This window comes from Crocuta crocuta, unplaced genomic scaffold, assembly GCF_008692635.1.
Source record: "Crocuta crocuta isolate KB4526 unplaced genomic scaffold, BGI_CrCroc_1.0 scaffold53, whole genome shotgun sequence".
Lineage (NCBI taxonomy): Eukaryota > Metazoa > Chordata > Mammalia > Carnivora > Hyaenidae > Crocuta > Crocuta crocuta.
Window position 1 is genome coordinate 702,294 of NW_027529432.1, and position 71,566 is coordinate 773,859.

The 71,566-nt window shown below is 42.0% G+C and overlaps 2 protein-coding genes across 2 annotated transcripts in view; both read left to right on the top strand.

The window, feature by feature from the left end:
* LOC144227850 (solute carrier family 22 member 10-like) overlaps positions 1-6,387 on the top strand; it is a 36,679-nt gene extending 30,292 nt beyond the window's left edge. Inside the window, exon 10 of the mRNA XM_077759604.1 lies at positions 6,212-6,387. Within this exon, the coding sequence (XP_077615730.1) occupies positions 6,212-6,387 (176 nt within the window). The remainder of the gene's footprint in view (positions 1-6,211) is intronic.
* A 14,719-nt stretch (positions 6,388-21,106) lies between these two features.
* LOC144227852 (organic anion transporter 7-like) lies at positions 21,107-53,951 on the top strand. The gene is made up of 10 exons (XM_077759605.1): positions 21,107-21,508; positions 22,654-22,757; positions 35,029-35,183; positions 35,282-35,450; positions 36,187-36,310; positions 48,541-48,656; positions 49,882-50,096; positions 51,720-51,828; positions 52,286-52,489; positions 53,752-53,951. The coding sequence occupies exons 1-10, from the start codon at positions 21,107-21,109 to the stop codon at positions 53,810-53,812; spliced, it is 1,659 nt and encodes a 552-aa protein (XP_077615731.1). The 3' UTR covers positions 53,813-53,951.
* Positions 53,952-71,566: the final 17,615 nt, after the last annotated feature.

A 71,566-nucleotide genomic window follows, 5' to 3' on the forward strand; every position in this document is an offset into this window, starting at 1 on the left:
ATCATAATCCCTAAAATGCTGCTGTTACACGATTGCAAAAACTTTTTCTGGGGCGGGCTGGCACCTGGCTGCAGTCTCTGGGCATCTGCAGCAGCATGGTCGCGTGAACTTCCTGGGAGTGGGCTGGCACCCAACCATTGCTCAGTGAGACCCTCCCCCAGAGGGTCTGAACAGGTCAGGCCACAGTCCCTCAGAAGTGAGGGAAACACAGCCCTATGAGAGATAAAACTCGGGAGGGAGCTGCTGCCTGGCAGGCTGATGGCTTGGTCATGGACAGTGTAGAAGCAGGGAGTGGATGGAAGCTGGAGACAAAGGAGTGGTGCTTGATTGCCAGTTGAGAAGAGCACAGAGTTCTGATACTAGAGACTGGGTAGATGGGTGACACCATTTTCACCTCTCTCCCGCATGCATATATGTACCTACATGCACCATCACGATTCACCCCAGTAAACTAAACAGCGCCATCTAGTGAAGAATGGAGCTATTACACCAAGTTCCATGCAACTGAGCTCTAGAGAAACACAAGTCTCTCTGCCTACTTAGTTTACAGACTATAGAGTGCTTCATAGTTTGACTTCTAGGGAAAACTGGATGTAATTTCAATCGTATTTCATTTTGTTCTCTGGTCCATCTATTCAGTTGTTTTTCTTTTTCTTTTCTTATTCTTGAATACAGAAAGAGAAAAAAATTATTTTTATTTTCCGTTTTTATAAAAAGATTTTTCTTTAAAAAATTTCTGCTATATTTTTTACTTTTTTGTAAATTTACAAAATTCTATTTTATTTTAATTATTTTATTTTATTCTATTTTAATGTATTCCTTTGTTAAAATTTTCAAACATTTTCCCTTTTTTTCTTTTCTTTCCTTTTTTTTCTCTATTCTATCAAGCTACTTTCAACAATCAGACCGAAACACACCTAGGATCTAGCATCGTTTATTTGATTCTTTGTGTTGTTTTTAATTTTTAAATTTATTTTATTTTATTAATTCTTTTTCTTCCTTCAAATGGTGAAGAAATTCACCCCAAAAGAAAAAACAGGAAGAAATGACAGCCAGAGACTTAATCAACACAGATATAAGCAAGATGTCTGAACCAGAATTTAGAGTCATGATAATAAGAATACTAGCTGGGGTTGAAAAAGGCATAGAATCCCTTTCTGCAGAGATAAAAGAACTAAAATCTAGTCAGGATGAAATTTAAAATGCTATAACTGAGATGCAATCTCGAATGGATGCCACAGCTGCAAGAATGAATGAAGCAGAGCAGCAAATCAGCGACGTAGAGGACAAACTTATGGAGAATAATGAAGCAGAAAAAAAGAGGGAAACTAAGGCAAAAGAGCATGAAAAGAATTAGAGAACTCAGTGACTCATTAAAAAGGAATAACATCCAAATCATAGGGGTCCCAGAAGATGAAGAGAGAGAAAAAGGGGTAGGTTTATCTGAGCAAACCATAGTGGAAAACTTTCTTAACCTGGGGAAAGATACAGACATCAAAATCCAGTAAACACAGAGAACCCCCATTAGATTCAATAAAAACTGATCATCAACAAGATATATCATAGTCAAATTCACAAAATACCCAGGCAAGGAAAGAATCATGAAAGCAGCAAGGGAAGAAAAGTCCTTAACCTACAAGGGAAGACAGATCAGGTTTGCAGCAGACCTATCCACAGAAACTTGGCAGGCCAGAAATGAGGGGCAAGATATATTCAATGTATTCAATCAGAAAAATATGCAGCCAAAAATTCTTTATCCAGCAAGGCTGTCATTCAAAATAGAAGGAGCGATTAAAAATTTTCTAGACAAATAAAAATTAAAGAGGTTCATGACCACTAAACCAGCCCTGCAAGAAATTTTAAGGGAGAGTCTCTGCAAGGAAAAAAAAAAAAAAAAAAAAAAAAGACCAAAAGCAACAAAGACTAGAAAGGGCCAGATACACCACCAGAAACTCCAACTCTACAAGAAACATAACGGCAATAAATTCATATCTTTCAATATTCACTCTAAATGTCAATGGACTAAATGCTCTTCTTCATTTTCATTTGTCATGTCTTGCAATTTTCAGTGTACAGATCTTTCACCTCCTTGGTTAATTTCATTCCTAAGTATTTTATTGTTTTTGATGCTATTATGAATGGAATAGTTTTCTTTGTATCTATTTCAGATATTTTGTTGTTAGTGAATAGAAATGAAACTGATTTCTGTGTGTTGATTTTGGATCCAGTAACTTCACTAAATTCACTGATTAGTTCTAACAGTTTTTGGTTCAATCTTTAGGATTTTCTATATATAAGATCATCTGCAAATAAGGACATTTTTACTTCATCTCTGATTTTAAAGCATTGTGTTACCTTTCCTTGCCTGATTGTTCTAGCTAGGATTTTCAGTACTATGTTGAATAGTGGTGGCAAGAGTGAAAACATTTCACATTCAGTATGATGTTAGCTGTTGGTTTGTCATAGATGGCCTTTATTACGTTGAGTTATGTTCTTTCTATATCTACTTTTGAGTATTTTTATAATGAAAATATGTTAAATTTTATTAAGTGCTTTTTCTGCATCTATTGACATGATCATGCGATTTTTGTCTTTCATTTTTTTGATATAGTGTATAACATTTATTGCTTTGTATATGTTAAATCATCCTTGCATTCTAGGGGTAAATCCTAGCGATCATGGTACATGATCCTTGAATGTGCTTTTGAATTCGGTTTGCTAGCATTTTTCTGAGAATTTTTACATTTGTATTTATCAAGGATATTGCTCTGTAGTTTTCTTTTTTTTAAACAATTTTTATAATGTTTTATTTATTTCTGAGAGAGAAAGAGACAGTGTGAGCATAGGAGGGTCAGCGAGAGAGGGAGATACAGAATACGAAACAAGCTCCAAGCTCTGAGCTGGCTGTCAGCACAGAGCCCGACATGGGGCTCGAACCCATGAGCTGTGAGATCATGACCTGAGCTGAAGTCGGATGCTTAACTGACTGAGCCACCCAGGAGAGGAGCCCCTGTAGTTTTCTTGTAGTGTCCTTATTTGGCTTTCATAGCAAGGTAATGAATGATAGACTTATAAAATGAGTTTGAGATTGTTCCCTTCTCTTCCAATTTTTGAAAGAGCTTGAGAAAGACTGGCATTAATTATTCCTGAATTATTTTGTAAAATTTACCAGCAAAATAATCTAACCTTGGGCTTTTCTTTGTTGGAATTCTTTTGGTTACTGAGTCAATCTCCTTAGTTGTTATCGTTCTGTTCAAATTAGTCTCGATAGGTTGCATGTTTTTAGAAATTTATCCATTTCTTCTAAATTGTCCAGTTTGTCGGCACATAAGTGTCTAGACTAGTCTCTTGTGATGTCTTTTATTTTTGTGGTACCAGTTTTAATGTCTTCATTTCGAAAATTGCAAGGACTCCATAGATGATTCAGAAAAAAAATGGGGGACAATATATCATTAAGATTATGAAGAGGGGTGCCAGTGCTGGCCCTAGTGACCATTAAAGGAATTTCTCCCACTGTTTCCCTGGGTACGAACAACAATACAAAATAAGCTGGTAAAATTCACATAGGTAATTTACTATTATTATTTTGACATGGTTATGGAAGAAATTATAGAATAATCTGTCGGTTCATGGGCTTTTATGTGAAACACATGCTTTTGAGATTTGGTCTATCATTTGCTAGTTTTTTGCTTGGTTTTTTTTGGAGTGGTGTCAGGGATACAAGTAGATTGAGGCTAATTTTTATCATCTAAAAAATACTGGTACCCTTTGTGACAATTCTAATATCACACAAAATAGACTTAAAGTCTATTCAAGTCACAAAAGACAAAGAAATTGCATATTGATAAAACTCTCAATTCAGTAAGTAGATGCGATTATAATCCTATATGGCATAAAACAATAAAAACTCAGGAATATATGAAGCAACCTTAACAGAAATGAAGGGAGAAATAGATAGTTCTACAGTAATAGTTGGAGGCTCAATACCTCTTTTTCAATAATGGATAGAGCCTCTAGACAGAAGATCAGTAAGAAACTAGGGGACTTGAGGACCATACAAATCAACTAGACCTAACAGGGATATAGAGAACACTCCATCCAGCAAGAGTAGAGCACACACTCTTCTCAAGTGCACTTGGAATATTCTCTAAGATAGACCATATGTTAGGCCACAAAACAGTCTCGATAAATTTAAAAATACTGAAATCATATAAAATGTCTTCTTAGACCACCATGGAAGAAGGCTACGAATCAATAAAGAAGAAAAATAGAAAAATCACACTGTGGTAGAATTAAGCAACACAGTGTTAAACAACCAATGAATCAAAGAAGAAATCACAAGGGAAATTAGAAAATACTTAAAGATGAATTAAAAAAAAACAACAACCCAAAACCCAACTAACCACAACTTATGAGGTGCTGTAAAGAGAATGCTCAGGAGGAAATTGCTGTTGATGTCCATGTTAAAAAATGAGAAAGTTATAAAAAAGCTCTAATACAACAATTAGGATAAAGAATTTGCCATAATTTCTAAGATTTTCCTCTTCCATTTGAAATGTCACCTTCAGTTCTCAGGCTTATATTTTTCCTTTTATAAAAAATCTATTTGGGGCTCCTGAGTGGCTCAACTGGTTAAGCATCCAAATCTTGGTTTTGGCTCAGGTCATGATCTCACAGTTCGTGGGATTGAGTCCTGAGCTGGGCTTTGTGCTAACACTGTGGAGCCTGCTTGGGATTCTCTCTCTCCCTTTCTCTCTTTCCCTCCCTCACTTGCACTCCCTTTCCCTCTCAAAATAAATAAAGAAACTTAAAAAAAACTATTTGAAAAATATTATAAACTACCAGTGAGTGGAAAAGAAATCACTGATAATATGGTCACAAAATGATAACCAGACAAAATACTAACCAAGTACTTGAAAAATGCATCTTCTGCTTCCTAGAAAACTGAATGATGCCTGGCCCACCACTTGCCATTCTCAAGGAAATAGACTTTCTATGCTTCCAATCACTGTGCTGCTTTACCAAAAAGTCTCACTCCTTTTTTTTTTTTTAGTAAAATACCTATAACATAGATTTGCAATTCTAATCATTTTTAGAGATGATTAGTGGCACTAATCGCTTTCACAAAGTTGTGCAACCATTTAGCACTATCGATTTCTATAACTCTTTCATCTCCCCAAACAGAAACTTTGGATCCACTAAACAAAAACTCTTCTTTTCCCCATCCTCCAATCCTTGGGTAACTAGTAGTTACTCTCCATCTTTATGAACTTCCCTACTCTAGATGTTTCTCTAGTTACTTTAGATGTAGGTGGAATAATGCAGTATTTGTCCTGTTGTGTCTTTTTCACTTAGCATAATGTTTTCATGGTTTATTAAGGTTGTAGCATTATCAGAGTTTCATTCCTTTTTGGAGCATCTGAACTCCTGGACTCTCCACCTTGAGTACTTGGGTAGCAGTGTTTTCCTGATTCAGGTTTCTTGGGTCTAATTTCCCTGCCAGTCAATTATGTTGCACTTTAGGCACTGCCTCATCTGGGTCCAGTGAGCCAGATACTTGTCATGTTTCTTCGAGGAAGAAGAGCTGTCAGCCCAGAGCCTGATGGGGGGCTCGAACCCACGAACCGTGAGATGGTGACCTGAGCTGAAGTCGGATGCCTAACCAACTGAGCCACCCAGGCGCCCCAAGGATTTTTATATTATTAGAGTCAAGATGGCATCCCTAAACCAGTGTTGCCTTTATGGTGACATAAGATGAGACACACAAATGGATACATAGAATCAGGGAGTAAACTGTCACTAAATCTATAGTAATAAGAAAGAGCCAGACAAAGGAAATATTAGTATCGTATCCTCATACTGGTGTACAATTCCAAGACCTTCGTACTTATTACTAAGAGAGAGACTTTTTCCCAGGCACTCAAGTCCTTTAAGGTGTCATCTCACATAATCTTCTGAATCACAAAGGATAGGCGCTATGGTTGGCAGTGATTTTTAAAAGCTTTATATCTGTCTTAATGCATTTGTGAACTGAAAAATAAAACGCCAGCTAATGAGACCAAATTTCAAAAGAAAGACGCGTTGTCACCTCCAAGTGTCTAATCCTCTGCTATAGAGTCTCCCATAATCTAAAGAAAATAATAAACCACAAATTACATGTGTGGATTTTTGCCAGATTTTTGTATTGTTGTTTACACTCCAAAGTCAATAGTTACAGGAATCCTGGGAATTTCTGCTAATATCGGGGCAGCCCTGGCTCCCATCTTGATGATCCTAACCGTGTCTTTGCCCCGCCTGCCCTGGATCGTGTATGGAGTCTTCTCCATCCTCGCTGGTCTTGTTGCCCAACTCCTTCCTGAAACCAGGAACCAGGAACCAGGAACCTGACTCCATCCAGGACGTGGAAAAGGAGTGGATAAATCCCTGGCTGTCCCTTAGGGGAGCTCTGTGTTCTACGTCTGTAGTGAGGAAGGCAAGGCACCATTCAGGGTCACTGTCCCCAGGGAAAGATTTATGAATTTTTTTTTAAGTAAGCTATATGCCCAGTGTAGGGCTTGAACTCAAGACCCCAAGAGCGAGAGCTGCCTGCTCATGCTGCCTGAGCCAGCCAGCTGCCCCTCCCAGGGAAAGACTCAGACCTGGACTGTTCCATGTGGTCAGTGCCTCTGGTTTAGCTACAGCCTCACCTCTCCTGGCACCGACCTCAGATCCCCCCACGGCTCCCTGGATCACACAGACCAGCTCTACCCAGCTCGCAGCAGTAGGTTTAGCAGTGCAGGGGCCAACATTAGGTGCCCTTGTGTGACATACACGCCCTGAAGTTATTTCATAAACATGCACATGTCCAAACACTAGGCTTTCATCCCTCGGACTCTGGCAACCCCCCAGCCCAGGGAGTGCAGTCAGCTCCCCGGGGCTGCCGGTTCATGTAGGTCTGAGGACTGCCCTGGCCCCCGAAGAATCTGAGCGAGATCAGAGAGAGGACCTGAGACCCACCCACAGATGACAATACATCTCAGAGGAGAAGTCCTGTTATGCTGCCTGTGACATTAATACTGTCTAGTTTCATTGGGAATGAAACCGTTGAGGAAAGGGGTGGTAAGTATTGGGATTCTGAAGTGATCACACATAAGAAGGAAGGGATTCTAACACTTGCTGTGTTTCTCATGCCTTTTCCGAATCCCTTCAGCCGATGCCATGGCGTTCAAGGGTGAGAGTTGAAACTATGGCAACTGCCTTCTCTTGCCCCGGGAGCCTGGTCTTTTATTTTTGGAAGATTTACTCAGCCCCTTGGGGAAAGGGTCAGGATCTATACCCAAGCCAGTGGGCGGAGGATCAGCTTGCTCTACTGCATGTAGAACATTTATGCTTATTCCATGTCTTTTCCTTTGTGTTGGCTGGTTCATTGTAGATCACTTAGGAGGGTGGGTGGCCCATTCATAGCATCAAAGAAAGTCCTGTACATCTTCCTGGTCTTTGATGTCTCACACCATTGGCTGTGACCCAGCTGCTGATCCATGGTTCAGGACAAATAGGACGAGGAATATTTTAGGTCAGGAAGTAGAGTGAGCACATGTCTAAAAATGCTGTGGTCAGAGTGTTAGGCCAGTTTCCTTCTAGCGTGACACGGAGCAGCAGAAGCCCTCTAGACAGCCGGTCATGTTTTCAAATGGTTATCCCTTTACAATGGGTTACCAGGGAACATATTTCATTTACTTTGTGTTTTGTAGTAATTCTTTTTTTATTTATTGCTCTCTGGAGAAAGAAGGAGTGAGCGGGAGAGAGTCGGAGAGAGAGAGGGAGACAGAGGATCCAAAGTGGGCTCTGTGCTGACAGCAGAGAGCCTGATGCGGGGCTCGGACTCATGGACTTTGAGATCATAACCTGAGCCAAAGTTGGATGCTTAACCAACTGAGCCACCCAGGCGCCCCTTTTGTAGTAATTCTTGAAAGGATTCTTATAGAAAGAAAAAAGAATTGATGGCGACATCAGAAAACATGGGAAAAATGATAGAAATTATGGCAAATTCTCTCTCCTAATTGTGGTATTAGAGCTTCTTCCTGGACATGGCCACAGATCGCCCCTTAAAGAAGGTTCTGTTAACCTACTCTTTCTGAGCTATATTCTCAATCCTTTCAAGATTCCCTGAATTCTCACCCTTATTGTAGCACCAGCTCAAAGTACTCAATCTTATCATCTCAGTCAAGTCCAAATACAGATGTGGCTCAGGAGGTGCAGATCCTGAAGCAGAGCTTCTGGAGTTCACGAACTCTTGCCCTCTTACACACCAAGGTTCCCCTTCACCCAGTTTCCGTGAACATGCCCTCCTTCGCCTTCAGCCCTGTTCTGATTTTGCTAAGTTAACATTTGTTAAGTGGAGCACAGAGTGCCAGGTGGTGAGTTGCGGTTCAGTAAAAGACCATGAGAGAAACTGAAATAGAAAAGTTTCTTTACTCACAGATCGTGGAGGAAGTACCCAGCATGCCTTGAAGGGCCCCACCGGGAGGCAAAGGCAGGGTGTAGACAGAAAGAGCAACACGACTTGGGGCCCATGTTTTTATTGGGGTGTGTGGGTAGAGCACTTTGGGGTCCTCTGCTAGGGCTGCAGTGGTCAATTCAAACCAAAAGAGTGGGGTTTTGGTAAAGCCACACGGGGATCGCACGAGGGGCGCACTAGGCATGCAGGTGCCGGGAGGCAGGGAGATTTTTGGGAAAGCCATGGAGGGAACTTGGATTTGCCTGGACTCTGGGGCTGCCATCGAGGCGCACACTTGCATGAGGGGCTAGTGTCATTTGAAGGCCCCTGAAGGCAAGCAAGATGGGTGACAGGGCAACACGCACCCCACCAGATCCTGGGAATCTGTTTTGGATTTCAGTTTCTTTTTAAAAAATTTAAAATCACATTTATTTTTGAGCCAGCAGGCACGCGCCAGAGAGACAGTTCGAGTGAGGAGGGGCAGAGAGAGAGGGAGACACAGAATCCCAAACAGACTCCAGGCTCTGAGTTATCAGCACAGAGCCTGATGTGGGGCTCGAACTCATGAACCTCGAGATCATGACCTGAGCCAAAGCTGGACGCTTCACTGACTGAGCCGCCCAGGCGCCCCAGACCACTTATTGTTTAGAAGCTTGAGGAGCACGTCTTTGAGTACGACATTGTGCGTCTTTATGTGTGGCCAAAGGGGCCCATAAGCTAAGTGGTAGTTTGGTGAAATCCTATGTTCCAGAGCCCATGACTGAACACTTGGGAGGTGAATGGGCACCTTGATCTGAATCTGTAATGTCTAGTGGGCCAAAGGGGATGAACATATATCTGGTTAAGGAGGAGATCATGTGATGGGAAGCAGCACGCCTGGAGAGAGCTGTCAGCACAAGCCCAGGTAAGAGATCAGTGATGGTGGGTACATACCCAATAGCTCCAGCAGGGGGCAGCAGTGGTCCAATGAAACATATTTGCATCCAGCAGGGTCTTTCACCCTGCCTCCCAAGCCCCACCTGGCCGACTTTCATGGTTTCGTTTGGGAGCAAGGGAAGTAGTTATCTGGCACCACTTTGGCTAGAGACAGATTGAGGGCTCGAAACAGGCCCTGCTTGTACTCCCAGACAGTGAGGACTGGCCCTCCCCAATGGCCTGATGTAATATGGGCCCACTCGACTAGTGGGTACGCTATCTCTGGAGGATTGTTGTGTCTGGTATTCTGAGAGGTGGTTCACGTCTCGAAACAGGCGCATCTTTCGGATAAGGATCTGCAACGTGGTTATGATCTGTTTCTGGTGTCTGCTGGTGTGCGTGTGTGTTCGTGCAGACATGAATGACCGTAATCAGCATGTGAGAACTGGCCATTTCTCTGAATGGAGGCACAAAATTATCCCTTTGCCATTTCATAGGCCAGACAAGGAGATCATTGGCTACCATCCAGAAGTCAGTAAAAATGCCTGTCCCTGGGAGTCTCACTTCTGTGGCCTGTGCAGAGCCAGGCACACCACTACTCTTTCTCCTGGATGGACCAAGCCAGGAGAGGCCTCCTGACTAGAGCTGTGGTGCTGGGAGGATGATATACCGAAGGCTTCCGGGGGCTTCGTTGTGTACAAGGATTTTGCTGCTGTTGGTGAAAAACACCAGTTCCCTGTCCACTATTTATTTATTTATTTAGAGACAGGGCACGAGCAGAGGAGGAGTAGAGAGAGAGGGAGAAAGAGAGAGAGTCCCAAGCAGGCTCCACCCTGCCAGCGCGGAACCCGACTCAGGGCTCGAACCCGTGAACTGTAAGATTGCGACCCAAGCTGAATCCAGGAGCCGGATGTCTAACTGAATGAGCCCTCCAGGGGACCCCACTGCACCTCAGTGTCAATGGGCAAGGGGCTGACCCAAAGCTGGGTAGGGCTTGTGTATAAACCAGTATGAACTGTGAGTACATTAATTAATGCCTCTTTCTCTAAAAGGACCCAGTAAGCTGCCAAGATTCGGTGCCCATATATATGTTGAGCACAGGCTGCCGTCAGTCGGTCCAGATCCCATAAGCAATCGGGTAAAGCCACGTTTAGTCCAGCGACTCCACCGGGCATAATCAGGTGTCACCAGTAATTCAACTCAAAGTTCTGGGCCCAGGGCCTGCTATAAGGCAGTTGATTCAGCTTCTCCCCAGTGGAAAGAGGCTGATTTACTTACAACGGTTTACATGGGCCTCAGGAGAATGGAGAAGTGTGGAATGTGTTGCCTCCCAAAGGTGAAAAGGCCTCGCGTGTACTGTGCCGCTGAATTGTAGAGGGAGGCTTGACGGTAAGCACTTGTTATTTTCCAGAGAGAGCGACTCCGCAGCCCTCGGCTGACCGCTCTCTGCCAAGACACTTGGTGGAAGTGGCCAGTTCCTGGACCTCACCCAGGGCAATGGCAGTCCTCTGTGCTGTGAATGTTGTGTCACTAGATGAAAGTCTTCCTGTGTGGCATTCTCAGAGGGCCCCCATAGTATAATGCCATCTATGTGATGTCAAAGGTGACAGTGGGTTAGTTTGAGTGGATCTGGATCTTGTCTGCAGAGACTAGAGGCTATGTCCGATGGGGGCTATTGGGATCCTCCATGGACAGCCAAGACAAGGTATATCAGGAGCCCCTGGAAGTGAGAGCAAACTGAGGTTGTGAGTCTTTAGTAACTGGACCCCAAGAAAACATGTTGGCTACAGCCAGGACATCAGAGAGAGGCCCTGAGCCTTTGCATGCCACCTATTATCTCTATGGTATTGGGAAGGGGGGAGCCTCAATGGCAGAAGTTGGTGCATTTAAATTTTGATAGTCCCTTGTTAGTCTCCGTTCATCCGTGGTCAGTTTTTAACACCGTCCAGGGCTCCTAAAGGGTGAGATGCTAGGCCTAATGACCCCGGGGTCAAGCATATCTCTAATGAAAGGGCCAAAGTCCTTCTGTACTGTGTCCAGCCAATATGTTGGCATATTTAACATTTTCACTCCAGGAGGCAATTGGATGGGTTCTCGTTGGGCAGCTTCCCAGAGAAAGGCCAGGAATTTGGGGTTATTCCCAGGCATGTCACTGAGTGAGGGCATTTGTACTTCTGATAGGAAAAAACAAGAGAGCTAGGGGGCTACTACCATTGGCAACTGTTCTAGAAATACGGTGCCAATAGACACATCTAGATTAATATTCACTCCCTTTACAGTTTTATCTGCCAGGCCTTGTAGACAGTACGAAATTCCCTGGGGGAACTGAGAAGGGCTCTCTGGAATTATCCTGACTTGAGCTCCTGCGTCTAATGGGACCACTTGATATATAAAGGGGTTACTGTCCCTAGGAGGTGGGGCAAGGTCCAGGGAGCCACCAAGTCCCTGGGGGAACTGCTGACCACGGTTGGGGAAGTTGTTTGGGGGCAGAGGGAGCCTTGAGATCTTGGGCCATTGAAGTTGGGCCCTGATAGTGAGACCATTGCTTATATTAGGAAGAAGAGTTTGCACCAGGACTCCAGCGGGTCAAGGTCATTAGAGACCCAACTGGCAGAGCCACCAGGGTATTATGCTGTTTAGAATCATCTTTTTTTTAAATAGTTTATTGTCAAGTTGGTTTCCATATAACACCCAGTGCTCATCCCCACAAGTGCCCTCCTCCATGCCTATCACCCCCCTTCCGCTCCCCCCACCCCCATCTAGAATCATCTTAAGGGTTGTTTCCCAATAGGGTTAGCATGGGGCTTGGGGACCAGGAGGTGGGAAGGGTATTCTGCAAGGAGCGGGACAGGGCCTGGCACCCAAGGGCTGGCATTGAGGTTGTGGGCTGTCTAGGCCCATGCCTAGGAGTTTGTGTGAATATCTCCTTCACGGCTGACCACCATGTATATTCCCTCCAGGGCTTCCTGAATAGTATAGGGGGCTCCATGAAGTAAAGGAATCCAGACTTGTAATTGGAGTGTGTGTGGGGTCCCTGTAAGAAGAATTCTCTGGATTTGGGGTCAATTTGGGGCCTCCTCAAATTAGATATAAAATCCAGATGATCTGGGTTGCTGCATTTAAAGAAAATGAGACGGGGGTCTGGGTGGCTCAGTCAGTTAAGCGTCTGATTCTTGGTTTCAGCTCAGGTCATGATCTTGGTTCAGGTCATGAGCTCGAGGTTCATGAGTTCAAGCCTCACATCAGGCTCTGCACTGACAGTGGGGCGCCTGCTTGGTATTCTCTCTCTCTCTCTCTCTGCCTCTCCTACATACCCTCTTTCTCTCTCTCTCTCTCAAAATAAATAAATTAACTTAAAAAATAAATAAATGAGAAACTCAATGGTTATGGAGAAGGAGTTGGGCTTCATCTGGTGTCTCCCCATTGGATTTGAGCCTTTGCAGTAATAACCATGTCAAAGGGGCAGGTGGTTTACATTTAGTGGGGAGCATGCTAACTTCCTTGGGTGTTTAGGTGGTACCAGCACCAGGTGCCCAGGCCATGTATAGTTCAGGCCATTAGATCTTGTGCCACCATGCCCAGGAGTGGGGCCCATGATATCTCACAAGGCTGGGGTGGGGACGGAGGTGCCACAGCAGCAAGGTACGCAGCAACAGAGAACCGCAGATCTGGGCTGCACTTTCCTTTGCAAGGAGCTACGCCTCCCCGAGCCAGGGTGTCCCTATTGGGCTGGTTAGGACTTAGGGCCCTGGTGGAGCCCACCAAGACAGCAGTCAGAGAAGAGGGGCCTTCCCCTCCCCCTTCTAAGTGTACTGCTGGCACTTTTATTCATCAGCCCACACTTGGACGGAGGTTGCTACTCACATGTCCCAGCCATGAACTAATGCAACAGGACCTTGAGAAAATCAAAGTTCATTTACCTACAAGTTGGCAGTGGGTCTGTGCTTAGAGTTGGCATGGGTCTGTGCTTAGAGTTGTGAGACACATCCAAAGTGTATTCCCTGCTGGGGGAATTCACCCTATGTGGGCATTAACAGGTAGAAGACACATGGACTACGAAGCTCCGAACTGCATTCAGGGTATTCTTCCCTTTCCTTTAAAGCTAATGCACATTCACAGCCAGAGAGTTTTATTGGCCCATGCTGTAGAATTCTAAAAGTCTACCTTCCTTTCTCCCTCTTTCTCTCATCTTCAGTCCAGGCTGACAGTATGTCTGCTAGCATCAAATTCTCTAAAAATTTGTTGGCCTCCCATGCAATCCAGAGGAGTCTAAGCCATTAGACAAGCAGGTCCTACCTAGATCTTTCCTTGTTAGCTACATCGCTACCCTGATTTCTGCAGTGATGGTGCTTGATTTTATGAGTCACATCTGAAAACAAGTGGTGTCCCAGCCACACCACTGATGTTCTCTCTAGAGCCTTCTTTCTCATTGATTTTTTTGCAACACGTGTAAGCTAAGAATGTTCCAAATATTCAGGTTCTGGTTACTGTTTGCTTACTACTTCCTTCTTTGAGGTCTCTCTCCTCTCTTCCACCTTACTGTAAGAAGCAAGGAGAAACCAGGTCGTACCTTCAACACTTTGCTTAGAAACCTCCTCAGTTAAATATTCAAGTTCATAACTTATGAGTTCTACTTTTCCCCAAACGCCAGAACATAATTCAACCAAATTCATTAGTACTTTATAACAGGGATTTTTTTCCCCTTTTCCAGTTTCCAATGGCATGTTCTATCCATCTTAAACCTCATCAGAAACATCTTTAACGGTCACGTGTCTACCAATACTCTATTCGTGATGGCGTGTGTATTCTCTAAGATGATAAAAAACTTTCTCTAAAGCCCTCTCCTTTTTTCTTCCCGAGCTCTCAAAAGAAATTGGGGCACCTGGCTGGCTCAGTCAGTTAAGCATCTGACTTCAGCTCAGGGCATGATCTTGCGGTTCACGAGTTTGAGCTCCACATTGGGCTCTGTGCTGACAGCTCAGAACCTGGAGCCTGTTTCGGATTCTATGTCTCCCTCTCTCTCTGTTCCTCTCTTACTCGCACTCTGTCTCTCTCTCTCTGTCTCAAAAAAAAAAAAAAAAAGAGAGAGAGTCTGTTTCTTGGTTTAAAAAAAAAAAGAAATTGTCTTTGACATACATCTATCTATGAACATTCTCTTCCAGATAATCCAGGCATTTTCTAGCAGGCACTTCAAAGCTCTTCCAGCCTCTATCCATTACCAAGTTCTAAGGCAGCTTGCTTCTATATTTTTAGGGATTTGTTACTAGGAAGTAGAATTCCATATCCCAGTAACAAAATCTATACCACTACCCGGTACAAAGAACAATAGGGATAGAACTTATGCATAAACCCAACATTACTCCCACTGAGTGAGTCTGAATTAGCTACGGCCACTGCTTAATGTCAATGTGCTGGGTCAGCAATATGCCAATGCTGGATCTACAGTGTGATGCCATTTCTCAAAAAGACCAACTAGAATATGGATGCCAAATTGGTCATATTAGATTCCTTTCAAGACCAAAGGGCAGTGATTCATCTTGACCCGGATCAACCCATATTCTAGCTAAGTATTTCTCTTTCTTACCTTCACGACTCAGCTAGAATAACCATTCAAAGGCACAGAGAAGCACTTAACTCACCAACACGAATGTATCTGTAACACTTTGTTGAGCCAAAGAAGACATGTAGCATGAAAAAAGGCATGGCAGTGGGATCATGACCACCAGATCCCCTGGTTCAAATTCACACTGTACCACAGAAGCTGCCAGTAGCACAGAGCAATGGGATAACTTTGTTAAATTTAAAGTGCCCTGAGAGCCAGTTAGGAGAGGATACTCGGCAAAGACAGAAAATTATTTCTGAATTGAATTACATGCTCTAAATCAATGACCCCATTATGGTTCTTTATTCCCCATATATAGAGTAAATAGTTCCGGGAACAAAATGGTACAAGTTGAAAGAGCCCCCATTTACCCAACTCCTAGTACCCCACTCGGGGATTTTGTTCCCTTCATCCCTGCAAATCAGGCTATGTATACGAGCATCGGGGTCTTGATATCCAGAATGGGAACATTTCCACCAGGAAACACAGGAAGAGCGTCATATATCCAATTCTGCTGACTCCACCATCATGTCAGTTTCCTAAACTAAGAGGCCAGAAGTCAAGGAAAAGAGTCACCAAGATGACCGGATTAGTAAAGCGTCAGCATCAGCAGAATGCATAGCTGATCTTTCCCGTGTGCCTACAGATTCTTTTCCTCCAGAGTTCTTCCACTGGGGAATCTCTTGGTCCCTCCTTGCCCGACTTTGATGGTAAAGGGACATGGGAACCTGCCAGCACCTGAAAAGGGCATGTACGTAGGAAGTCTGACCTCTTGAAGATCAGGCCAATCCTCTTGACTCTTCCACCAAGACTGTCAGTGGTACCTAGGATGTGTTATCGCAGAAAGAGAGAGAATGGATCATACTCACAGAACTGAGATTAGGGTCAATGATGGGATCTGTGGTTCATTAGACTCATTTCCTCTTATAAGTTTTTCTTGAAGGAGCTTTTCCATGGTGACTTAATTTATTACATACATCCTATGCCTTGATCTGGCACAAGAGATGGACTGTGTGAGTTGTTATGGGACACCACCTAGATACCCCAGACTGTTGGGGGTTTCCACAGATGGCGGCTCATAGCAAGATCTTTCCCTTGGAATTGCCCTTGGTCAATGGAAGGTATATCCTTCAATGTTACATCCCAGGAACACTGCCTGTATCCCATAATAGGTCAATGCAAGGTTGCAGTGCCTCACAGACGTTTGTGAAGAATCAAGCTTGCGTTAAAAAGACAAACTTCTAGCTCCAAAATAAATAAATAATAAATAAATAAGGTGAATTTCCAGCTATAATATTTTGTAAATATTTTTGTAAATATGACTGGTGTATGGGTGAGAAAGGAAGAAAGCAACTACAACCAAAACATTTTTTTCGACCAATTATTACCCTTTCAAAAGTATAATTGTTGTTGGGCGCCTGGGTGGCTTAGTCGGTTAAGCGTCCGACTTTCGCTTAGGTCATGATCTCGCGGTTCGTGGGCTCGAGCCCCGCGTCGGGCTCTGTGCTGACTGCCAGCTCAGAGCCTGGAGCCTATTTCGGAGTCTGTGTCTCCCTCTCTCTCTGACCCTCCCCTGCTCACGCTGTCTCTCTCCTAGAAATAAATAAAAATATTAAAAAAAAAAAAAGTATAATTGTTGCTAAAACTTGAGTGCTTGTTACCATTAAAGAAAATTCATGCCACTGTTTTGAAAATGAAATCTTGTTCACTTCATAAATGCGGCTGAGCAGAATCTAATCTTTGGTCCACAAATTTATGTTGTCGAAGGAATGAATAAAGTTGAAAATAACGTCAAATAAATAACACAGTTTCATTCTCAGTTAGTGGTGTGATTTCTTATGACCATCCAGAATTTTTCCAGTTTACTTTGCACAGAGTGCTATGTATTCTGGTTAATTTTTAAAAGCAAGCATTTAAATCTTACAGACTGATGTTATATAGCAACTTCTAATGCACTAAGATTTTTTTCCCAGCATCTATTAAAATGACTTTGTTTATATACTTTATGCACTTACACGGTAGAGAAACTGGATTGTTTCTGTATAGATGACTACTTTCACATGAAAGCCATTACAGGTGTTTGGGAGTTTATGCTGTAGAAGGTATTGTTAGAGGTAATAATAAATAATCTAATATTACAAACTATTTATTTGACTTCTTCAGTTCATACAGCCCTTATGGTAATCATTTCTAAAAAGCTAATTTCTATATATACATAGATGTGTGTATGTATATAAATATATACGTACAATATATCATATATGTAATATATATTATACACAAATATACATATATGTTTTAGCAGAAACATTTGGTCTAAGTAGGGCCGCCAGAGTCAGATTTCTTTCTTTTTTAAAAAAATGTTTTAATGTTTATTTATTTTTGAGAGAAAAGGAGACAGAGCACAAGCAAGGAAGGGGCAGAGAGAGAGGAGAGATACAGAATCTGAAACAGGCTCTGAGCTGTCAGCACAGAGTCCAATACGGGGTTCGAACTCATGGACTGTGAGATCGTGACCTGAGCCAAAGTAGGACACTTAACTGACTGAGCCACCCAGGCACCCCAGGGTCAGATTTATTCCAATGTCACTGAGCAAACAATTGCATTTGCTTTAAATAAACCGCAAAATTACCAAATCTACTATTTGTATTGCTAAACAAAATGTATTCCGGTTGTCAACTCTGAATTTCACATGGGCTGGTTTTACTATGCTTCTGATGGAACTCAGTCTAGGAAAGTTAGAGGAAAAGACTTCAGGTTTCTGCTCTGGCTTGTAAAGAGTGTCATTCCTGTCCTCACAAAAAGAAAAAAAGAAACTACATCAACTGAAAACTATTCTTAGATCCATCAGAGAACTTAGGTCCAAGGGCACCCACCACCTGCCAAACTGGACAGACAGAAAGCTACGTAGAGTCACACCATATCAGGAGCAGAACACCCTGCTGGAGTGGCAGGAAAGCCTACACTTTAATTGAAGAATTTTATCAAAGTCTCAGCAGTAGATCACCTTGGGATTTAAAAGCTCTGAGGCTGTGGGGCTCCCACACATTCATGGGGCCCCACCAAGTTCTCCCTATGCAGAACAAAAAAGAATAAAATGCCTTTTCCTTCTAAGAGGATGAGAAACAAAGTAAACATTTTGAAATATACCCAGAGCCAGAGTAACTGTTCTTGACTCTAATCTCTATAAGGAAGGAGGGTCCTTAAGACAAACCAAAGCCTTATCTGGCCTGGAGAAAAGCAATCAGTCGATTTCAGACCCTCTAGCCTTTCCGTCTCATATACATGGAGAGAAAAAACAAAAAACAAAACAAAAGAAAATCAAGGAAACTTATCTGAAGATCACAGCACCAGGACTCTTACCCACCATAAAGAAAAAGAAATGTATTCATAGGATTATGTCATGTTCTCCCTCCCCAGTTTCCAATCATCACATCCACAGGGCTCTGGGACAATCAACTGTGGATTACAAGGGAGAGAGCTGTAAGACCCAGATTCCATATAAGGACTTTCTAGGAGATCCTATGTACCCAAAGGCAATAAGAGACAAAAAACAAAACTAAACTAATCCAAGCGCTCTAGAGGAGATGGAAGCCTCTAGCACCTACAGATACAGGAAACACTAAAAACAGCCTATCATCGAGCCAGACAGATGTTAAATCTCACACTAAAAGCCCATTTGTCTCAGTCTGATTACTTGATGCATCAGAGACAAAGCAAACACCAGAGGCAGACTCAGACAGGGCATTGATTTTGGAATTATCAGACCAAGAATATAAAATAACTGAGATTAACATGCTACGGGCCCCAATGAAAAAAAGTGGGCTATATGCCAGAAGAGACAGGTACTATAAGGCAGAGTTGGAAACTCTAAGAAAGAATGCAGTGGAAATGCTGGAAATCAGAAACTTGGAAATGATGAATGCCTTTGATGGGTTCGGCAGCAGCCTGGATGTACTTAAGGGAGGAATCCCTAAACTTGAAGGCTGGCTAACAGAAACCTTCCAAATTTAAATGCAAAACAAAAATGGAATTTTAACCATGAGACAGAGCAAGCAGTGTAATATCCTGGCTATGGGAATAGCAGAGGGAGGAAGGACTCGTGGAAAATTGAGAATAACAATGCCCGAGCATCTTCCCAAATTAAGGACAAACACCAAATCACAAATCAGTGGAAAGACCCTAAGGAGACTGATTTCTTTCAGAAAGAGGCAAATGCAACCAGGCAGAAACTGTTGTGTTGGCTGCCAGAGTTTGGATGGAGGTAATCGGATTGCACATCAATAGTTAATGGAATGGTTCCTTTTTGGGGGTGATGAAAATATTCTAAAATTAGGTCATCATTACAGTTTCAAAGTTTTCCCAGATACTAGACGTAGCAGAAAAATACTCCAAAGCAGCTATTAAATATGTTCAAAAACATATTTACGTGTTTACGTATCACATACTTAAAATCGGTACGTTTTTACGTATTAAAAAAGGTTATGTTCTCATTTGAGAACGAAAGGCATGAGAACCATGGCTTGTCAAAGAAAAGATATCGATAAAGAATATTTGTGATTTGGAAAGTACAGTTGCTGACATGCTAAATCCACCCAAGTTGTTTCAACAGTAGATTTGAAACGGCAGCGAAAAAGAATTCTCGAACATGAAGATAGGGCAATAGAGACTCTGCCACACAGAGAGCAGGAAGAAAAAACACTACCGAATTCTCCGAGACAGCGTAACACCCTTGATGCACAGAATGTAGCCTTTTCAGACCGGCTTCTATTATTTAATATTTGACATTTATGGTTCCTCCATGTCTTTTCCTCTCTTGATAGCTCTTCTTTTTTCTTGTCTTCTTTTTTAAGGTGGTATTCCATTGTCTGGATGGACCCCATTTTATTTATCCATGAACCCACTGAAGGACATTTTGGCAGTGATGAAGAAACTGCTGTGAACATCTGGGTGCACCTACATTTTCTACTCATTTGCATCAATACCGAGAAGCAGGACTGTCCAAGTGTTTTCTCTTCAATTCTTCTCTAGCACATTGTGAATTTCCCATGTATATGTTTTATAATAGCAGAGTGCGGGCGCCGGGGTGGCTCAGTCGGTTAAGCGTCCGACTTGGGGTCAGGTCCCGATCTCACAGTTCGTGAGTTCGACCCTCACGTTGAGCTCTGTGCTGACAGCCCAGAGCCTGGAACCTGCTTCGGATTCTGTGTCTCCCTCTCTCTCTGCCCCTCCTCTGCTTGTGCTCTGTCTCTTTCTCTCCCTCAAAAATAAACACTTGAAAAATATGTAATAGCAGAGTGTATTTAAGTTCCCCTCCCTTACCCACAGTAGCCAAAGAGACTTGAAAACCTTGTCTTATCCACTGGAGTATTCCTAGCACAGAACGGGACCTCACAAATGTTACCTGAAGGAATCAATAAGCCCGTAAAAATAAATGTCTTTATGAGCTTACCACCGGCTCAGCCTCTGCCCTCCTTCGCTACCCCCTCTGCCTGCCTTTCGAGTAGTATCTTTTCCATGTGAATTCACGGTTTCATTTGAAGTGAGGCAGAGTGTCACTTTCCAAAATGGAAGGACCACACCATAGTGCACTTGCTTGAGTTTACTCAGGGTAACTTTCATGGACTCTTTTCATCAAAATTCAGGACTACACAAGCCACGCTCTGTCCAGTTTTCACAGGACAATCTCAAACTGTTCGCTTTTGAGTCTCACAAGCGGCACGTCCTGAAAGGCATTGCAATCCATGCAGTGGGTTTATTTTATTTTATTTACAGATGTGGGGATCGAAGTTCAATGCCACTTCACGGCACTGCTGACGAACAGAATTTTCACAAAGTACACCTTTAAACAGTATCAGCTGTCAGCTGCTGGAAGCGGTCTCCACAAAATACTGCTCTGTGGCTTTAAAGAAAACAGCTGCTCCCCCCAAACAGCCTGGAGAAACATTTTCTGGGGCCCCGCTGTGGAGGTGAGCCGGAGAGCTCACTGAGGAAAAAGTGGGGCCAGGGACAGCATATGCTTAGTGTGACGTACTGAATGGAGAACTTTCTGCCTTTGAATTTTTCAAAATAAAGTCCTTTTGCTCGCATTGGGAATCACTTGTTCAACCACTATGGGCTTTCAGGACCTCCTGGATCAAGTTGGAGGCCAGGGAAGATTCCAGATCCTTCAGCTGGTGTTCCATAGCATCGTCAACCTCATAGTGTACCCTCAAGTTTTATTGGAGAACTTCACCGCCATAGTCCCTGATCACCGCTGCTGGGTCCGCCACCTTGACAATGACATTGCATCTGCTAACAGCACTGGGATCTTCAGCCAAGAAGCCCTCCTGAGAATCTCCATCCCACTGGACTCAAACCGGAGGCCAGACAAGTGTCATCGCTTCCTCCACCTGCAGTGGCAGCTCCTTCACCTGAATGGGACCTTCCCTAACACGAGTGAGGTGGACACGGAGCCCTGTGTGGATGGCTGGGTGTATGACAACAGCTCCTTCCCCTCCACCATCGTGACTGAGGTAAGAGGTCCCATTTGCCTCCTGTGAGTACTAGGTCCGGGTGTTTAGAGGTAGCACAAATAACGAACATGCTTCAAGCCCGGAGTCACTCTTTAGGCACTCATTCTTTATTATTTCAGCAAATAGTAATTATGTCTTTATTAGATGCCACCAATCTACGTATTTTATGAGTCTTGTGAGCTGAAAAGTGGATGTGACCTTGAAGTTCTATGGCTTTTATTCTTTTTTTTTGAAGTTATTTTATTTTATTTTCCTTAAATAGTTTATTGTCAAGTTGGTTTACATATAACACCCAGTGCTCATCCCAACAAGTGCCCTCCTCCATGCCCATCTCCCCCCTTCCCCTCTTCCCCACCCCCATCAGCCCTCAGTTTGTTCTCAGCATTCAAGAGTCTCTCATGGTTTGCCTCCCTCCCTCTTCCTGACTATTTCTTCCCTTCTTCTCCCCCACAGTCCTCCGTTAAGTTCCTCCTAATCCTCCTATACGTGCNTTGCATCAGCTTTCATTTCCACCAGCAGTGTAGGAGGGTGCCCATTTCTCCACATCCTCACCAGCATCTAGAGTCTCCTGATTTGTTCATTTTAGCCACTCTGACCAGCGTGAGGTGGGTATCTCAGTGTGGTTTTGATCTTCCTAAGAATAAAAGCCACATCTTCAGTGTGGTATTTCAGATATGGCTTTTATACTTAGGAAGACCAAAGTTGAAACACGTAGTTTATGTAATGTGTTAAAAATGTCTGCAAATGGGACACATCTGGGATATTGATCAAACCCTCCAAGCACTGACTGTCTCCGAGCAGCCATAGGAGATCGCTAGTGAAACCCGGCCATTGGTAAATGTTTAAAGCACCTCAAAGGATTGCATTCTATGGTCAAGGCTGAGAACCACTTCATATGAAATAAAACAAGGTATGGGTATAACCAACAGGTTTAGACGAGTCTTTCTAGAGGAAGTTGTATTTAAGCTGATACCTGAATGCTAAAGTTCTGCTAATTAAAAAAAAAAAAAAAAAAGAATGGAAGCTGCAAGAAAGGGGCCTGATGGAAAGAAACTTGTAAGTCATTTCAGCTGTTTCAATCAGGTTTCCGCGAAGGGTTATAGGCTGCTATAGAGCACTCCTTTGCTGGTTTCCTTCTCTTCCAGTGGGACCTGGTATGTGAATCTCAGTCACTGAAATCAATGACCAAATTCTTATTCATGGCTGGCATGTTGGTGGGAAGCATCATATTTGGCCATTTATCAGACAGGTGAGTGTCTGGATCATTGGGTTATTTTCTCGGGGGTATTTTCATGAACTAACATACCATTCTTCCATTAAGAAACTCTTATTGTAAATTACACTTTCCGGGCTTCTTTAGTCCTCAGGGATCTAGAAATACTTGTCACAGTCAGGCGAGCAGATGCTATTTTGTCAGCAGTGAGCGCAGTGTACCAGGACCCAGAAACAGCATCTCCAGCAGACATGGGGACATTTTAGAACAGGGTTTAGAGAGGAGGTGACACGTCATGTGATTTAGGAAGGTGGGGAAAAGTTAGCCATGGGAACAGAGAGGAAAACGTGGCATGACATAAGGTCCAGGCTGTTTGAAGACACAGATATGTGAGACAGGGTTGCAGATTTTGGCCTGGGAGGCTGTGTTCAGTTCCTCCTGGACCCTATGAACTGAGTGCTTATGGATTTGCAGAGCAAACAGAACATCATGTGCTTGTTTCCCAAGTGTGATGGGCAGCCATTCCCATTAAACTTATGGTGGCCCTAGCAGTGTGTCTTGGTGGTGTATAGAAAAAAATCTTTTCTAGTAACCTTGATCTTTTTTTTTTTTTTTTGGTAAAAAAAAAAAAACACCTTAAAAGTAAATTTTCAACCATGTAATTAGGGGGCACATGGGTGGCTCAGTCGGTTATGCATCGGACTTTGGCTCACAGTGCATGAGTTTGAGCCCCACATCGGGCTGTCCGCTGTCAGTGTAGAGCTTGCTTCCGATCCTCTGTCCCCCTCTCTCTCGGCCCCTCCCCTACTCATTCTCTCTCAAAAATAAATCAGCATAAAAAATATCAACCATGTAATTAATCTAATGACAATTGCCATTACCATTTGGGTGGGTGTATCCTGTGCCTGACAGCACTCCTCCTGAATTAGACAGCCGACCATTGCCAGCACCAAGCATCTCTCCTTTGAGGAATGTGGGAGATTAAGTTTCCCTTTACCACCTACCAGCATGATGTGATCTGTCAGGTCAGCTCAAAACCAGGAACTCTGAATGTACAACAGTAAATGTAGCTTATAAAAGTGTTCAGAGTCAGAGGGCCCGTTTCTGTGACCCAGAACCACCCACTTACAGGAATAAAAATAAAACTGCATATCTATGGCTGATTCATTTTTTGAAAAGGGTGCCAAGATCATGCAGTTGGTAAAATATAGCCCCTTCAACAAAGGGGGCTGTGATGACTCGATACCCACATGCAAAATAATACTGTGATCCTTACCTAAAGCCATAACAAATATTAACACAAAATGGATGAATGACTTACATATAAGAGCTAAAACCATAAAACTGTTGTTGTTTTTTAAAATATTTTTATTTATTTCTAGGAGAGAGAGAGAGACAGAGTGAGCAGGGGAGGGTCAGAGAGAGAGGGAGATACAGACTCCGAAATAGGCTCCAGGCTCTGAGCTGGCAGTCAGCACAGAGCCCGACACGGGGCTCCAACCCACGAACCTCGAGATCATGACCTAAGCGAAAGTCAGATGCTTAACCGACTAAGCCACCCAGGCGCCCCTAAAACCATAAAACTCTTAAAAGAAGGCATAGGCTGAGTCTATATGACTTTGGATTTGGCAACGAATTCTTTGATATGTCACCAAAAGCATGATTGGCCAAAAAAGATAGACAGATTGGACTTCATCACAAATTAAAAACTGTTGGGGGCGCCTGGGTGGCTCAGTTGGTTAAGCGTCTGACTACAGTTCAGGTCATGATCTCACGGTTTGTGGGTTCGAGCCCTGCATCAGGATCTATGCTGACATCTTGGAGCGTGGATCCTGCTTCATATTCTGTGTTTCCCTTTCTCTCTGCCCCTCCCCTGCTTGCTCTCTCTCTCTTTCTCTCAAAAATTAACATTAAAATAAATAAATAAATAAAAACTTTCATACATCAAAGCACATTATCAAGAAAGTAAAATGATAACCTGTGTAATGGGAGGAAATATTTGTCAATTATACATAAGCCATAAAAATAGGCAAATAGACCAATGGAATGGGTTTAATATTCAGAATATATGAGGAATTCCCATAACTCAACAACAAAAAGACAAAAACCCACAATTTTTAAATAAATAAAGGACTTGAATATACATTTCTTTTTTTAAATTTAATTTTTATTTAATTTTTATTATTTATTTTTTTTTACAAATAGTTTATTATTAAGTTGGTTTCCATATAACACCCAGTGCTCATCCCCACAAGTGCCCTCCTCCATGTCCATCTCCTCCTCCCCCCCCACACCCATCAGTCCTCAGTTTGTTCTCATCATTCAAGAGTCTCTGATGGTTTGCCTCTCTCCCTCTCCCCCACCATTTCCCCTCTTCTTCTCCCCCATGGTCCCCCGTTAAGTTCCTCCTAATCCTCCTATACGTGCAAACATATGGCAGCTGTCCTTCTCTGCCTGACTTACTTCGCTCAGCATAACACCCTCAAGGTCCATCCATGTTACTACACATGGCCAGATTTCATTCTTTCTCACTGACATGTAGTTTGAATATACATTTCTTTAAGAAAGAGGTACAAATGGTACATAAACACATGAAAATATGCTCGACATCATGATAGTTAAAAAATGTAAGCCAGGGGCGCCTGGGTGGTTCAGTCGGTTGAGCATCCAACTCTTGATTTGGGCTCAGGTCATAATCTCACATTCTTTTTTTTTTTTTAATTTTTTATTTTTTTAAAATTTATTTCTAGGAGAGAGAGACAGCATGAGCAGGGGAGGGTCACAGAGAGAGGGAGTCACAGACTGAAACAGGCTCCAGGCTCTGAGCTGGCAGTCAGCACAGAGCCCGACGCGGGGCTCGAACCCACAAACTGCGAGATCATGACCTAAGCGAAAGTCGGACGCTTAACCGACTAAGGCACCCAAGCGCCCCCATAATTCACATTCTTGAGATCGAGCCCCGCACTGGGCTTCGGGCTGAGTGTGTAGCCTGCTTGAGATTCTCTCTCTTTCTCTGTCTCTCTCTGCCTCTCTCTCAAGGGAAAGGAAAAAAATTGAGCATACTCTTGTCACACAATTTAGCCATCATTCTCCTTGGTATTTACCCAAAGGAACTGAAAACTTATGTCCACACAAAAGTCTACCTATGGTTATAGCAGCTTCCTCTGTAATCGCCAAACTTCAGAAGCAACCAGCATTTCATTCAGCAGGTGAATGCATAAACTGTGGTGCATCCGGACAATGGAATGTTATTCAATGCTAAAAGTAAAAGAACAACCAGCTATGAAAAGACATGGAGGAATCTTGGATGCATAACCAAGCCGATCTGAAAAGGCTACATACTGTATGATTCCAACTTATGACATTCTGGAAAAGTCAAAACCGCGGAGGTAGTAAAAAGATGAGTGGTTGGAAAGAGAGAGAGAAGTTAATAAGCACATCACAGAGGTTTTAGGCCGGTGATACTACTCTGCAGGACACTGTAATGGCAGGTACATGTCATTACACATTTGTCCAAAACCATAGAAGGTACAACACCGAGAGTGGACCCCAATGTAAACGGTGGACTTTGGGATAATGATGTATCACTGTAGGTTCAATTGTATCAAATATTTCGGTTGGTGCAGGATATTGATAGGTGGGGACACTGTGCATGAGTGGGGGCAGGATGTATGGGAAATCTCTGTACTTTCTGCTCAGTGTTGCAGGCAGCTTATAACTGGTCTAAAAAATAGAGTTTCTTTAAACACACACACACACACACACACAGTAGTTTAATAGAACAACGAAAAAATAAGAACATGGGGTTCACAAAGCCCAAAATGATAGTTATCTGGCTCTTTCCAGGAACTATATGCTGCCTCCTGCTGTAATAGCACTCTGAGGCTCTTTGTTCATGTTTTAAATAATTTCTCTCTGCCCTTGACCTTCTACAACCTCTATCGATCTATTTTCAAAGATTCTCTCTTCGGTCCCATCTAGTGAATTTTTATGTCAGAAACTACTTTTTCAGCTCTTGAATTTCAGTTATTTTGACTTCTCTGTTGCTATCTCTCTGAGAATGCCGATTTCTGAGCTGTGATTTTCATACGTTAAAATCAAATTTCATTTCTGTCTTTGAAGATAGTTATGTCACCACTTTAAAATCCTTGTGGGTTAGTTCCAGACTTTGTCTCCTCTCAGCAGAAGGTCTGCCAGATGTCCACTCCCTTGGGAATGGAGATCCATTTTCCTGGCTCTTCCCATGTCAGGATGCTATGAATTATATTTTGAGTATGATCATATTAGGCTGTGAAGATTCTATTTTCCGTTATTACTCACCAGTAATACTGATTCCATTTTTACTCATCAGTAATACCGATTTCTTTATTTTAGCAAATAGCTCTCAAGCCTCAGATTGAACTGAAGACTGTTTCTGACGCAAGAGCCCAGCCTCAGTTCAGATCTTGGTCTAGAGTTGACCTGCTTTGAGCTTATTCTTGATGCACATGCTTTAGTGGATATTTAGGGGTTGCATGATAGACACGATTTAAGGATCCCCTCGTTGCCACTTTCCCTTGCTGAACGCTCATGCTCTTCGTCGTTTCTAGTATCCCACCATGTGTGACCTTGTTCCCCAGACCATAGATGCATGGTGTTCACTTTACTTGCTGTGTGGATTGCACCTCACTCCAGTCTAATAGCCATGGAAATAGGACCTTTCCTGTATTGTTTTCCATCTGCCCTCCTTGGAGAGAGCTAACACTCCTCCCCAGTCTACCTGCCTCTGTTCACTCTCAAGTAAGCTCAGGTAGCTGCTTTTTGTGTTCTGTCCATGTGCCTTTTCTGGGGGAGTGGAAGGCAAGCAATAGAATTTAAGACTTTTATTCCTGGAATGTGACATGTATCCATCAGAGGCTTTTAAGAGGACTATTATGAGAGGATCTTTTTTTTTTTAATTTTTTTTTTTAATGTTTTATTTATTTCTAGGAGAGAGAGACAGAGACAGCATGAGCAGGGGAGGGTCAGAGAGAGAGGGAGTCACAGATTGAAACAGGCTCCAGGCTCTGAGCCGGCAGTCAGCACAGAGCCCGACGCGGGGCTCCAACCCACGAACCGCGAGATCATGACCTAAGCGAAAGTCGGACACTTAACCGACTAAGCCACCCAGGCGCCCCTGAGAGGATCTTTTAAATCTCATTCTTGATGCTCCTTTGATGATTCACTGGGAGAGCCAGAGTGGTGGTAGGGAAACCAATTAAGAGGCTCTCAAAAGCAATCCTTCGGAAAGATGGTGGGCATTTAAATTAGGAAGGTGTAGGGGTGCCCGGGTGGCTCAGTGGGTTAAGTGTCTGACTTAGGCTCAGGTCATGATCTTGCAGTTCATGAGTTCGAGCCCCCTGTCAGGATCTGTGCTGTCAGCTCAGAGCCTGGAGCCTGCTTCGGATTCTGTGACTCCCTCTCTCTATGTCCCTCCCCGGCTCACTGTCTCTCAAAAAGTAAATAAACATTTTTAAAAAAGAAGAAGAAAGGCCTTCTTTGGTAGCAATAATTAAAAAAAAAATTAGGAAGGTGTCTTGGAAAAGGTAATGAGTAGCTGTATTTGGAAAATAATTTTGTAGGTGGATGCAACAGAGTTGCCTGATGGTTTTGGATTCTTAAGGAGGAGGCTTTGGTGTGGCAAATAGAAGACCAAAGATGGTATCTATATCTTCAGCCTGAGAAAAGGGATAAATGCTGATACAATTTAGTGATATGAAGGAAAATGGGGAAAGCAGCACATATAGAGGAGAAAGTCAAGATTTATGTTTTGGGTGTAATGTATCGGAAGTGCCTGTTATTCATGCAGCAGGAGATACCAGGTAGAGGAAAACAAGACTAAGAATATAGACCTGCTTGAAAGCAATCTGTCCCAAATACAGACCCTAGCTAACACTGTACTCAATAAATACCCAAGCAGCCACCTTCTCATGACCCTCCCATTAAAGAAGGGGGCCGCGATATATGGCCAAGCAAGGAGATTCTAAACAGCTGCTTCAGCATCAAGGCCAGCGTCCATTATGATTTGAATATCCCTCCTACCCATTAGAAGACCACTTTCATCTCCAACTTAAAATGACCAGTTTCGTATTTTTCACTGGAGATCTTACTCCTTTCATGTGTTGAATAGATATTTTGAGTGTTCGGATGTTAAGCAAGTGAAAACTTTCTGGTTTGAACTTCTCAAACAAGCCAGACCTCTCCTTAGCTCCAATTCAGAAATACATTGCTGGTGTACCCCAGGAGAAGCCAATGGTCTAAACCCCTGATGAGGGTGGCAGAGGCTATGGACATGGGCTATTGAAATCCAGGTAATGACCTTAGCACTGTGATCATAGTCTTCTTGTACTGAAGGAACACTTGTCTGAGCTTAGACAGACTTATTCAGCATCAGTTCCTAGATTCCCTTCCCCTTAAATATCCAATGCAAAAGCCCATCTTCTATTATTTATTTATTTTTTAGAGACCAGTCATCCCATTTGCTGGTACATTCTCACTGAAGATGAAAATTTTATGTTCACCCTACTTATTCCTGACTGTAAGAGATGGGAGGAAGACCCCGTACCTCTCAGGGTTTGGAGAAAAGTGATCAATGCTGGCACCTTCAACCACTTTGGTGGTGAAGGAAGACTTTATTCTAATCCCTTGATCCATCACACTGTCTTTGACAATATACAGAATGTCATGAGGTTATTTTCTGCCTACCTTCCTTCTGGATCAGAGGAACTTTAAGGAGTTGGGTTGGAGAGGAGAATTGATAGAGTAGAAACTGTCTACTTATTCTTTACTGACAACCAGCAACAATATTTCTTCCCTGTTCCTACCTCAAATTGAATGGACTCTCAAAGCCACCGGCAAATAAGATACAAATATATACTTGACTTTTTTAACCTTTTGGTATTTTAAGACCAAAAAAACATGTGCTCCTGGTAAAAAATTAGAATGTAGAAAAAAATATATTTTAGGATCACCTGAGTGTCTCAGCTGGTTACGCGTCTGACTTTGGCTCAGGTCATGGTCTCATGGTTCGTGAGTTCAAGCCCCACGTCAGGTGGGCTATCTGTGCTGATAGCTCAGAGCCTGGAGCCTGCTTCCAATTCTGTGTCTCCCTCTCTCTGACCACATCTGCTCATGCTCCATCTCCCTCTCTCTTAAGAACAAACATTAAAAATTTTTTTAATGAAAAAAATTTTATATCATTCATAATTCCCTTTCTACAAGACAACCGACCTAGACTTTTCAAAAAGGCAATGTCACGAGAAAAATGAATGGAGTGATCATTCTAGATTTTAAAAAATTCACAAAAACATAACAATCATATACAATGTGTAAATACTAAAGCATAGATGGGAAAAAGAAAAATAACATTGAGAAAGACATTTGGAGGACCTTTTGGGCAACTTGAATATCATCTGATAGCTGGCGGTGGAATTATTGTTTTCTTTAGGTGTGATGTTAGTGTTGTAATGATGTATGAAACTGCTTGTATTCTTCTTCTTCTTCTTCTTTTTTAATGTTTATTTACTTTTGAGAAAGAGAGAGACATAGTACGAGCAGGGGAAGGGCAGAGAGGCAAGGGAGACACAGAATCCAAAGCAGGTTCTGTGTCCAAATCCAGGCTCTGAGCTGTCAGCACAGAGTCTGATGCGGGGCTTAAACTCAGAAACCGTGAGATCATGACCTGAGCCAAAGTTGGACACTTAATGGACTGAGCCACCCAGGTGCTTCTAGAAACTGCTTGTATTCTTAATACATGCATGCTAAAAAAAAATGTGAGTGAGGTGTCATGTGCTCTGGAACTGCAATTGAAATGGTTCAACACAAAAGAGTCTGTGTGTGGGGTGTGTGTGTGTGTATTCGCACATGTAAAGCAATAAAGCAAATACAGCAAAATGCTATCTAGTGGTGAATCTGCTTGAGATTTATACCAGTGGTAATTGTAGTATTCATTTAAACTTCCATATTTGAAAAATTTCAAAATAAAGATCTAAGAACAAATCTGTTCAAGTGGGAGCCAACATTCAGTGTATCATACTTACAGACATCACAAATATATGGTTTAAATAAAGTTGGTAAAAGTGAGTATGTAATTTTGTATCCTCTTTTTAATTAAAAATTTTTTTTAAGGTTTTATTTATTTCTGAGAGAGAGAGCTTGAGCAGGGGAGGGTCAGAGAGAGAGGGAGACACAGAATCTGAAACAGGCTACAGGCTCTGAGCTAGCTGTCAGCACAGAGCCTGACATGGGGCTCGAACCCACGCACCATGAGATCATGACCTGAGCCGAAGTCGGACGCGTAACCGACTGAGCCACCTAGGCACCCCTGTAATCTCTTTCTTTTTTTTTTTTTCCCCATAACCTTTTTATACTTATGTTTACAGATCTACGTCACATTTTCTTTTCCGGTAAAATATTTTTTCAAATAACTAGAGAATGAACATATAGCCAAAATAAGAAACACACACAAATCTTCTCTAATTAACTGTGTCAAACACAATTATTAAAACATTACTGTGTTAACCAAGGTAACTAGTTACAGTAAGAACCCAAGAATTATAATTGGTTATTTTAATAAAATCGTGATTCTCACTGTTGTCATGATTTGGTGTGGGTCATGCGGCCCCCATCTTCTAGGCAGTGGCTCAAGGAACCAGCACCTTCCATCGTGTGACTTTTTATCAGCACATTTTTTGTTTCCAGCCATGTTGTCAGAAGGAATGAGCAGGACCCAAGTAGACCTTATATGGACAGGCCTGGAAGTGGCTTAGGTCCCTTTTATCCACAGTCATTGGCCAGACTGCAGATGTAGGGCTCTAACTTAAATATAAGACTGGGGTGGGAGGGGGGTGGTGCCTGGGTGGCTCAGTCGGTTGAGCTTCTGACTCTTGATTTTGGCTCAGATCGTAAGCCCAGAGGATCAAGCCCCACAAGGGGCTCTGTACTGAGTGTGGATCCTGCTTCGGATTCTCTCTCTCTCCTTCTGCTCTCCCCCTCCCCTGCTTGCACTCTCTCTCCCTCGAAAAAAAATTAATAAAAATTTAAAATAAAAAATATATAAGACTGGGAAGAGTAATTTTCCTCTATGTGATGGCGAACATATAGCCAAATGACACGATTAATAATTACTGAAACAATAGCTTTGTATTTTACACAGCACAAATTTCTCTTCTTTCAAATATCAACCACAGTTGGCTGAAGGATTGTACTGCTCATTTCGTGGACAGTATCCTCATCAGTCCAGCCATGAATTCCTTTCGTGGATGTATGTTTCATTTTTTCCTCATGCCCCAGTCCCATTTCCTTCTTCCCAATATAGGGACCAGTATAATGCATCAACTATATTTCTGTACATTCATATGGGTTTTTATAAAATAAATGACATTGTTTGGCTTACATATATCTGAATTCACATGTTTATGTAAATGTGTTATTATCTTTTTCTTTTCCTTTTGAACACCCACTGCTACGGTTTTGAGGGACATACACATTCCTATGGATACTTCTAGTTCATTCTTCTGGTTGCTGCACGGTGCTCCGCAGTGGAGAGCCATTACAATGCTCTAATCCATTTTTTGGTGATGGGCAACCAGATCATTGCCAAATGCCTGCCATTTTAAATATCACTACATTTAATAAGTTTTATATGTGATCTTTCCCTGTGAGAATGTACATGATATATCTTTTTAAAACTTTTTTTAAATCAGCTCTTTTTCTTATTTTAGAGAGAGAAAGCCCAAGCAGGGGAGAGGGGCAAAGGAAGAGAGAGAATCTTAAGCAGGCTGCATGTTCAGTGAGGAGCCCATCGTGGGGCTTGATCCCACAATCCTGGGATCATGACCTGAGCCAAAGTCAACAATTGGACGCCCAACTGACTGAGCCATTCAGGTGCTCCCACACAACATAATTTTTATTTTATTATTTTAATTAATTAATTTAAATTCAAATTAGTTAACATGCTGTGTCATATTAGTTTCAGTAGAACCCAATGATTCATCACTTACATGTAACACCCAATGCTCATCCCAACAAGTGCTCTCTTTAATGCCCATCACCTGTTTAGCCCATCTCCCCGCCATGGTCCTCCCTTCTAGCAACACCCAGTTTGTTCTCTGTATTCAAGAGTCTCTTACGGTTTGCCTCCCTCTCTGTTTTTGACTTATTTTTCCTTCCCTTCCCCTATGTTCATCTGCTGTGTTTCTTAAATTCCCCATATGAGTGAAATCATGTATTTGTCTTTCCTTTAAATACAGCTGCTTTTCGTTTTGACCGACCAGACTTTCCGATGACTGTCATGACACCATTTCATTAATTATAGCATTTCTTGGGGCGCCTGGGTGGCTCAGTCGGTTAAGCATCTGACTTCGGCTCAGGTCATGATCTCATGGTTCCTGGGTTGGAGCCCCGCCTCGGGCTCTGTGCTGACAGCCAGCTCAGAGCCTAGAGCCTGATTCAGATTCTATATCTCCCTCTCTTTCTGACCCTCCCCTGCCCACACTGTCTCTTTCTCTCAGAAATAAATAAAACATTAAAATTTTTTTTAAATTATAGCATTTCTTTATATAGACTTTATTCCATTTTAAATGGAGATACAAATGCATGTGATATAAATACTCAGAATATAAGAGATTTAACACCACATCACAATTTAAATATTCTGCAAGAGTAGCAAGGATTTCTGAGCATTTGTCTGATCTCATTGTTTGTCCATTTATAAGCATTACAGGGTATACAGAATCAGCACAAGCATCTTAGCCACGTTGTCTAAGAAAAGGCCTTCTCTCCCAGAAAACTGTGAAGCACAGAGTTCTCTTTCCTTTTTAAAAATACCTTCTTCTTCTCTGTTTCTTTATGCTCATCTTACCTAATCTTTCCTCTGAGGACTTGCTCTAAAGTCTGTGTCTGGGTTGTGGCTCTCTTCCATCTTATTTTAGGGAAAAATGTTGTTTAAGACCCAGACTTAGCAGAGGGGGGCTCTCAGGCAACCCATCATCAATTGTGATGTATTGTTCCATGGATGTCCCTTTTATATAGTTTAGCCCATGACCTGCATGGTCCCGGAGCCCCAAGTACAGATTTAGATCCCATCTTAGTCAGCTCAGGCTACCACAATGAAATACCATAGACTAGGGGACCTACACATCAGGAATTTATTTTTTCAAGTTGCAGAGGCTGAGAGGTCCAAGATCTAGGTGCAGAAAGATTTGGTTCCTGGTGAGAGCTCTCTTTCTGGCTTAAAGACAGCTGTTGTCTTGGTACAGCCTCAGATGGTGGAAAGAGAAGGAGAGAAATCTTTCTGGTACCTCTTCTCATAAAGGCACTAACGCCATCAACAGGACCTCACTCTCACGGCCTTATCTAAACCTAACTACCTCTCCCACAGCCCATCTCCAAATACCATTTCACTGGGGATTAGAGCTTCAATATATGATTTGGGGGAGGGGGACACAACTCAGTCCATAGCAGGTCCCTACGTTCTTTTTTCAAAAATTATTTATTTTTGAGAGAAGAGGGAGAGAATGCATAAGCGGGGGAGGGGCAGAGAGAGAGGGAGAGAGAGAGAATCCCAAGCAGGCTCCTCATTGTCAGCAGAGACCCCGACACAGGGCTCTGTCTCACAAACCATGAGATCGTGACCTGACCCAAAACCCAGATTTGGACACTTAACTGGCTGAGTCACCCAGGCGCCCCAGATCCCTTGTGTTATAGACATGGCATAGACTCTCTACAATGTTAACTGCATGTGATAGTACAAGGGACATTTGTGATGTGTTAAAATTGCCAGTATTGTAACTTGTCCTATATGGCTTCAATGGGTTCCCAAAGGTCTGGTAGCAGATTGGGGAAGAAGCTTTGTTATACTTTGGACCTATTTACAAACAGGAAGGTTACTTCTGGGAAGACCTACTCTTTGTTTTCATGTGTATTTATTTTTGAGAGAGAGAGAGAGACAGCGTGCGAGCAGGGAAGGGGCTGAGAGAGACGGAGACACAGAATCTGAAGCAGCTCCAGGCTCGGAGCTGTCAACACAAAGCCTGATTCGGGGTTCGAGCTCGCAAACGGTGAGATCATGACCTGAGCTGAAGTCAGATGCTTAACTGACTGAGTCACCCAGTGACTACTCGGTGCCCCTCGGAAGACCTACTCTTGCTTATCTGTTGATTCTTTCAAGTCTCAAGGGCAAAGATCCACTTATTAAAACATCCCCTAAATTTCAAAGCTTGTCTTTGTTTTGTTAATTTTCCCATCAAGTTGTTACCATTCCCAGAACTAACCTGTTCCCATTCCTCAGGTTTGGGAGGAGGTTAATTCTCAGGTGGTGTTTCCTCCAGCTCGCCATTGCTGATACCTGTGCAGCCTTCGCTCCCACCTTCCTCACTTATTGCACACTCCGCTTCCTGGCTGGCTTTTCTACCAAGACCATCCTGATAAACTCCATGATGCTCAGTAAGTAAAAACGTTGGGTCTTGATATTCTCCAAGCCTTAACTTTGACTTTGAAATCCCATCTTTGAAGTAAAAATCCTGCTTGCTGTTTTCTTTCAGTTGCAGAATGGACAGTGCCCCGATTCCAAGTTATGGGAATGGCAGTGGCCATCTGTGGCGCTTGTGTGGGACAGATGATCCTCGGAGGACTGGCCTTTGCCATTCGAGACTGGCATACCCTTCAGCTGGTGGTTTCCGTACCACTGTTTGTCATTTGTCTTTTCTCAAGGTATAAGTTCCTTTCTCCCTTTGTCTGAGAGGATGCTGGATGCAAGATACATGGAATGAGGGCGTAAGAATTCAGTTTGATCCTTAGTTAACACTTGAGCACATGCTCTCCTGATAAGTGTCCAACGTACAGTTTAAGAGGCTGAACACGTAGGGTGGCCAGATAATATCAAGAACATTCCATTGAATTTGAGTTTCAGATAAATAATACATTTTTTGGTATAACATTCCAAATACTGCATGAAGCAGAGCCACACTAAAAATAACCCATTGTTTACATGAAATTTCCGCTTATCTGAGAGTTCTGGATTTTTATTTACTAACATGATAAAATCCAGGGCTTCTCATTAAAGTAAAATTTCAAGTCAACAACCAATGCTTTTCAATGTAAGCATGTCCCGAATATTGCATGGGACATAGTTATACTCAAGAGTTGCTCATATTCACTGTTTCTCTAAATTCAGATTTAACGAGGCACATTATTTTTAGTTGCCAAACCTGGTAACATCCCCCCTGAATACGGTGGGGGGGTGAAATATGACTCCTCCTCCTCGTATTGCCGTTAATGAGGAGGGGTTATTCTCGCAGTTTCCTAGGTACAGAATCAGCTGGTTTCCTATTGGCTGACATAACAAAACAAGACGTAGGTGCCAGATGGGCAGGGAGAGGCATTTCAGGCCAAAGAATATGTGAAAAACGGGCACATGAGAATTGACTGCACCTCTGTCTTTGATCAGGTGGCTGATGGAGTCTGCTCGGTGGCTGATTATCACCAACAAACCTGAGGAAGGCTTAAAGGTGCTTAGAAAAGTTGCACTCTGGAATGGAAAGAAGAATTCTGGAGACACCCTCACCATGGAGGTGAGCAGGAAAGAGAGTTGGTAATGGGATGTAGGGGAGACAAAATCTGACATATGTACTGGTTGGTGACCGTGGGATGAATAAACGGTGGGGACACAAGTCTGGCTTGGGGTCTTCTCACATCATTGTCTTGGCTCTCAATGGCTGTCCACATTGTTTGAGTTCATATAAAGAGAGAATATCCTCTTGCTGAGAACTAGACATGGATATTTTACTCAACAGGAGCAGATAGCTCTTAGTGTTGATGATTGTAAAGATTGTATATTTGTCTCAATGTTAGAGAAAGTAACAAACTAATCCACTCTTTCCATTAATGTTCTGATGGCCTTTTTTCAGTATAGTAAGACCAGTAGGAAGGAGGCTTAGGGACCATGCAGAACAGAACATAAGAAGGATCACTTACTTGTTAATTAGGTCATACACCCTTTCATTAATGGTGTTTTACTGAGTGCCTCCCTGAGCCACTTTTGTTCTCTCCAGGAAATACGGCATTGACCACAATAATCAAAATCTCTGCTTTGTGGAGTTTACATTCTACTTATTACAAATTCCAAGAGTGTGACTCAGTGGAAATGCCTCAGAGAAGTCCTTTTTTTTTTTTTTTTTCTTTTCTCTTTTCTCACCCTGGGCTTGGAAGACAACAGATATTGGTGTGGATCATAAAGTAAACCATTCATCATGTCATGAATGCATGAATGTATAAATTATTTATCAAAAAATTATAAGGTGCTAGGCACAGTGCTGAATCTTTTTTAAAAAATTTTTAAAATGTTTTATTTATTTCTGAGAGAGAGAGGCAGCATGAGCAGGGGAGGGTCAGAGAGAGAGTCTCTGAGGGAGACACAGAATCTGAAACAGGCTCCAGGCTCTGAGCTAGCTGTCAGCACAGAGCCTGACATGGGGCTCAAACCCACGAACTGTGAGATCATGACCTGAGCCGAAGCTGGTTGCTTAACTGACTGAGCCACCCAGGCACCCTGGCACAGTGCTGAATCTTGAACAACAGTGTGGTCCAGAATTCCATGTTTCAAGGAACCTTAGGTATTAATAAGAGAAAAATTAATACGCATTTTAAAATTAACCTGGATTAGATCTGTCTTTTTAAATTTTTCACTGTACAATACAGTATTGTTAACTATAAGTACAATGATCTCTAAAACATTTTCATCTTGTATGACTAAAACTCTGTACCCTTTGAATAGCAATTTTCCATATCCTTTGTCCCTAGTCCCTAGTAAACCATTCCATTTATTGTTTTATTATTTTATGTACTTCATAGAAGTAGAATCATGCAGTATTTGTCCTTCTGTGACTGCCTTATTTCATTTAACAAAAAATCCTCGAGACTCATCTATGTCGTAGCAGATAGCAGGATTTCCTTTTTATATGGATGAGTAATACTCTGTTGTATGTGTACACCACATTTTCTTTGTCCATTCATCCACCGATGGTCATTTAGCTTGCTTCCATAGTTTGGCTTTTGCTGCAATGAACATGTGTGTGCAAACATCTCTTCCCTGTTTAGAATTCTTTGGGATATATAACCAGAAGTGGTATTGCCAGATCATATGGTATTTATATTGTTACCCTTCCTGTTTGCAATGATAAGGGAATGGAAAGAATGCTAATAGAGACCAGGAAAAATCACCTACCCTTGTTTAATTGAAAAAGGGGAGGCTTAGGGTCTAGACAGTAAAGGGGAGCAGTAAAACATTTCTGGAAACATGTTCAATGCATATCTGAAAGATTTTTCTTTTTCATTAATGTTTATTTATTTATTTTGAGAGCGGGAGTAGGGGCAGACAGGGAGGGAGAGAGAGAATTCCAAGCAGATTTTATGCTAAGGTGGGGAGGCCCAACATGGGGCTTGATCTCATGACTGTGAGATCATGACTGGAGCTGAAATCGAGAGTCGGACACTTAACCAACTGAGCCAACTAGGTGTCCCTGAAGGAGTTTTCTTTTCTTTTTTTTAAAAACATAATTTATTGTCAAATTAGCTTACATACAACACCCAGTGCTCATCCCAACAAGTGCCCCCCTCAATGCCCATCACCCATTTTCCCCTCTCGCCCACCCTCCCATCCACTCTCAGTTTGTTCTCTGTATTTAAGAGTCTCTTGTGGTTTGCCACCCTCCCTCTCTGTTTGTAACTATTTTTTCCCTTCCCCTCCCCCATAGTCTTCTCTTGAGTTTCTCAGGATCCTCATAGGAAGGAAAACATATGATATCTGTCCTTCTCTGACTGACTTATTCCACTCCACATAATACCTTCCAGTTCCATCCACGTTGCTGCAAATGCCATGATTTCATTCTTTCCCATTGCCAAGTAGTATTCCATTGTATTTATAAACCACATCTTTATCATTCATCAGTTGATGGACATTTAGGCTCTTTCCATAATTTGGGTATTGTTGAAAACGCTGCTATAAACATTGGGGTGCCTGTGCCCCTATGCATCAACACTCCTGTATCCCTTGGGTAAATTCCTAGCAGTGCTATTGCTGGTTGTAGGGTAGTTCTATTTTTAATTTTTTGAGGCAACTCCACACTGTTTTCCAGAGCGGCTGCGCCAGTTTGCATTCCCACCAACAGTGCAAGAGACGTCCTGTTTCTCCACATCCTCACCAGCATCTGTAGTTTCCTGATTTGTTCATTTTAGCCACTCTGACTGGTGTGAAGTAGTATCTCATTCTGGCTTTGATTTGTATTTCCCTGATATTGAATGACATTGAGCATCTTTTCATGTTCTGTTGGCCATCTGGATGTCTTCTTTGGAAAAGTGTCTATTCATGACTTCTGCCCATTTCTTCACTGGATTATTTGTTGTTCAGGTGTTGAATTTGATAAGTTCTTTATAGATTTTGGATACTAGCCCTTTATCTGATATGTCATTTGCAAATATCTTTTCCCATTCCGTCAGTTGTCTTTTAGTTTTGTTGATTGTTTCCTTTGTAGTGGAAAAGCTTTTTATCTTGATGAGTTCCCAATAGTTCAGTTTTGCTTTTAATTCCCTTGCCTTTGGAGATGTGTCGAGTAAGAAATTGCTGCGTTGATGACTTTTATTTCATTTTGTTTTCTGATTGCTGATGCTAAGACTTCCAACACTATGTTAAAGAACAGTGGTGAGATTGGACATCCCATTTCCTGATTTCAGGGAAAAAGCTCTCAGTTTTCCCCCATTGAGAATGATATTAGCTGTGGGCTTTTCATATATGGCTTTTACGATGCTTAAGTATGTTCCTTCTATCCCAACTTTCTTGAGGGTTTTATTAAGAAAAGATGTTGAATTTTCCAAATGCTTTTTCTGTATCAATTGACAGGATCATATGTTTCTTCTCCTTTCTTTTATTAATGTGATGTATCACATTGATTGATTTGCATATATTGAACCAGCCCTGCAGCCCAGGAATGAATCCCACTTGATCATGGTGACTAATCCTTTTTATATGCTGTTGAATTTAATTCGCTAGTATCTTGTTGAGAATTTTTGCATCCATGTTCATCTGGGATATTGGCCTGTAGTTCTACTTATTTGTGGGGTCTCTGGTTTGGGAATCAAGGTAATGCTGGGTTCATAGAATGATTCCAGAAGTTTTCCTAAAGGATTTTTTCTTAAAACAACTTTTTTGAGGTATACTTAACACACAAAGAACTGTATGTATTTATGTATACAACTTGATGAATCTGATAAGTACACATCCAAACATCATTACCACCACCTATGCAATAAACATATCATCACCTCCTAAAACTTTCTCCTGCCCTTTTTATTCATTACTTTTGTGATAACGCTCAATATAAAACCTACTAATTGCAAAATTTCAATATATAGTAAAGTATTATAACTACAGGCAGTATGCTGTACAGAGGATCTCCAGGACTGATTCACCTTGCATAATTGGAACGTTGTACTCTTTGAGAAGTATGTCTCCATTTCCCAAATCCCCCAGCAGCTGGCAAGCACCATTCTGTTCTCTGCTTCTTTGTTTCCCGTCTTCACATCTTAGTCTTTAACCTCTTGTGAATCGATTTTTGTGTACAGTGTAAGACAAGTTTCCAGTTTCATCCTTTTATATGCGAATATCCATTTTCCACAACACCATTTATTAATGACACTATCCTGTCCCCACTGTGAATTCTCGATGCCACTGTCCAAGATCACATGACTGCATATGCTAAGTTTATTGCTATTCTGCACCATTGGGCTGTATGTCTGTTTTTATACCAGTACCATACTCTTGGATATTGTAGTTTTATAATATATTTTGAAATAGAAACATGTGACAAGTTCAGCTTTGTTTCTGTTTAAAAATTCTTTTGATTATTATTTTTTTAAATTTTTTTATCTTTTATTTATTTCTAGGAGAGAGAGAGACAGCATGAGCAGGGGAGGGTCAGAGAGAGAGGGAGTCACAGACCGAAACAGGCTCCAGGCTCTGAGCTGGCAGTCAGCACAGAGCCCGACGCGGGGCTCGAACCCACGAACCGGGAGATCATGACCTAAGCGAAAGTCGGACACTTAACCGACTAAGCCACCCAGGCGCCCCGAAATTCTTTTGATTATTAAAGGTCTTCCATGTTTCCATATGAATTTTAGGATTTTTTTCTTTCTTTATTGAAGAACAGTTGACACACAATGTTATATTAGTTTCAGGGGTACAACACAGTGAATCAACAACTCTATACATTATGCTACGCTCACCACAATTGTAGCTATTATCTGTCACCATACAACACTATTACACCATTAACTATATTCCCCATGCTGTACTTTTCTACTTCATGACTTATTCATTCCACAACTGGAAACCTTCATCATCCATTTTGCTCACCTCCTTCCCCTCTGGCAACCCTCAGTCAGTTCTCTATATTTATTAATCTGTTGTTTCTTTTTAGTTTGTTTTCGTTTTTTGATCCCACACGTAAGTGAAAACATGTGGTATTTGTCTTTGACTTATTTCACTTAGCATAATACCCTCTCGGTCCATTGATGTTGTCACAAATGGCAAGGTCTCATTCTTTTTTTTTTTTTTAGAGCTCATCCTTTTTTATGGATGTATATGTAATTATGTGTATGTTATATATTATATCCATTATATACACACATATATATTGTACACATACCATATCTTCTTTATCCATTCGTCTACCAATGGACATTTGTGTTGTTTCCATATCTTGGCTATTGTAAATAATGTTGTAAGAAATACAGGGGTGCATATGTCTTTTTGAATTAGAGTTTTTGTTTTCTTTGGGTAAATACCCAGTAGTAGAATTACTGGATCATATGGTATTTCCATTTTTAATTTTTTAAAAAATTTTTAATGTTTTATTTATTTTTGAGAGAGAGACAGCATGAGCAGGAGAGGGTCAGAGAGAGAGGGAGATACAGAATCTGAAGCAGGCTCCAGGCTCTGAGCTGTCAGCACAGAGCCTGACGCGGGGCTCGAACCCACAAGCCGTGAGATCATGACCTGAGCCGAAGTCGGATGCTTAACCAACTGAGCCACCCAGGCGCCCCTCCATTTTTAATTTTTGAGGAACCTCCGTGCTGTTTTCTGCAATGGTTGCACCAATTTACATTCCCACCAACAGTGTTATATCCTCTTACTGGATTGCTCCCTTTATCATTGGGTAATGCCCCTCTTTGTCTCTTGTTACAGTCTTTATTTTATTTTATTTTATTTATTTATTTATTTATTTATTTATTTATTTTTATTCAGCTGTNATTTCTCCCCTTCTTCTCCCCCTTGTTCCTCCATCAAGTTCCTCCTAATCCTCCTATACGTGCAAACATATGATATTTGTCCTTCTCCGCCTGACAGTCTTTATTTTAAAGTCTATTTTATCTGATATAGGCATTGCTACCCCAATTTTTTTTTTTGGCTTCCATTTGAATGAAATATTTTTCCCCCATCCCTTTACTTTCAGTGTGGATGTGTACTTAGGTCTGAAATGAGTCATGAGTCTCTTGCAGGCAGCATATGGATGTCTTGTTTTTGTTTTTTGTTTTTTTTAAAATCCATTCTGTCACCCTATGTCTGCTGATGGGAGCATTTAGACCATTTATATGTAAAGTAATTATTGATATATATGTACTTATTGCCATTTTGTTCATTGTTTTCTGGTGGTTTTTGTAGTCCTTCTCTGTTCCTTTCTTTTTCTTTTGTTCTCTTTCCTTGTAATTGATATCTTTCTTTAATGTTGTGCATGGCTTTCTTTCTCTTTATTTTTTGTCTATTATAGGTCTTTGGTTTATGATTTTCATGAGGTTCATATATAGCATCCCAAGTAGATAGTAGTCTATATTAAGTTGATCACTTCAGTTTGAACACATTCTAAAAGAACTTCCTTTTCATCTCCCTTTCCACACTTCACGTATATATTGTCATATTTTACATCTTATTTTGTGAGTCCCCGTAACTAATTCTTTACATGTAATTGATTCTACTACTTTTGTCTTTTAACTTTCATACTAGCTTTCTAAGTGATTGGTCTGCTGTCTTTATGATAAGTTTGCTTTTACTTATGACAGTCTTTTCCTTTTAGAATTTTCTCACTTCTAATTTTGACCTTTTCTTTTTCACTTAAAGAAGTTCCTTTAACATTTCTCATAGGGTCAGTTTAGCGGTGATGAATTTTTTAACCTTTTGTTTGTCTGGGAAGCTCTTGATCTCTCCTTCAAGTGTGAATGGTAATCTTGCTGGGTAGAGCATTCTTGGTTATAGGCTTTTTTCCCCCCTCCTCTCAGCACTTTGAATATATGTCACTCCCTTCTGGCCTGCAAAGTTGCTGCTGAAAAATCAGCTGATAGTCTTATAGGGTTTCCCTAGCATGTAACTAGTGGCTTTTCTCTTGCTGCTTTTAAAGTTCTCTCTTTATCTTTAATCTTTGGCATTTTAATTATTATGTGTTATGACATGGAATTCCTTGGGTTCATCTTTTTTGGGGCTCTCTGTGCTTCCTAAATTCAGGTGTGTGTTTCTTTCCCCAGGATAGGCAATTTTTCATCTATTATTTCTCCAAATAAGTTTTCTACCCCTTTCTCTCCCTCTTCTTCTTTTTCTAGGATCTCTATAACATGAATGTTCATTTTATGTTATCTAAGAGGTCCATAACCTACCCTCATTTTAAAAAATTCTTTTTCTCAGCATTCAAGAATCTCTCATGGTTTGCCTCCCTCCCTCTCCCCCCCCCCCATTTTCCTCCTTCTTCTCCCCCACGGTCCTCTGTTAAGTACAAACTGAGGACTGATGGGTATGGGGGGGAGTGGAAGGGGGTGATGGACATGGAGGAAGGCACTTGTGGGGATGAGCACTGGGTGTTATATGGAAACCAACTTGACAATAAACTATTTGTAAAAATTAAAAAATAAAAATAAATTTAAAAAATAAAAATTCTTTTTTATTTTTGCTCTTTAGCTTAAGTATTTTTCATTACCCTGTCTTCCAGATCACTGATATGTTCTCCTGCATACTGCTGTTGATTCCCTTTAGTGTCTTTTTCCATTTGAGTTATTGTAGTCTTTTATTCTGAGTGGTTCTTTTTTATAGTTTCTATCTCCTCCCTGAAGTTCTCACTGATTTCATCCACTCTTCTTTTCAGTCTGATGAGCATTCTTATGACCATTACTTTGAACTTATCAGATAGATTGCTTATGTTCTTTCATTTAGTTCTTTGTCCGAGGTTTTTTCTTGTTCTTTCATTTGGAGCATGTTTCTCTGTCTCCTAATTTTCCTTGACTTCTTGTGTTTGTTTTTATGAATTAGCTGGAACAGCATTTCTCTGAAACTTGAAAGAATCATCTTGTGAGTGGACGGTTATCCCATGTGTAGACTCTGTGTGCCTGGTGACTTTTGCTGGCTGGCTAGAGCCGTAGCTGGGGGTCCTGAGGCACTCCATGCCAGGGTTGTCCTGGTGGGATGCCTGGAGCTGAAGTGGGCATGGGCCAGGGTGGTCCCAGGGCTCTCCACACAGAGCGATCCTTGGCAGGGCAGCTGAAGCTGAAGTTAGTGCAAGCCTGAGGCTCCTGGGGCTCTCCGTGCAGAAGGAGACAGGACAGCTGAGTCTTAAGTGAGCACAATCTAAGGTGTTCTCAGGTCTCTTTGCATAGAGGCCACCTTGGCAGAACAGCTGAACTTGAAGTGAGTGCAAGCAAGGCCGTACCGGGACACTCTGTACAGGGGACACCAGAGCAGGTGGTTGGAGCTGAGGCAGGTACAATCCAGGGGGGGTCCAAGGGTACTCCACACAGGAGGTGCCCTGGCAAGTCATCTAGAGCCAAAGGGGTGCTGGCCTGGAGTGTTCCAAGGTGCTTTGCTCCTGTGTCACACAGGAGAGACAGCCAGAGCTGTAGTCAGCGTTGGCCAGGGGTGTCCTGGTGTGCATCACACTGGGGCACCTTGGTGGGCTCACTGGAGCTGGTATGGGTTAGGGGCCCAGGGCTCACTGAGGCAGTAAGCTGACTAAGGCTCCTGGACCCTGCTCCCATCTATGCTATCAAGGCAGAGGGGAGTAAACTCTGGCACTCGCCAGCCCCTCTGACCTGGACAGTGTGCCAACAGCAGCCCTGCCATTTGGCAGAGTTGTAGGGTGTGCTCTTTTATATTTCAGGTGCTGTTTTCAACTTTGGCCTAATTTTCTTGTGCCCTAGAGCAGACAAGTCTGCTCATGGTCCTTTAGCGCTATACCTCCCTGCTCCAGTTTGCAGTGGCCGAGGTGGGGGTTCCCTTTTCTATCGTGTCTCCATCTGTCTCGTCATTCTCCGTGTGGTCTTTCTATCATTTGTTGTGCAGAAGCTGTTCAGTCAACCCTCAGGATGAACCCATCTTCTTCAGGATGCATTTCTCTGTAAATAGGTATAGATTGGTGCGTCCTATGGAGGAAGTGAGTTCAGGGACTTCCTATGTTGCTGCCTTGGACTGGAACTCGGGATTATTTTCCTCCTCCTTCTTCCCCCCCTCCCCTCCTTCCCTTCCTCCTCCTTCCCCTCCCCTTTCTCCTTCTCTGCCTCCTCCCCAGCCTTCTTCTCTTAAAAACATTTATTTGAGGGGTACCTGGGTGGCTCAGTCAGTTAAGTGTCTGACTTCAGCTGGGTTCTTGATCTTGTGGTTGGTGGGTTCACACCCCATATCAGGCTCTCTGCTGCCAGTGTGGAGTTTGGTTCAGATCCTCTATCCTTCTCTCTCTCTGCCTCTCTCTCTCTCTTTCAAAGATATAAACAAACAAACATTAAAATGAAAAAAAAAATTTATTTGACACTTCATCCTGCAAAGGATTTGATACAATTACAACATTCACATCTGTGAATCATTGGTGAGGGAAAAAGAAATCAAATTTAAAAAAACATTAAGGCCGTAGAAAGAATAGCACTAATACATAGACAAAAAACACGTATAATCTCTAATATATTTTGAATCTATCCAACCATTTCTCAACTCCACTGCTACTACTGTACTCCAGATCCTCTTCCCTCCAGGCTAGTTTTCTCCCACCTCCAATACTGCCCCATTCTCATCCACTGTTTAGAAAGAAGCCAGAGGATGCTTCAGGAATGTAAGCACGATCCTGTTAACCACCTCGCTCCTGCTTAACAGCCTCTACAGGTTCCCTCTTGCATTTAGGATAAAGGTCAATGTCCTTAAATATGGCCCACCAAGCTTTCTGTGGTCTGGTGCTTCCAGCCTCTAGTGGCCATTGTTCATTTTGAGCGGCCCAGTGTCCATTTGTTCTTCCAAATCGCAGCCTGGTTTTCATTTAGGGAATCATCTCTTTCCCATTGGACACAGTCTGGTGGAACCATCAGTCAGGTGCCATGGGGCAAGCATTATTTCTTTGTTTGTTTCTTTATTTATGGCAAGCATGTCTTAAGAGCAAGGCCAATAGATGATCCAAGAATGTGAAAGTTGGTGAAAGTTGACTTACCCAAGGGGCAAGCACCCAGACCTGGCCGTTCCTACTACAATACTCTTGCTGGACTTTCCTGCTCCTTAGCCCTTTGTAGATTCCCAAATCCTACCTATTTGGAAGCCTTTCCATCAATTCAGGATCGTTTTCTCTATTTCTGTAAAGAATGCCATTAACATTTTGATAGGGATTATATTAAATCTGTAGATCACTTTGGGTACTATGGGTATTTTTTTAAGTTTATTTATTTTGAGAGAGAGAGACAGTGCGAGTGGGGGAGGGATAGAGAGAGAGGGAGACAGAGAATCCCAGGCAGATTCCATGCTGCCAGCTCAGAGCCCAACAGAGGGCTTGAGCTCATGAAACCATGAGATCATGACCTGAGCCAAAACCAAGAGTCAGACGCTTAACCAACTGAGCCACCCAGGTGCCCCTGGCTGTTTTAATAATATTAACTTTTTCAACCCATGAATATGGGATTTATTTCTTTTATTCCTGTGTCTGCTTTAATTTCTTCAGTGTTTATAATTTTTCAAATGCTTACTTAATCAACTGAGCCATCCAGGTGCCCCGTAAGATCATATGATTTTTAACCTTCATTCTTCTAGTGTGGTGTATCACATTTTTAAATTTTGCTTATGTTGAATAATGCTTAGATCCCAGGAATAAATTCCCTGATTCACAGTATCCGATGTGCTGTTGAAGTTGGTTTACTCATATGTTATTGATAATTGTTTTACTTTTGTTCATTCAGGGATATGGGCCTGTTGTTGTGTCTTTGTCTGACTTTGGTGTCAGAATCACACTGCCCTCATAAAGCACATTTGTTAGTGTTTCCTCTTATTCTATTTTTGGAAAAGTTTGAGAAAGATCAGTGTTAATAACTTTCATGTTAGGAAGAATTCACCTGGGAAGCCCTCTGGTATTAGGCTTTTACTTTTAGGATACTTTTTATGACTGTTTCAATCTCCTTATTTGTTGTTGGTTTCTTCAGGTTTTCTATTTCTTCTTAATTCCATTTTGGTAGCATGTACACGTCTAGGAGTTGATCCATTTCTTCCACTATGTTGGCATGTTACTTTTTTTTTTAATATTTTTAAAATTTATTTCTAGGAGAGAGAGAGAGAGACAGTGTGAGCAGGGGAGGGTCAGAGAGAGAGGGAGATACAGACTCTGAAATAGGCTCCAGGCTCTGAGCTGGCAGTCAGCACAGAGCCCGACGCGGGGCTTGAACCCACAAACCGCGAGATCATGACCTAAGCGAAAGTTGGATGCTTAACCGACTAAGCCACCCAGGCGCCCCGGCATGTTACTTTTTATTATGGTCCCTCATGGTCTTCTTTATTCCTGTAGCATCAATTGTGATATCTTCTCTTTCATTTCTGATTTTATTGATTTGAGTGTTCTCTCTTTTTTCATGGTCAGTCTAGCTAAAAGCTTGTCAATTTTGTTCATCTGTTTAAAAAGAACCAACTCTCTTATTAATATTTCCCCCCCTAATTTGTGTTTGTGCATTTGGAGGAGTCATCTCTTCCAGTCTTTACAGTCTGGCTTTAGCAGGAAAAAGAAACCAAAAACCTTCACCAGTCACCATGGCTGGGATTCTGAGGAGACTGGTTAGCAGGGTTCATCAGTGGGCCTGCTGTTTGGGTCCACGGGTATGTGGACCATTTTCCAGAATCTGCAGATGGGTCCACTGCAGGTTCATGAAGAGACAGGTAATGTTATAAGCTTGATAAAGCCTCTTTAAAATAAAGCAAGGGTGGAATGTGAAAAGCAAAGAGGGAGACATATCCTGGATATGTAGGAACTGGAGTGTAGGAACTTAATGCTACTTGAAGGTAGTTACATTTGAAATGGGTCTTATAGGTTAAGGTAGAACTAGCCAGGTTTAAATCAGGCAGTGACAGGGGCCCGTGGCTCAGTTGGTCAAGGCCCCGACTTCGGCTGAGGTCATGATCTCACAGTTTTGAGTTCAAGCTTAGCTTCCAAGTCTGTCGTGCCCATTTAGCATAAATGGAATTTTGACCTTAATCCAAGTAACTTGCATTTGATTCCCTTCCTGATCTGAATATCTAACATACACATCCATTCTGATGCCCTGCGGCCCACTCAGGTCTTGTGTTTAAAGAGTCCTTGTTGCTACGTAATTATCTGGAAGTTCCTTTCACTCCTTAATCCACCTTTCAAGTGCAAGGACGCCTTTGGTGTATATTTCCTACTAAATATAATACCAAATGGCCTAGCTTATCCTCCAAGAGGGGTCTCTCAGTGCCTACATTTTGCTACAACTGAACAGTTTCTCGTTGCTGTTGTTGAAGGTTTTGAGATCCAGCATGCGGGAGGAGCTGGAGGCAGCACAGAAAAAAACTTCTCTGCGTGATTTGTTCCACACACCTACCCTGCGCAGAAGGATCTGTTTTGCGTCCTTTGTGAGGTGGGCTTCACGCTGTGCATGAAGACTATTCCAATAGTGGAGACACGAATCTATTCCTATCAAAGGGTACAAGCTATTGTGGGGACAGATTTGGAGAGAAAACATGAGGACGCTGTAAAGATAATTGCATTTTTAAGGGGCACCTGCATGGCACAGTCAGTGAAGCTTCTGATTCTTGGTTTCAGCTGGGGTCGCGATCTCACAGGCGTGGGATCCAGCCTCGGGTCGGGCTCTGCAATGACAAGGTGGAGCCTGCTTGAGATTCTCCCTCCCCCTCTCTCTGCCGTTCCCCCTACTCTCTCTCTCTCTCTCTCTCACACACACACACACACACACACACAAATAAATAAACATAAAAAAAAGATAATTGCATCTTTTAGTTACACAAAGACTGACCCAGAACTAATCGTACAATGAGTTTTGTTTATTACATCACTTGCCAGGCTCATCGGCTGGAAACTGAGACTGTGAACTTCACTTATAGTAGAGGCTTTGGCTTGACGTTTCTTCACATGTTGGTTCCCACTTTAATTGAGAGAAAACTACAAACAGTAAAGTGTTTGTAGTTTATATATATATAAAGGTACATATACAGGTATATGCACAAACATATACCATCGATGAATATTTACATATGCGTATATGCAACCGTCACCCAAATGAAGATACAGAAAAAAACACTAAAACCCTAGAGGGCCTCCATATGTATTCTTAATAACTATACTCCCCACCCACCAAAAAAAGGTAACAATTATGACCTCCATCATCATGCAATATTTTAGGACAGTTTTTTGGTTTTTTGTTTCTTTCTTAAATAGTGTATTGTCAAGTTGGTTTCCACATAACACCCAGTGCTCATCCCCACAAGTGTCCTCCTCCATGCCCATCACCCCCCTTCCCCTCTCCCCCACCACCATCACCCCTCAGTTTGTTCCCAGCATTCAAGAGTCTCTCATAGTTTGCCTCCCTCCCTCTCCCCAACTATTTTTCCCCTTCTTCTCCCCCCACGGTCCTTCGTTAAGTTCCTCCTAATCCACCTATACGCGCAAACATATGGTATCTGTTTAAGACAGTTTTTAAATCATTACCATGTAGAATATTCTCCAAAACAGACCGTGCCTTTTTACCACCAACCACTGGCTGCCTGTCTGACAATATTTATGGTTACCATTTGTAGAACAAGGTCTAAACATGATGACGTCTATCTTTTCCTTTGGTCCCACAGATTTGGAACCTACATGTCCTTTTATGGCCTGAATCTCCACCTCCAGCACATTGGAACAAACATTTACCTGTCACAGGTTCTCTTTGGCCTAATCAACTTGCCAGCCAATTATATTGCAGTTTTGGCCCTGAATCACATGGGCCGTCGAATAAGCCAGACGATTTTCTTGTCCTTCTTTGGAATCTCCATTATGACCATCACATTTCTGCCTGAAGGTGAGAAAAGAGCACAGGTTGAAGAAAGGAAATATCTCAGGGACTGCACTCCCACAAGGAAAGGGAGAATATAGTTCTAATGATTCCCTAAAACCAATCGGAGGATTTAGGACAGATTCTACCATTAATGTGGTGGCTGGGAAACAGTTAAAGGTCAGGAAAAGTTGGCTCGGGCATATGCCTATCCTCATCATATGTGAGAAGTAGCTGGTAATTGGTGCCGTTTAGTCCTAGAAGTTGCTCTAGGAGAGGAATGGACCCCTTGTCCTTGGGCTTGGACTGATGACACTTGTAATTGTAAATGAGGGGATTGTGGCCATTATACGTAACTGTGTCTCATAGGAGGACCTGATTTACTGTCACTTCCTCTGCCTGGTTGCTTTCTTGTTACTACAGCTTTGGTGACAATTTACTTCCTGATGTCTAGTCTTGCATTAGGTCCCCATCCCTGCAATCCTGGTTTAGGGAACCTTTTGACTTCAAGGAAATAAAAATATCTTGTCTTCAGGCACAGAAGTATACCATGGGAGCAAGCAGTTAAGCAGTTAAAGCCTCTCTTAGAATCAATTTTACTAAAGTAAATGATCATATGTGATGAATAGGGAAATCTAGGTGGTCCCCACACTTCACCTAACTCCCAGCAAAGTTGTGTCCTTTACAGGATCCCAGATTGGTGGCTCTGCCCCCATCTGGGAATCAGCAATGATGCATGTTTCCGGTTGTGGCACACAGTTTACTCCATTGTTGTGTAATGTTTTCATGAGATTTTTTTAAAAAATTATTGAATAGAAAACTGACCTCTGAAGTTTCCTTTTGGGGGTTTCCAAAGTCCAACTATTTTTTTCCCTAATATGGATCTTTACTCTTAAATCTCCAAATATTACTCTAGATCAAGCTACCCTCCAGCTTATCCATAAAATAAAACTCCTTTTTTTTAATGTTTAATTTTGAGAGAGAGAGAAAGAGAGTGAGTGAGCAGGGGAGGGCAGAGAGAGAGGGAGACACAGAATCCAAAGGAGGCTCTAGGCTCTTGAGCTGTCTGCACAGAGCTTGATGCAGGGCTTGAACTCCCGAACCATGAGCTTGAACTCCCGAACCATGAGATCATGACCTGATCCAATGTCAGACACTTAGCCGACTGAGCCACCCAGGTGCCCGGAAACTCCTGTTCTTTTATTACCTTCTACTGCAGTACTAGCACCTCGTCAATATCGTGTATGTACCAGAGCTTAAAGTTCTCAAGGACATTGGTAAGTTTCACATCCCCCAGTAATTATTCATAACACAGTCCTACTTTACACATGTGAGGCAGAGGAGACACTGGGCAGAATAAATGAAAGCAAACTCATGTTCCCCTTTCCATCTTTGGAAAATCTCTGATATGTAAGAGAGAGGTAATGAAAATAACTCAGGCTTTTTCATCTCTATTGATGTTGTAACATACAGATAAGTCACATTTCTCAGCTACTCGTCACTATACATTCTCTGCTTCTGTGCACTTTCTCTACAATGCATCTAACACATGCAAACATTCTAATTGTGTCTTTTTCATTTATAATTTGGTGGATGGTGGTTCCTTTGGCTCTGATTTCCTTCCTGAGTCTCCCTGGTCTTCCTCTCCAGAAATGCAGACCCTGCGTCTTGCTTTGTCGACTCTGGGAGTCGGAGTTTGCGCGGCAGCAGTTATGTGTTCTTCTGTCCATGGAAACGAACTAATTCCTACTGTAATCAGGTACAAATCTCATGGAAGCTTTAGTAGGAGCAAAGCAGACCTTTCCCAGCGAATTAACATTTATAGTGGGAAGAAAACTGACGAGTTCTCAAAAGCATCAATTAGAATAGCATTGACAGTAACAAAAATTGCAGCCAGAATTTATGAAAATCTGCTTTGGCAGGGCACTGGGTTAAGTCTTTTAATGTATCAGCTCACATAAGGTACTGAGCCACTAAATGGTAGGTGCTGTGGATAAGAGTAGTTTTTAAATAATGAAAATATGTCCCAACCCACTTGTGCACTTGAAAAAAATTGCCAGCAAATGAGAGAGCATATTTGAAATGTAAGAGTATATTGTCAGCCTTCATGTATCTAAGCACTGGTGTGGTATCTCCCATAATCAAAGCAAAATTATACATCACAAATTACATGTGTGGTTTGTACCGAATTATTTTTGTATTGTTTGCACCCCAAGGGCAACAGCTCTAGGAATCCTGGGAATTTCTGCTGATATCGGGGCAGCCCTGGCTCCCGTCTTGATGATCCTAACCATGTATTCGCCCCACCTGCCCTGGATCGTGTATGGAGTCTTCTCCATCCTCTCTGGTCTTGTTGCCCAACTCCTTCCTGAAACCAGGAACCAGCCCCTGCCTGACTCCATCCGGGACGTGGAAAAAGAGTGAGTAAACCCCTGGCTGTCCCTTAGGGGAGCTCTGTGTTCTACGTCTGTAGTGAGGAAGGCAAGGCACCATTCAGGGTCACTGTCCCCAGGGAAAGATTTATGAAATTTTTAAAAATTTTTTTAAAAATATTTTTATTTATTTCTAGGCGAGAGAGAGAGACAGCGTAAGCAGGGGAGGGTCAGAGAGAGAGGGAGTCACAGACTGAAACAGGCTCCAGGCTCTGAGCTGGCAGTCAGCACAGAGCCCGACGCGGGGCTCCAACCCACGAACCGCGAGATCATGACCTAAGCGAAAGTCGGACGCTTAACCGACTAAGCCACCCAGGCGCCCCTAGATTTATGAATTTTTTAAAAAAGTAAGCTATATGCCCAGTGTGGGGCTTGAACTCATGACCCCAAGAGCGAGAGCTGCCTGCTCATGCTGCCTGAGCCAGCCAGCTGCCCCTCCCAGGGAAAGACTCAGACCTGGACTGTTCCATGTGGTCAGTGCCTCTGGTTTAGCTACAGCCTCACCTCTCCTGGCACCGACCTCAGATCCCCCCCCGCCCCAGACGGCCCCCTGGATCACACAGACCAGCTCTGCCCAGCCTGCAGCAGTAGGTTTAGCGGTGCAGGGGCCAACATTAGGTGCCCTTGTGTGACATACACGGCCTGAGGGTATTTCACAAATACACACACATCCAAACAACAGGCTTTCATCCCTCGGTCCCTGGCAGTCCCCAGCCCGGGGAGTGCAGTCAGCTCCTTGGGGCTGCCGGTTCACGTAGGTCTGAGGACTGCCCTGGTCACCGAAGAATCTGAGCGAGATCAGAGAGAGGACCTGAGACCCACCCACAGATGACAATACATCTCAGAGAAGTCCTGTTGTGCGGTCTGTGACAGTCAGATCATCTGGGTCCGCTAGGAATGAAACTGTTAAGAAAAGAAGAAAAGGGGTAGTAAATTTAGGTATTTTTAAATGATCAAGCTTTGGAAAGGATTTTTAAAACTTTGCAAACCGCCCTTGCTGTTTGCAAATCCCTTTGGCACCCGGATCCCCTGGCGTCCAAATGTGAGAGTTGAAACTATCAAAGCTGCCCTCCCAGATCTTGCCCTGGGAACTTGGTCTCCAGAAAATTTACTCAAACCCTGGGGCCGGGGTCATGGTTTTTATCAAAACTGGTGGGTCAAGACTCAGCTTGCTCTAGAGAATGCAGGACATATTCGCTGATTTGAGGCCTTCTCATTTTTGTTCACTGGTCTCGTTGTATTTTTACCAGGAGAAAAGGCTCAAGAAAAGTAAAGCAGGAAAATACTTTCATGAAAGTGACACAGTTTTAAGGAATTCCGGGAACTGCTACTCAAAGACCAAGATAGAGGCAGGAAAATCAGGACCGTTCCCAGAAATTGGAAAAGTATGTAAAATAAAATAAAAAGATATGATGGAGTAATGGATCCCATTTACAATTGCGGTACTAAGTTAACTATGGATAAAATATCTGCAATTAATCAAATAAGAAGTTTGAGAAAAGTTATTTTGAAATTTTTTTTATTATCCAAGTCTAGTTGACATACAATGTTATATTAATTTCAGGTGCACTGCATAGTGATACAATTCTATACATTAAAAGTCATAATATTTTTAAAGGAATCAGTAAAATATATGTAAAATTGTAGACCGCCAGCATGTTTCTGGATAGAAAGATGGGATAGTATTAAAGACATTGATTCTTGATTCCAAAACCAGACAAAGACCTCACTAAAAAGAACTACAGACCAATTTCCCTGATGAACATGGATGCAAAAATTCTCAACAAGATACTGACCAACTGGATCCAACACTACATTGAAAGAATTATTCACCATGATTAAGTGGTATTTATACCTGGAATGTAGGGCTGGTTCAATATCTGCAAATCAATCAATGTGATACATCACATCAATAAAAGACAAGATAAGAACCACAGGATCCTCTCAATAGATGCAGAGAAAACATTTGATAAAACACAGCATCCTCTCCTGATGAAAACCCTCAAGAAAGTAGGGACAGAAGGATCATACCTCAAGATCGTAAAAGACATATAGCAAAGACCCACCGCTAATATCACCCTCAACGGGGAAACACTGAGAGCTTTCCCCTGAGATCAGGAACACAACAGGTTGTCCACTCTCACCACTGTTGTTTAACATAGTGCTGGAAGTCCTCGCCTCAGCCCTCAGACAACACAAAGGAATAAAAGACATCCTAATTGGCAAGGAGGAAGTCAAACTTTCACTGTTCGCAGATGACATGATTCTCTGTATGGAAAACCCAAAAGATTCCCACAAAAATGCTAGAACTGATCCATAAATTCAGCAAAATCTCAGGATATAAAATCCATGCACCGAAATCAGTTGCATTCCCATACACTAATAATGAAGCAACAGAAAGAGAAATCAAGGCATTGATCTCATTTACAATTGCACCAAAAACCATAAAACATCTAGGAATAAACCTAACCAAAGAGGTGAAAAGTATATATACTATATATAAACTATAGAAAGCTTATGAAAGAAATTGAAGAGGATACAAAAATATGGGAAAATATTCCATGCTCCTGGGTTGGAGAACAAATATTGTTAGAACGTTGATACTACCCAAAGCAATGTACGTATTCAATACAATCTCTATCAAAATAACACCAGCATTCTTCACAGAGCTAGAACAAACAATCCTAAAATTTGTATGGAACCAGGAAAGACCCCAAATAGCCGAAGCAATCTCGAGAAAGAAAACCAAAGCTGGAGGCATCAAAGTCCCAGACTTCAAGGTGTATTACAAAGCTGTAATCATCAAGACAGTATGGTACTGGCACAAAAACAGACACTCATATCTATGGAACAGAATAGAGACCCCAGAAATAGACCCACAAACATATGGCCAACTTATCTTTGACAAAACAGGAAAGAATATCCAACAGAATAAAGACAGTCTCTTCAGCTAATGGTGTTGGGAAAACTGGACAGCGACATGCAGAAGAATGAACCCGGACCACTTTCTTACACCATACACAACAATAAACTCAGAATGGATGAAAGACCTAAATGTAAGACAGGAAGCCTTCAAAACCCTAGAGGAGAAAGAAGGCATAAACCTCTCTGACCTCACCTGCAGCAACTTCTTACTCAACACGTCTCTGGAGGCAAGGGAAAACAAAAACAAAAATGAACTACTGGGACCTCATTGAGATAAAAAGCTTCTGCACAGCGAAGGAAACACTCAGCAAAACTAAAAGGCAACTGTCGGAATGGGAGAAGGTATTTGCAAATGACATATCAGATGAAGGGCTAGTCTCCAAAATCTATAAAGAACTTATCAAACTCAACACCCATTAAACAAATAATCCAGTGAAGAAATGGGCAAAAGACATGAATAGACACTTCTCCGAAGAAGACATCCAGATGGCTAACAGACACATGAAAAATGCTCAACATCACTCAACATCAGGGAAATACAAATAAAAACCACAGTGAGATACCACCTCACACCGGTCAGAATGGCTAATGTTAACAACCCAGGCAACAACAGAGGTTGGAGAGGATGAGGAAAAAGAGGAATGCAAATTGGTGCGGCCACTCCGGAAAACAGTATGGAAGTTCCTTAAAAATTTAAAAATAGAACTACCTATGACCCAGCAATTGCACTACTAGGTATTTATCCAGGGGATACAGGGGTGCTGTTTCAAAGGGGCACATGCACCCCAATGTTTCTAGCAGCGCTATCGACAATATGTCCATCGATGGATGAATGGGTATATACACACATATTCTCGACAATCAAAAAGAATGGAATCTTACCAGCGGCAACAATGTAGATGGAACTAGAGCGTATTATGCTAGGGGCGCCTGGGTGGCTTAGTCGGTTAAGCGTCCGACTTTCGCTTAGGTCATGATCTCGCGGTTTCGTGGGTTCGAGCCCCGCGTCGGGCTCTGTGCTGACTGCCAGCTCAGAGCCTGGAGCCTGTTTCAGAGTCTGTATCTCCCTCTCTCTCTGACCCGCCCCTGCTCATGCTGTCTCCCTCTCTCTCCTAGAAATAAATAAAACATTTAAAAAAAAAATAGAGGGTATTATGCTAAACGAAATGAGTCAGTCAGAGACAGACAAATATCATATGACATCACTCATATGTGGAATTTATGAAAACAGATGAACATATGGGAAGGAAGGCAAAATTAATATAAAAACAGGGTGGGGGACAAAACATAAGAGACTCTTAAATATAGAGAACAAATGAGCATTGCTGGAGGGGTTATGAGTAGAGGGATGGGCTAAATGGGCAAGGGGCATTTAAGGAAGACACTTGGAATGAGCACTGGGTGTTAAATGTAGGGAATGGATCATTGGATTCTACTCCTGAAATCATTATTGAGCAATATGCTAACTAACCGAGGTAAATTTTACTAAATACTCATTTAAAACCTCTGTTGACAAGCCTTAGAGAAATAGGCAAAATTTATAATAATATTCATAAAAATGATAAAAGCCATTAACTTTTAGTGCTGTACCTTTACGAGATTTAAATTTTTTGGTTAAGTTTCTGTATTAGAAGTTTAAAAAGGATAATGCAACATTTAAAAATATTCTAAGGTAGCATCAAAAATAAATTGCAAAATAAATTAAAATTTTTCAAAATGGCTATCTACCAATACGTATATGTAATAAATATGCACGAAAAAATACATAATTTAGTTTTAGGGACTCAAAAGGGAGGAGCATGAAATTTTCAAAAGAAAAAGTCTCATAATCATAAATCTGTGAAAAGTCTACAAAACCTCTGGGATTTAGAGACAGTCAAACTAAAATAGCATCCTTTGGTCTTTCCAATAGGTTTGTAAGTAGAGATCTGTAGACTGATGGCAGAATTATAAAATAACATGCTACAGAACATTCAAAACACAGGATGGTGTCAGTATAAAGAGCTTTAAAAGTCTTTAATTAGGGGCGCCTGGATGGCTCAGTCAGTTAAGCGTCCGACTTCGGCTCAGGTCATGATCTCACAGTTTGTGGGTCCGAGCCCTGCGTCGGGCTCTGTGCTGACAGCTCAGAGCCTGGAGCCTGTGTCTCTCTCTCTCTTTCTGCCCCTGCCCCACTCATGCTCTGTCTCAAAAATAAATAATCTATAAAAAAGATTAAAAAGAAATAAAAATAAAAGTCTTTAATTAATTCAGCAACCATTCATTCAGCGTATAACAGTCACCCAGCAATTTTCTGGGAAACTTGGATACAAAAAGGAAATGGGGAAAAAAAAAACCCAAAACAAAACCCATACAAGCGAATATAGCAGTTCTCAATCCCCGTGTGCACGTGTGACGTCACGCTTTTATCTTCCACCGGCAACAAAATGTTACAGTCTTCATTCCCTCCGGGCTGAGTTCGTTATTTTCACAAATCCTGCACATCAGAGCTCTCTAGATTTCAGAGGCTCGTACGGTAGCAAGATGGTGGGGTGACAACAAGGAAGAGGTTATATCAGACTGGTTATCAGTTAATAGGTTCAAAGAGATTACCAGGTTACTAGGGGCCAGTGCGCATTCAGGCGCAGCGACCCGGCCATGCCCCACGCGGTGACACGCTGGAATCTGGGGTTCCAATCGGACAGCACAGCTCTTCTGCTGCCCCTCTGGCCAATGTCCTGCCTCCACGGGGTGCCGCCGGAGCTCAGGACCGGACTGCAAGCATTTCTCTATCTTTAGGCCTTCCAGACACTCTTTCTACAAGCTCTTCTTTTATTAGCTCTCCTACATGCCCTCTACTTACCCCATGGGCTTCAGAACTTGAAACAAAGTCAGTCTTAACAGGTTTTTGTTTGTTTGTGTTTTGGTTTTTGTTTTGTTTTTGTTTTTCATTTGTTTTGCTCTTCACCTGCCAAATGCCTTCCAAGAGATCAAGGGTCACAGGAATGAACCTGCAGGAAGTATTCTATATTCTGCAGCTCTTTTCTGAGGGAGGTGGGGCAGGAAGGCTCAGACCTCCCTAGAACCCAAAAGGCAATGAGGAACTGTCTTATAACAGGCATTAGCAATGTCATCACCACTTTAAAAAAAAAAAGAAAATTTAATGTTTTTTCATTTCTGAGAGTGGAAGGAGAGACCAAGTGCAAGTGGGGGAGGGGCAGAGAGAGAGGGAGACACAGAATCCGAAGCAGGCTCTAGGTTCTGAGCTGTCAGCACAGATCCTGGGGGGGTAGGGGGGCGGCTCAAGACTACAACCTTGAGATCATGACCTGAGCCAAAGTCAGACCTTTAACCGACTGAGCCACCCAGGCGCCCCTGCCAAGTCATCATCACTTAACCAAATGTGCCTTCAGTCTGCACCATGGATTCCATGACTTTATAATATCCACAATGGCAATTGCAAACTTCAGCAGTCCACAGTGGAGCACCAAGTATCATTGGACTTAAAATTTTTTTTGAATGTTTTATTTACTTTTGAGAGAAAGAGAGAGCACAAGCGGGGGAGGGGCAGAGAGAGAGGAGGGCAGGGGATCCAAAGCGGGCTCTGTGCTGACAGCAGTGAGCCCGATGTGGGGCTCGAACTCACCAACCGTGAGATCATGATCTGAGCTGAAGTCGGACGCTCAACCCCTTGAGCCACCCAGGTGCCCCTTTTTGATTTAGCACACCAAGCTATTGTGATAATGTGACATTTTTATTAAGCTTCTTTTCCTCCACTATCTCCATGATCTCTGTAGTGACCTGCTTCCCTCTACCATGGCATCCTCTACTATTACGAAGGGACTACAGGACAATCCTGGGGAAGACAGGTGTTCCTGGAGTACACTCATCTTACTAACACACATTGAATGATGACATTTTCCCACTGGGGACATCCCTTACAATAACGAGAAGTATTACCCATATAGAACACATCTATCCTCACAATACACTCAGCAGTATCAATCACCACTACTTGAATGTCTACAGGTCCCAAAAGTCCCACCTACAAAACTAGATCAGTCCATTGTCCAATCCGAAAGTTATTTCTCAATCGCAGTAACGTCAGTTTCCAATGTAATATCTTCTGGTAGCACAGGGAATGATTCCTCAATATCCCAAAAATAGGAACAAAATTCCTTGCTTGCCGTAAATTCCCCAATATGCCTTGCTTGGTGCATAATGTGTCTGGTGCTCCTTAGGAGCTGATGGGTTTTGGACTTTTCCCCAGTTCTGTTTGTTGTTGAAGGGAATAAAGTTTGACCAGAGACATCACATCAAAGTCACTGGATCAATACTAGTCCACACAGCATTGACCTTACTGAGGGGACCTAGATCGTGTACTGTAAATGTGAGATTCTGGCTCTTAAAATTGCATTGCCATCTTCTGGACTGATGGCCATGGAGAACTTCCCTAATGAGAAAACTATCAATTGCTCCCATGGGTGACCCCTAATGGAATGATCAGATACATACGGTCCTACGGAATTGATCTTTAATTGGCCTGGTTAACTGTCCCATAACTTGAAGAACATTGACCTTAGCTTGTCTCTGCTTCTGTGAGTTTTGTTGCCCAAGAACTGAATCTCTGTCCACAAACACAAGAGAATATGTAACTGTCTGGGGGGCAGGAGAAAATAGTCCTGAGACCCTGCAGGTTGTACAAACCCGTCTATTTGAACCGGGTGAGTGTCTCATTCTCTTATTTCGATGCTAAATCCAGGTGGAAGGTACTAGGCCCTTCACAGAAGTGATAGCTTCCCATATTTCTATCCATAGCTGCTTAGCAGATGACATAAATTTGTCTCAGGAAGGGAAGTGTTTTATTACAGATTTAAAGACTCCTGAAACAACCCCTGTTGTGTATATGTTCTTTCTCCATGTTCGCATCATCAGCCGGATTCAACATATATAGGCTTCATAAAATACTTTTATTTTTATCAAGAGACAATTCAGTCTCTTTAAAGGGACTTTGTGTGGCTGAATCCTACTCTCTGGCCGCATCTGGATCCTTCTGAGGTCGTATCAGATGGCTTCATACTTACATGCCCAGTTGGTGTATAAAAACGTTTTTCCAGTAATCTCCTGGATTTGGTAGTTCCTCAGAATCCAGTGCTAAATTTTAGCTCGCTTGCTATCTAGAAAGAACCCTCAACACCTTCATGTCTTCGCTTTTCTTACGTTAGTTCTTGACTCAATTTATTTCTCTCCCTTCACTTTTCCCTAAAATCAGCAAGAAGAAAGCAAATGGCATCTTCAATGTTTTGCTTGAAAATGATCTTAGCTGTATCACTCAGCTCATTAAGCCCATTGTCTACTTTCCACCTACCAGTAGGGACAGTGTCGCTAAGCTTTCTGCCGTAGATCATAAGAAGCCTCATTCTTTCAGTTTCCGATAAGAGTCTTCTCACTTTTCTTTAGGAACTCACTGGCAGCCAATTCAAAGTGAAAATTCTATTAATCCTGGTAGTAACATCAACTAGATGGGAGAATAAGCCCTAGACCTTCCTTCCATCCTCACAGAGTTAACAACGACCAAATGACAAAATTCCTCCGTGAGAATTCAGAAGCCAGTTAAAAGATTCTTGCGCCCCCACGTGACCATGAAGCCAACTGCATCAACCAGTAGGGAATTCCTCACAGTCTCCACTCTGGCTGGTCAGGTGCCTCCCCACACTTAACACTGGGGCGCATTTGATAGGAAACCACGAACTCTCATATTCTTTCTGGGGAGGAAAATCAGAAAACTGTATGCCCAATTTTAGTGGGGGGAGGCCTTCTGAGAAGTCACCAGAATATGCAGTACCACAGATAGACACTAGGTGGAGACCCAGGGTGGTGATTTACTACAGAGCCTACTAGGCCACAATACCAAAGCAAACACCAGGGGGAGCTCCTGAGTAAAGAGCAGCAAACCTCATTGGACGCACACGGGCCGAGGCGACTGTGGTCCAAACTCTGGCTTTTTGGCCAAGCACACCTATAATCTTTAATTCCTAGTGAAAATAAGCAAGCAATTGTGGAATGTCTGTTACACTGGCATTCTGTGGGTTGGCAGATTTAGAAAAACATTTCCTAATTTCTAGCAGTTTATTTTTCCTCACAGGAAATTTTTTAATGGGGCACAAAACATGTTTAACAATCGACCCCCCTATCTTTAGCTCTTCTGTAAAAGGAAGCCAAAAAAAAAAAAAGGATAAACCTATGTTCGGTAATGTTCCTGTATTTTATATTATTTGGAAATGATTTATATATTCAACGAATAACCATCATCTAACTAGTCTCCTAGTATAACTTCAAGATTACAAGTTACAAAAAAAATTTTGGAAACTATTTTTTTATGTTTTATTTATTTCTGAGAGAGAGAGAGAGAGTGAGCAGGGGAGGGTCAGAGAGAGAGGGAAATACAGAATCTGAAACAGGCTCCAGGCTCTGAGCTGTCAGCACAGAGCCCAACGCGGGGCTCGAATCCACGAACTGTGAGATCATGACCTGAGCCGAAGTCAGACGCTCAACCGACTGAGCCACCCAGGTGCCCCTGGAAACTATTTTTAAGTAGACGTACTATAATGCATAATTATTGCTGCAAACATCACTTATAAGCTTTCATTTGCACCTTTTGAACTCACTATTTGTTTCAACAATTATGTTTAGGTCATTCCTGAAGATTTCATGAGACATTAAACTGCTGTGGTCTTAAGTTACTTTCTTGCTAACAAATCCTGTAACAGATAACAAGAGCTTATGGGACCTTTACAAACCTCGGTGGAATAAGAATTGTTCGTCTGCGTCGTGCTGAATGCTGATAGCTCTAAAGAAAGACCTGTTTTAATTAAACCTACAAATGTGAACTACCATCTATCTATTGAAGATGATTCTAGATCATGTGAATTTGAAAAACATTTAGGTTAGTGTCTGCATATCTAAGAATATACCCGATTTATGCTTGTCCTTCAGCCAATTAAGTCATGCACTTTACAAATTAATTTTGCTGATACATCTGGAAATGGGGAAAAAATCCCACATTTATAACACACATACATAGACATCTACAGACATACACCCAGATGCAGAGAGATCCACGGCTTTCATTTTAAAGTTTTAGCCATGATCCAGGTATGATAATGTAAAACCCACTGGTTTATAAAAGACACATTGGATCCGAATTATGTTTCTGACAGACGGAATAAGTTAAGGTCACCTGCTCAGATGGCTTAAACTTTTCACTAATATTTGTGGGGAAGGTTTTAAACCTTTTTCGTAAAAATGGTCTTCAAATAACCTTTCCTTTTTAAAATTTTTCTTCTGATGAGAATAGCATTGGTTCCCACAGAAGCCCTAGTGCCCCTTGCGATCGTACTAACAATCACAAGGTCCAGTCTGGCCAGAACATTGGGTCTTGTCAAGGAAATATTGGGGGCGGGGGGCTTGCCCCAAGTAATGTGGAACCAGGCAAGTGCCCTGGTGTTCCAAGATAATACCATTACCATTAACTGGCTGAGAGCCGCACAGTAAGAATCCACTAAACTTGAGGGGAACAAATAAACGAATTTTTCAACATTGCAGGGTGCCAGACAAGTACAAAAATTCATTGTGTTTCTATACGCTAGCGATAGATGGACCCAAAATGAAAGAGAATCAACAATAACATTTGCGATTGCATCAAAAAGAATGTGTTTAATGTACTTAATAAAAAGAGTGTAAGACTCGAATGCTGAAAACCATGCATACTGTCTACAAGAAACACATTTTGGTTTTTGTATGTGTTTTTAACATTTTTGTATTTATTTTGAGAGAGAAAAAGTGTGAGCGGGGGAGGGGCAGAGAGAAAGAGAGAGAGAGAATCCCAAGCAGGCTCCTCACTCAGTGCGGAGTCCCATACGGGGCTCGGTCTCATGAACCGTGAGATCATGACCTGAGCCAAGATCAAGAGTTGGATGCTTAACTAACTGAGCCATCCAGGCGCCCCTGAGAGATACATTTGGGTTCTAAAGACACATATAAATGGAAAGAGAAAGGATGGGAAAAGATAAATATTCACATTTAAACTACAAACAAATCTCAAGTGAAATAAAACAAACACAAGAGGACAAATAATGTGAGATGTCACTTACATGAAATATACAAAAGAGGCAAATTCATAGAGAAAAAGAATAGATAAGAAGCCAGGGAGAGAAGAGAAATGGGGAGCTACTGCTTCATGAGCACAGACTTTTGTTGGGAATGATAGAAGTTTTAGAAGTAGATAATCATGGTGGTTGCACAACACTGAGAATGTACAGAAAATTTTACGACAGGAAAAACCAGTGACGTGGTTTGCAAATTTAAACGTGATTAAAATAGCAAATTTTATTTTATGGATATTTTCCTGTAGTAAAAAAGAAACACAAAAATTAATATTAAAAGAAAAAGAACAAATAAGAACATTGATAAATATGGTATGTGGCTGACCAAACATAAAATAAGAACTAGCTGGTCCTTTGCAGGAAATACTTGCTGGCTCTTGGGGTAAAGCACTCTGAGGCTCTGTGTCGATTTCTCTTGAAATCTTGTTTGCTTTCAACAGGTGTCCAAGTTGGTAACAGACTGGGGAGGAAACTTTGTTACACTCAGCACCTCTTTGCAAACAGGACGGTTGCTTCTGGAAAGATCTGTTGCTAATGATCTCTGTTGATTCTTTAACGTTTCAAGTGTCAAGTTTCATTTGGTAAAGCATTACCTAACTGTCCTTTTCTTTACACATATTTTTACCATAAGCTGCTGTTACTCTCATCACCTAACCGGTATACATTTTCTTCAAGTTTGGGAGGGAGGTTACCCCCCAGATGCTGTTCCCGCCAGCTCGCCCTTGCCGACAGGTGCGCTGCACCCCCTCATTTCCTGCCCGCTGCATTCTTGGCTGGACTTGCTATCCTGAACATCTTTGCAAATAGTGTTATGCTCCGTTAGTCAACACGTTTGGCCTTGTATCTTTTCCCAGCCTTGACTCTGAAATTGACATCCCACCTTTGTTTGAACTCCAAATCCTGTTTGTGTATTTTTTCAGCTGCAGAGTGGACGGCGCCATGGGAACGACTCAGGTCACCTGTGTCATGACTTCAGACATTTCATCTTAGGAGGTCTGGTTTTGCCATTCGGGACTGCATCCTCTCCAGCTGGTGGTTTCTGTGCATTTTTGTCATCTTACTGTCTTTAAGGTGTGAGCCCTTAGTCTTAGAGGCTCCTGGGATTCACGATGCATGGAATCCGGATACATGAACTCTGTGTGGTCCTTGGTCAATCCTTGCACATGTGTGCTCCTAGCCGGTGTAATTCGAGAAGCCAAACAGACAGGGTTGCTAGATAATATCTTGGATGCTAAGTTCACCTTGAATTTCAGACAATGTTGCATGGCACATTGCTAGTTTGAAAATGATTCTTCATTTGGGTGACATTTCTACCTATTGGAGGTTCTGTATTTTTATGTGCTACCTTTTCCCCGCTTGGGAAAAAAATACAGGATGTCCCATTAGATTCAAAATTCTGGTACATGACAAATAATATTTCAGTAGAAGTATGTCCAAAATATTGCATAGAACATAGTTATACTGAAGTTATTCCCTGTTTATTTGAATACAAATACAAATACACTGTACTTACATGAATAAAAGGGGAGGCAATGTGGTTCCGAGTGTGCATTCCAAGCAGTGAAGGTACATTGCATGAAATTTTCCTAGTTATGAAGAAGTAGATTAAATATTTTCTGGTATAACTGAACAGAGGTGGATATTAGATGGGAGGGGAAGACAGAAGACATCTGTCTTCAGGGGAAGAAAGCTTTTTTCTACCCTCTTAGTTTTTGTGGATGACCTGAGAATTAAACTGACGTGGGATGCCTGGGTGGCTCAGTGGGATAAACTTGGGATTTTCATTCAGGTCATCATCTTACGGTTCATGGATTTGAGCCCCACGTCAGGCTCTGTGCTGAAAGCTCAGAGCCTAGAGCCTGTTTCAGATTCTGTGTCCTCCTCTCTCTCTGCCCCTCCCTCGCTTGTGCTCGCTCTCTCAAAAATAAATTTAAAACCACTAAAGACAAAAGAATCAAACTGACATAAAACAGATTAGCAGGAGAAATACATAAAGTGTATTTAATATTTTTACAGGCGCATGAGAGTGTTCAGAAAGAAAATGAGGATTCAAAGAAGCCATTGGCCCTAAAAGTTTATATAGCTTTTTACCATACACACACACACACACACACACACACACACACACACACACAGTAAATTGTGGGAATGAGACGCAACAAAGGGGCTGGGACTGAGGGCAGTGCTTTGTAAGACAGGGAGTAGGAAATACATGGGAAAACTAAGGGAAAAAGATCTTTCGTCACAAGTTATTGTATTAAGTTTGTACAAGTCCCTTTCGGTATCAATGCCCAGTCTCTATCGATTAGAATATTCTTCTTTTTCTGGCCCAGGAAGAATATCTTTGTCACGGGAAATTTCATGACTTACTTGGAGGTAGAAAGAGGGAGGTAAGAGCTCCTCCTGAGTCTGCTGTTTCTCAAGGGCCTTCAGCACAAAATAATCAAAAGGCCAAAGCAGCAGATTTTGGGTAGCATGTTGGAAGCCCTTCCCCATCTCAGGACAAATAATATGTGAAAAAAAATGGGCACATGAGAATTGGCTGCACCTCTGTCTTCTTTGATCAGGTGGGTGACAGAGTCTGTTTGGTGGTCAATTATTACCAACAAACTCGAGGAGGGCTTAAAGGCGCTTAAAATAGTAGTTACACTCAGGAATGGAAGAAAGAATGTTTGGACACACCCTAACCAGGGACATGAGTAGGAAGGGAGCTGGGCTTGGGAAACGGGGAAGACATGACCTGACACCTCTATTAGTTAGTACCCAAAAGAGGAATGGAAAGTAAAATCACAAGCGTGGTTCTGGGTCTTCCGGCCTCACTTTCTTGGGTCTCCGTGGGTGTCAACACCGTTTTGGTTAGCATCAGAAAGCAATAGTACTGTTGCTGAAAGTATTGAACACAGTTTGCTCAAGGGAGGCAGAAAGCACTGAGTGTTAGCAATTCTAAAAATTGTACTGGTCTCACTCCCTGTAAGAAAAAGTAATATGACTAATCTGCCTTTCCAACGAATGCTATGGCAGCCATTTTTCAGATCAGTAAGGCCAGTAGAAGAAAGAGTTAGTGACCACACAGAACAGAGTATAAGGAGGGTGTCCTGTATGTTAGTTCACCCACACACTTTCGTTTATGCTGGGAGCCGCACCAGCCTCTCTGGATGGCAGTCACAGCAAGGAAATGGCAGTGTTTGCAGCTCCTGCCATGAGAAATGAAAACTGGTATCTCCTTCTGCTACTACTGGCTCATGTTGGATATAAGCCTGCTGGTATTGACCAGGCCTCACAATATTCCATATCAGACCCATATTCTGAATACAGATACTGTGGTAGGAACCCCTCCCTAAGGAGAAAGAAAAAAATGAAGAAGAGAGAAGAGAAGACTTCAAGGTCACCTAGATATGAGTCCAGCTGCCTACATCCCCCATGTTCCTGTAAACTGAAACAACTTAATCAGACTGCATGTTTATGTGTGTTACCATATATGGGAGACAAAGGAATAGAAAATGCATAAAAAAACCTATGCCATATGATGTAGGCTGCTCAGTTCTTTTGGGTACAAACCCAACTGAGCGGTGCCGGCATAATAAAGTTGCTTCCTGGAAAGAAAAGTCTCGGTGTCACGACTCTCTGAGCGAGAATCCTGCAACAATACCTCATAAGGAAAAGCATATTCCTGCCTTTACAAAAGAGATTTTAGATAAAAGCTCTGTGGATCATTGTCAAAAGGCTCTTTCTATGCGTCTTGCATATCCAAGACCTAGATAATAAAGGGGGCTAAGAAAACAAGAGTTACAATTGAGTCTGGTCCCATGTCAGAAGAACCTAATTTATAGTTAAGGTACAAATAGGGCAAAACATAACTTACTAATTGGTGAAGCATCGCAGTCTCTTCCTCAAGGCCTACATTCCACAGACACCCTCCCTTATACTGGCAACTGGGATGAGGATAGAGAAGAGTAGCTAAAACAGAAACCCAGGTGCAAAGACGGACACATTTAGGACCCCCATGATAGTTTCTACAAACAAACCAATTCAGAGACATTCATCCTCTTGAGAGCCAGACAGAATGACTCCTCGCTTATCTATATACAACTTAACCTATATGTCATCCTGTTCTCCACTAAGAGCATCCGTTATTTCCTTGGTCATAACTTCACTATGACCGGGATATTCATCCTATTGAGAGTCAGACACAATGATTCCTAACTTAACCTATATGTTATCCTGTTTTCACTAAGAGCATCCTGTTAATTCCTTGGTTGTAAATTCACTATGACTGGGATAATTCTGCAGAATATCAAAAACTTGTTATCGCAAAAGGCTTCCCGTTGTAGAAATTCCTTTCTCTGACTTCATGTTGTTGCTGAACCTTTAAATAAAGACACCAAAACCGACAGGACAGAGATGCCTGCCTGGTGATCAGAAAGAATCTCGGGGCTCTCTCATTCTCTTTCGCCGACACCGTCCATCCTTCAGGGACCCCTGGACCTGCCGGAGCCGGCTCGGCCTCCGACACGTTTATGGTATATGTAGTGAGTTTCTGCCCGTGGCAGGCTTTGTTCTATCTCTGGAAATTTTGTACTATTCCATTATACATACATACCACATCTTCATCCATTCATCTATTGATGGACACTTAGGTTTCTTCCATGTCTTACCTGTTGTAAATAATGCTTCAGTGAGCATAGGAGCACATACATCTTTTCAAATTAGTGTTTTCATTTTCTTTGGGTAAATAAATACCCAGTAGTGGAATTATCGGATAATATGGTAGTTCTATTTTTAGTTTCCTGAGGAACTTCCATACTGTTTTCCACAGTAGCTGCACCACCAGTTTGCATTCCCACCGACAGTGCATGAGGGTTCTTTTTTCTCCACATCCTCACCAACCTTGTTGTCTCTTGTTTTTGTTTTTGTTTTTTATTTTTTATTCTAGCCATACTGACAGGTGTGAGGTGATATCTCATTGTGGTTTTGACTTGCATCTCCCTGTTGATGAGTGATGTTGAGCATCTATTCATGTGTCTGTTGGCCATCTGGATGTCCTCTTTGGAGAAATGTCTGTTCATGTCTTCTGCCCACTTTTAATTGGATTATTTGGGTTGATGTTGAGTTATATAAGTTCTTTATATATTTTCCCAACACCATTTATTGAAAAGACTGCCTTTCCCCCACTGTATATTTTCGCCTTATCTGTCATAGGTTACTTCACCATATAAGCATGGGTTTATTTCCAGCTTTCTACTCTTCTCTATTGGTCTATGTGTCTATTTTTGGGCCATACAGTTTGGGTTACTATATCTTTGTAATATATCTAGAAATCTGAGATTGTGATACCCTTAGCTTTGTTCTTCTTTCTTAAGATTGCTTTGGCTGTTTGGGGTCTTTCGTGGTTCCATACAAATTTTAAGATTATTTGTTCTAGTTCTGTGAAAAATACTGTCAGTATTTCGATAGGGATTGCATTGAAATCTGTACATTGCTTTGGGTAATGTGAACAATTTAATAATATTGGTCCTTCTAGTCCATGAGGATGGTACATCTTTCCATTTGTTTGTGTTTTCTTTAATTTCTCTCATCAATGTCCTATAGATTTCAGAGTACAGGCTTTTCACTTCCTTTGTTACACTTCCTTTATTCCAAGATATTTTATTCTTTTTGGTGCAACTGTAAATGGATTGTTTTTTAAACATCTCTTTCTGCTACTTCATTATTAGTGTACAGAAATGCAACGGAGATTAGCTGTGGATTTGTTTGCCGAGAGTTTTCATCATGATGAATGTTGAATTTTGTCAAATGCCTTTTGTGCATCTACTGAGATGATCATACGGTTTTTATCCTTCACTTTATTAACGTGAGGCATCACACTGACTGACTTGGGGATATGAAACCATTCTTGTGTCCCTTCTTATTCATGTTTTTTACGACAAGGAAATCGGGGCTTAGAGATGTCCTGTTACTTTCCTCAAGGTATAAACATAGTATGTTGTAGGACCATCATATAAGGCCAGGTTATAAAATCTGGGTGTGAATTATACTACACTGAGCTCTTCCCTGATCTCATTCTCAAATTTAATTCTAGGCATCTCACTCATGGAGCAGAACATGCCAAGATTTCTCCAAAAGAGGTAAACCCAAGAACTAAAACATAGGCTCTCAGGAAATTATCCTCTTTCCTGAAATAAACTGTTTTTTTGGGGGGGGAGGAGGTTGTTTGTTTTTTACTAAGAGGTGCCAACTGAGAACCAAGTTCAGTTGTCAGAGCTTTCGTGCCCACCTGGTGTAAATGAAGCTTTGGACCATAATCCTAGAAACTTCTCATTTAGTCCCCAGCCTGATCTAAACCTCTAACCTACACACCTCTTCTGAGGTCCTGCAGCCCAATTGAGTCTCATGTTAAAATGTCATTCCCAGAGCGCCGGGATGACTCTGTCACTTAAGCATCTGACTTTGGCTCCGGTCGGTTGTGATCTTCAGCTCAGGTTATGATCTCGAGGTTCATGAGTTCTAGCCCCACATCAGGCTCTCTGCTGTCAGCATGGAGCCCGCTTAGAATCCTCTGTCTCCTTTCTCTCTTCCCCTCCCCTGCTTGTGCATTCTCTCTCTCTCAAAAATAAAAAACATTTATTTTAAAAAAAGCATCATTGTCCCTGTATGATTTCCCTCAGTCCCCTTAAACTCCCCAGTTCACCTTTCATAACACTTTTACACCTATCAATGCATCTTTAATGGCTGTCTTTTCCCGCGCACAGAAAAGCAAGCCACCTATCTTGTCCTCCATTACGGACCTCACATTGCCTACATTTTGTGGCAGTGAGCAATTTCTTGCTGTTGTTGTTGAAAGTTGTGAAGCCCAGTACGTAGAAGGAGCTGGAGGCAGCCCAGGAAAACCTTCTGTGAGTGACTTGTTCCTCACACCCAACCTGCATAAAAGAAACCGAGCCCTGTCCTTTGTGAGGTGGGCTCTGCACAGTACGTGAGGAATGCTAAAATAATGGAGGCATTTCAGAGGATACATGCTCTAGAGGCAGGTTTGAAATAAAACATAAGGAAGCCACAAAGATAATCGCCTTTGGGGAGTAGCACACGGGTTATGAAAAGACCAACACAAAACAACTTGTTCAGTGAGGAGTTTTATCCCATGGTCCCACCAGGCCCATCAGTGGGGTTGATGCTGAGCTCTTCAATCATGGACAGACTTTGCTTTAAGTTCCTTCATGTGTTTGTTTCATTTTCATTGAGGTAAAATTATAAACAATAAGGTGCTAAAATATATGCAACTCAATACTTCCATATGTGAATATATAACCATCACCTAGATGAAGATATAAGGGAAAAACTCTAAGACTCTAGAAGGCCCCATTATGTATCCTCCACCACAAAACTCCACTCCCCACCAAAAAACTTAACGATTATAACCTCCATCACGATACCATTATTTTATGATAACTTAAAAACATTTTTTTAAATATATTTTTGAGAGACAGAGCATGAGCGGGGGGAGGAGCAGAGAGAGAGAGGAAAACAGAAGATCTGAAGCAAGCTCCATGCTGACAGCAAAGAGCCTGATGGGGGGCTCGAACTCATGAACTGTGAGACCACGACTTGAGCCAAAGTCAGATGTTCAATGAACTGAGCCGCTCAGGTGCCCCTTTATGATGACTTGTAAATTATTACCTTGCAAAGAAATTGTGTTTAAGATGACCCAGAGATTCATTTTAATCAGGTATGGTAAGACATGCAGACGTGGAAATGATTGTCATGAAGGAAGTTTATACTCCCAGATCCCTAGAAAGAGAAGGGATGACACCTCAGACAGGGCCATGTGGAGCAGCATCAGGGTCGTTTGGGAGGCAGAGAGGTGAGAGCATGGCCTAGAACCTTTACTGCCGTTTGGGTTGAAACAGAAGAGAGTAGGTCCCTGAGTAAGGTTCGGATTGATGGTTTGAATAATTCTGGTGGGCTCTGGATGAGAGCGGTGGCCCCTAGTCGTCCAGTA

Coding starts and splice junctions, on each gene's coding strand:
- LOC144227852 (XM_077759605.1), top strand. CDS start 21,107: ATGGGCTTTCAGGACCTCCTGGATCAAGTTGGAGGCCAGGGAAGATTC. Junction 21,509..22,653: donor CCTCCACCATCGTGACTGAG/GTAAGAGGTCCC, acceptor CTTCTCTTCCAG/TGGGACCTGGTATGTGAATC. Junction 50,097..51,719: donor CATCACATTTCTGCCTGAAG/GTGAGAAAAGAG, acceptor CTTCCTCTCCAG/AAATGCAGACCCTGCGTCTT.